Source organism: Oncorhynchus mykiss, chromosome 16 (genome assembly GCF_057628025.1).
Source record: "Oncorhynchus mykiss isolate SJ-2025 chromosome 16, ASM5762802v1, whole genome shotgun sequence".
NCBI lineage: Eukaryota > Metazoa > Chordata > Actinopteri > Salmoniformes > Salmonidae > Oncorhynchus > Oncorhynchus mykiss.
In genome coordinates this window covers 12,088,308-12,155,000 of record NC_143037.1, presented here as the reverse complement: position 1 = coordinate 12,155,000, position 66,693 = coordinate 12,088,308, and the positions used below count along the sequence as shown (strand labels likewise).

Sequence of the window (66,693 nt, the reverse complement as noted above, 5' to 3'; positions counted from 1 at the left end):
ACTCCTCAGTAAAAGGCACATGACAGCCCGCTTGGAGTTTGCCAAAAGGCACCTAAAGACTCTCAGACCATGAGAAGATTAGCTGGTCTGATGAAACCAAGATTGAACTCTTTGCCATGAATGCTAAGCGTCACGTCTGGAGGAAACCTGGGACCATCCCTACGGTGAAGCATGGTGGTAGCTGGATCATGCTGTGGGGATGTGTTTCAGTGGCAGGGACTGGGAGACTAGTCAGGATCGAGGGAAAGATGAACGGAACAAAGTACAGAGAGATCCATGATGAAAACCTTCTCCATAGCGTTCAGGATCGTAGAGTGGGATGCAGGTTCACCTTCCAACAGAACAATAACCCTATGCACACAGCCAAGACAATGCAGGAGTGGACAGGTCTCTGAATGTCCTTGAGTGGCCCAGCCAGAGCCCGGACTTGACCCCGATCGACCATCTCTGGAGAGACATGAAAATAACAACACCTGACAGCTTGAGAGGATCTGCAGAGAAGAATGGGAGAAACTTACCAAATGCAGGTGTGCCAAGCTTGTAGTGTCATACCCAAGAAGACTGGCTGTAATCGCTACCAAAAATGCTTCAACAAAGTACTGAGTCAGTCTGAATACTGATTTCTGTTTTAATTTCATTTTTATTAAATATAAATTGACAAATTGATAACCAGTTTTTTCTTTGTCATTATGGGGCATTGTGTGTAGATTGATTGCGAAGAAAAACTATTTAATCAATTTTAGAATAATGCTGTAACTTAACAAAATGTGGAAAATGTCAAGGGGTCTGAATACTTTCTGAATGCACCGTATCAGTGGAGGCTGCTGAGGGGAGGACGGCTCACAATAATGCCTGGAACTGATCATTTTATTTTCATGACTGTCTTCATCCATAACCGTCGGTGACACAGTTATACAGTCATTGTGCCAGCCCACACACACACACACACACACACACAATCCCCCCTGCTGTAACAGGCAGTACCCCAGGATGCACACTCACCCAGCCATTAAACCGTGTACCACAGACAACAGTGCTCATCCCCCCCCCCGTCTCTCTCTTTTAGGGGGAAGTGTAGTGTGGCATTGTTGAATGAGACGGAAGCTGTTCTCTCCTACCTGGACAAAGAGGTAAGAGGGGTTGTGTGTAGGTGTTGGTAGGTTCACACCTGCCAATAAAATGCCTCCCATACCATTCTCATGTGTCAGCTTTGTGTGTGTGTGTGTATGTGTTGTAAAAATATGTGTTTTCCATAGGATATGTTCTTCTACTCGCTGGTCTACGACCCTACCCAGAAGACACTGTTGGCTGATAAAGGAGAGATCAGAGTGGGACCACGCTTTCAGGCTGACGTACCTGACATGCTACAGGAGGGTAGGCACACACACACACACACACACACACACACACACACACACACACACACACACACACACACACACACACACACACACACACACACACACAACCCCCCCACCCCCATTGACTGACTGTATCTCTTCGTAGGTGACTCAGATGAACGTGACCAATCAAAGCTAGAAGAGAAGCTATGGGATCCTGACTGTCCTCTCTCCAGCAAACAGATAGACCAGTTCCTGGTGGTGGCACGGTACGACCTTTAACCTCTAATCCCTGACCTCTTGGTTCGTTTTCCGTACCGAAGACCCTTGATCTCTAGCCCTGACATTAAAACTGTGTGCTTGTAGGGCGGTGGGGACGTTTGCCAGGGCGCTGGACTGTAGCAGTTCGGTCAGACAGCCCAGTCTACATGCGAGTGCAGCCGCCGCCTCACGAGACATCACACTGGTGATAGACACACACACACACACACGTTTGTATTGTCCCGAGTTTGACTGTTTGTCTAAGGATGTAACCTTCTCTAACTTTCTATCTGCCTGCGTGTGTCCCCGTGTGTAGTTCCACGCGATGGACACGCTGCATCGTCATGGTTACGACCTGTCCAGTGCGTTGAGTGTGTTGGTGCCGTCCGGTGGGCCGGTGCTGTGTCGGGATGAGATGGAGGAGTGGAGCGCCTCGGAGGCAGCCATGTTTGAAGAGGCTCTGGAAAAATATGGAAAGGACTTCAACGACATAAGACAAGACTTCGTAAGTCACAGTCGCAGTGTGTGTGTGTACATTGTTTTTAATGTCACGTGCACATGTACAGTGAAATGCCTTGATTGCTTGCTCATTCCCAACAGTGCAGTAACCAATACCAGTAGTACTATAAAATACTAAAGTATGATAGAACAAAAACACACGAGAAAGTAAGAAGCTATATACAGGGTCAGTTCCAATACCTTATTTACAGAGTGAATGGATACTGGAGGGATGGAGGTAGATATGTATAGGGGTCAGGGGACAGGGATAGTGGAGTGATATAGGTATATGTATAGGGGGAAGGTGACAGGGATACTGGAGTGATGGAGGTAGATATGTATAGGGGTTAGGGGACAGGGATAGTGGAGGGATGGAGGTAGATATGTATAGGGGTCAGGGGACAGGGATAGTGGAGTGATATAGGTATATGTATAGGGGGAAGGTGACAGGGATACTGGAGTGATGGAGGTAGATTTGTATAGGGGACAGGGATACTGGAGGGATGGAGGTAGATATGTATAGGGGTCAGGGGACAGGGATAGTGGAGTGATATAGGTATATGTATAGGGGGAAGGTGACAGGGATACTGGAGTGATGGAGGTAGATATGTATAGGGGTCAGGGGACAGGGATACTGGAGTGATGGAGGTAGATATGTATAGGGGTTAGGGGACAGGGATAGTGGAGTGATGGAGGTAGATATGTATAGGGGTTAGGGGACAGGGATACTGGAGGGATGGAGGTAGATATGTATAGGGGTCAGGGGACAGGGATAGTGGAGTGATATAGGTATATGTATAGGGGGAAGGTGACAGGGATACTGGAGTGATGGAGGTAGATATGTATAGGGGTTAGGGGACAGGGATAGTGGAGTGATGGAGGTAGATATGTATAGGGGTTAGGGGACAGGGATACTGGAGGGATGGAGGTAGATATGTATAGGGGTCAGGGGACAGGGATAGTGGAGTGATATAGGTATATGTATAGGGGGAAGGTGACAGGGATACTGGAGTGATGGAGGTAGATATGTATAGGGGTCAGGGGACAGGGATACTGGAGTGATGGAGGTAGATATGTATAGGGGTTAGGGGACAGGGATAGTGGAGGGATGGAGGTAGATATGTATAGGGGTCAGGGGACAGGGATAGTGGAGTGATATAGGTATATGTATAGGGGGAAGGTGACAGGGATACTGGAGTGATGGAGGTAGATATGTATAGGGGTCAGGGGACAGGGATACTGGAGTGATGGAGGTAGATATGTATAGGGGGAAGGAGACAGGGATACTGGAGTGATGGAGGTAGATTTGTATAGGGGACAGGGATACTGGAGTGATGAGGTAGATATGTATAGGGGTCAGGGGACAGGGATAGTGGAGTGATGGAGGTAGATATGTATAGGGGTCAGGGGACAGGGATACTGGAGTGATGGAGGTAGATATGTATAGGGGTCAGGGGACAGGGATACTGGAGTGATGGAGGTAGATATGTATAGGGGTCAGGGGACAGGGATACTGGAGTGATGGAGGTAGATATGTATAGGGGTTAGGGGACAGGGATAGTGGAGTGATGGAGGTAGATATGTATAGGGGTTAGGGGACAGGGATAGTGGAGTGATGGAGGTAGATATGTATAGGGGTTAGGGGACAGGGATAGTGGAGTGATGGAGGTAGATATGTATAGGGGTTAGGGGACAGGGATAGTGGAGTGATGGAGAGAAAAATAAATACAATCAAGGGTGAACTCACATAGTCCATGTAGCCATTCTGTTAGCTATTTAGCAGTCTTACGGCTTGGGTATAGAAGCTGTTCAGGATCCTGTTGGTGTCAGACTTGTTGCTCTGGTACTGCCGTGCGGAAACAGAGAGAATAGTCTATGGCTTGGGTGGCTGGAGTCTTTTCCGGGCTTTCCTTTCACATCGCCTGGTATAGAGTTCCTGGATGGCAGGGAGCTCGGCCCCAGTGGTGTACTGGGCTGTCTGCACCACCCTCTGCTGTAGAACCTTTTGAGGATTAGAGGGCCCATGCCAGATCTTTTCAACCTCCTGAGGGTCTTCACGACTGTTTGTGTGTATGTGTTCCATTTGAAGTCCTTAGTGCAGGGTTTCCCAAACTCGATCCTCGGGACCCCAAGCAGTGTTTTGGTTTCTGACCTAGCGCTACACATATGATTCAAATCAACTATTCAATAAATGTTTGATCTTTTTAATCAACCGTGTAGTGTTAGGGCAAAACACTAAATGTGCTCCCCTTGGGGTCCCGAGGACCGAGTTTGGGAAACGCTGCCTTAGTGATTTGGACACAGAGGAACTTGAAGCTTATTGACCCGCTCCACTGCAGTCCCGTTGATGTGGATAGGGGGCGTGCTTGCTCCCCGTTTCCTGTAGTCGATGATCAGATATTATGTCTTGCTGACGTTGAGGGAGACGTTGATGTATTGGCACCACACTTTATTTTTTAAATCCTTATTTTACCAGGTAAGTTGACTGAGAATACATTCTCATTTTACAGCAACAACCTGGGGTATAGTTAAAGGGTAGAGAAGGGGGGACAAATGAGCCAATTGGAAGCTGGGGATGATTCGGTGGCCATGATGGTATTAGAGCCAGATTGGGATTTTTTTTTGGGACACTGGGGTTAACACCCCCACTCTTACGATATGTACACACTGCCAGGTCACTGACCTTCCTGTAGGCTGTCTCATCGTCGCCGGTGATCAGGCCTACCACCGTCGTGTCGTCAGCAGACTTGATGTTGATGTTTGAGTCGTGCATGGCCATGCAGTCGTGGGTGAACAGGGACTACCGGAGGGGACTAAGCACACACCCCTGTGGGGCCCATGTGTTGAGGGTCAGTGTGGCAGAGGTAGGGTTGCACATTTTGGGGAATATTCAGAGGTGGAAACTTTCCATGGGAATTAACGGGAATATATGGGATTTAACGGAAATACATGCAAATTAATATTAATACCATTTAAATGTATTTTGCATAGGATATATTTACCATATCATTTGGAGACCTAAACATTGTCACGGCCGTGGAATGAAGAGGACCAAAGCGCAGCGAGCGTACATATTCCTTTTATTTAGGATGACGCCGACAAAAACAATAAACAATACAAAACAACCGTGAAGCTTAAGGGCCATGTGCCAAAAACAAAGAACTTCCCACACTGAAAGGAGGGAAAGGGCTTACCTAAGTATGGTTCCCAATCAGAGACAACGATAGACAGCTGTCCCTGATTGAGAACCATACCTGGCCAAACCATAGAAATACAAAATCATAGAAAAACAAAACATAGAATGCCCACCCCACATCACACCCTGACCTTGAAGCTTATTGACCCGCTCCAAATAGAGAAATAAAACGGCTCTCTAAGGTCAGGGCGTGACAAACATAAACCTTTTACCTCATCATAAAATTATAAAATCCTTCCAATAGAAATTTTTAAAACGATTTAGTTACGAATTGAACTTTAATTAAATGAGTTGACTCTTCATATGGGAGGATTTCACTGAACAACAAAAGAAAGGGAATATTGAATGATCCCCAATGATCCATCGCATCCCCCAAAAATGTTTTCAACCACAATGTGGCTGATGAGATATGTTGGCACGACTGCCATATTGCATCTCCATTCCAAAGCCCTTGCTTGGAAGTGTACTTCACCAGACTGCCAAGTACTTGGTAATCCAAGATGGCATAGCAGTGGGATGTTTCAATTGTCTTGTCCCGTCCCTTGTACAGTTGAAGTTGAAAGTTTACATACACCTTAGCCAAATACATTTAACCTGTTTTTCACAATTCCTGACATAAAATCCTGGTAAAAGTTCCCTGTCTGTCTTAGGTCAGTTAGGATCACCACTTAATTTTAAGAATGTGAAATGTTAGAATAATAGTAGAGAGAACGATTCATTTCAGCTTTCATCACATTCCCAGTGGGTCAGAAGTTTACATGCTCTAAATTAGTATTTGGTAGCATTGCCTTTAAATTGTTTAACTTGGGTCAAACCTTTCGGGTAGCCTTCCACAAGCTTCCCACAACAAGTTTTGAATTTTGGCCCATCCCTCCTGACAGAGCTGGTGTAACTGAGTCAGGTTTGTAGGCCTCCTTGCTCGCACACGCCTTTTCAGTTCTGCCCACAAATTTCTATAGGATTGAGGTCAGGGCTTTATGATGGCCACTCCAATACCTTGACTCTGTTGTCCTTAAGCCATTTTGTCAAAACTTTGGAAGTATGCTTGGGGTCATTGTCCATTTGGAAAACCCATTTGTGACCAAGCTTTAACTTCCTGACTGATGTCTTGAGATGTTGCTTCAATATATCCATATAATTTTCCTACCTCATGAAGCCATCTATTTTGTGAAGTGCACCAGTCCCTCCTGCAGCAAAGCACCCCCACAACATGATGCTGCCACCCCCGTGCTTCACGGTTGGGATGGTGTTCTTCGGCTTGCAAGCATCCCCCTTTTTCCTCCATACACAACGATGGTCATTATGGTCAAACAGTTCTATTTTTGTTTCATCAGACCAGAGGACATTTCTCCAAAAAGTAAAATGTTTGTCCCCATGTGCAGTTGCAAACCGTAGTCTGTCTTTTTTATGGCGGTTTTGGAGCAGTGGCTTCTTCCTTCCTGAGCGGCCTTTCAGGTTATGTGGATATAGATACTTTTGTTCCTGTTTCCGCCAGCATCTTCACAAGGTCCTTTGCTGTTGTTCTGGGATTGATTTGCACTTTTTGCACCAAAGTATGTTCATCTCTAGGAGACAGAACGCATCTCCTTCCTGAGCGGTATGACGGCTGCATGGTCTCATGGTGTTTATACTTGCGTACTATTGTTTGTACAGATGAACGTTTGGAAATTGCTCCCAAGGATGAACCATACTTGTGGAGGTCTACAATTTTGGTGCCTTGTGGAGGGTTTGGCTGATTTCTTTAGAAATTCCCATGATGTCAAGCAAAGAGGCACTGAGTTAGAAGGTATGCCTTGAAATACATCCACAGGTACACCTCCAATTGCCTCAAATTATGTCAATTAGCCTATCAGAAGCTTCTAAAGCCATGACATAATTTTCTGGAATTTTCCGAGCTGTTTAAAGGCACAGTCAACTTGGTGTATGCAAACTTCTTACCCACTGGAATTGTGATACAATGAGTTATAAGTTAAATAATCTGTCTGTAAACAATTGTTGGAAAAATGACTTGTGTCATGCACAAAGTAGATGTCCTAACCGACTTGCCAAAACTATAGTTTGTTAACAACAATACATTTTTGGAGTGGTTGAAAAACAAGTTTTAATGAATCCAACCTAAGTGTATGTAAACTTCTGACTTCAACTGTATATATAATTTCTTTCTTCGTATATATTTTTTTATTTAAAAAAATTCGATCTACGGACTGAACATACTCTCCTGCAACCTGCCTCACCCAATGCTATATGGATCTGCTATTTTTATATACTTTAGAACCGTAACCCCGTTCAAGCTAGTCAGCTAGTAGTCAGTTAGCCACTGCTAGTTAGCCATCACCGTTAACTGGGACATCTGCCAGCTTCAGCCAGGTCAAGTCCTGCCAACCTGCACAGCGCAACATCAACCCAGAGCATATCGGACTGCTTTCCTCCACCATATCTCCAGATTCCTACCGCAAGCTCTGAACCTTTACTCCGGATCATTGCAGTTAGCTAGCTATTATCCGAGTGGCTACTCCTGGCTAACTTCTCTGTCCCGAAGCAAGCACCAGTTAGCCTGGAGCTAGCCTCGAATCTATGCCCATCTCCCGGCTAGCCGAATAGATCTATCAAGAATTCCTGGGCTTCAATACCTCTTTTGCCAATTGGCCTGGACACTTTGCTGCCGACAGGGAGCCCTGCCGATCCATCATGACTGGTCTGCCGGCGTAACCGTCCGAGGGGGTTTCAACAGGCCCACCCCGTTGCGACGTCCCCGAGGCCCATCTGCTAGCCTGCTGCTAGCCCCGGCCTGCTAGCTGTCTGAATCTCCGTGCCTCCAGCTCGCCGAGCTACTCACTGGACCCTATGATTACTCGGCTACACATGCCTCTCCCTAATGTCAATATGCCTTGTCTATTGCTGTTTTGGTTAGTAATCTTTGTCTTATTTCACTGTAGAGCCTCCAGTCCTGCTCAATATGCCTGTTGTTCCACCTCCCACACATGCGGTGACCACACCTGGCTTAAATGGTGCTTCTAGAGAACACCTCTGTCATCGTCACTCAATGCCTAGGCTTACCTCCACTGTACTCACATCCTACCATACCCTTGTCTGTACATTATGCCTTGAATCTATCCTTCCATGCCCAGAAACCTGCCCCCTTTATTCTCTGTTCCGAACGCACTAGACGACCAGTTCTTTTAGCCTTCCAAATCAAAATCAAATGTATTTATATAGCACATCAGCTGATATCTCAAAGTGCTGTACAGAAACCCAGCCTAAAACCCAAAACAGCAAGCAATGCAGGTGTTGAAGCATGTTGGCTAGGAAAAACTCCCTAGAAAGGCCAAAACCTAGGAAGAAACCTAGAGAGGAACCAGGATATGAGGGGTGGCCAGTCCTCTTCTTGCTGTGCCGGGTGAAGATTATAACAGAACATGGCCAAGATGTTCAAATGTTCATAAATGACCAGCATGGTCAAATAATAGGTCTGGGACAGGTAGCACGACCGGTGAACAGGTCAGGATTCCATAGCCGCGGCCAGTTGAAACGGGAGTAGCAGCACGGCCAGGTGGCCTGGGGACAGCAAGGAGTCATCATGCCAGGTAGTCCTGAGGCATGGTCCTAGGGCTCAGGTCCTCAGAGAAAGAGAGAATTAGAGAGAGCATACTTAAATTCACACAGGACACCGGATAAGACAGGAGAAGTACTCCAGATATAACAAACTGACCCTAGCCCCTCGACGCATAAGCTACTGCAGCATAAATACTGGAGGCTGAGACAGGAGGGGTCAGGAGACAATGTGGCCCCATCCGATGATACCCCCGGACAGGGCCAAACAGGAAGGATATAACCCCACCCACTTTGCCAAAGCACAGCCCCCACACCACTAGAGGGATATCTTCAACCACCAACTTACCATCCTGAGACAAGGCCGAGTATAGCCCACAAAGATCTCTGCCACGGCACAACCCAAGGGGTGGGCGCCAACCCAGACAGGAAGATCACATCAGTGACTCAGCCCACTCAAGTGACGCACCCCTCCTAGGGACGGCATGAAAGAGCACCAGTAAGCCAGTGACTCAGCCCCTGTAATAGGGTTAGAGGCAGAGAATCCCAGTGGAAAGAGGGGAACCGGCCAGGCAGAGACAGCAAGGGCGGTTCGTTGCTCCAGAGCCTTTCCGTTCACCTTCACACTCCTGGTCCAGACTACACTCAATCATATGACCCACTGAAGAGATGAGTCTTCAGTAAAGACTTAAAGGTTGAGACCGAGTCTGCGTCTCTTTTATTGGTAGGCAGACCATTCCATAAAAATTGAGCTCTATAGGAGAAAGCCCTGCCTCCAGCTGTTTGCTTAGAAATTCTAGGGACAATTAGGAGGCCTGCGTCTTGTGACTGTAGCGTACGTGTAGGTATGTACGGCAGGACCAAATCAGAGAGATACAGTGCCTTGCGAAAGTATTCGGCCCCCTTGAACTTTGCGACCTTTTGCCACATTTCCGGCTTCAAACATAAAGATAGAAAACTGTCTTTTTTTGTGAAGAATCAACAACAAGTGGGACACAATCATGAAGTGGAACGACATTTATTGGATATTTCAAACTTTTTTAACAAATCAAAAACTGAAAAATTGGCGTGCAAAATTATTCAGCCCCCTTAAGTTAATACTTTGTAGCGCCACCTTTTGCTGCGATTACAGCTGTAAGTCGCTTGGGGTATGTCTCTATCAGTTTTGCACATCGAGAGACTGAATTTTTTTCTCCATTCCTCCTTGCAAAACAGCTCGAGCTCAATGAGGTTGGATGGAGAGCATTTGTGAACAACAGTTTTCAGTTCTTTCCACAGATTCTCGATTGGATTCAGGTCTGGACTTTGACTTGGCCATTCTAACACCTGGATATATTTATTTTTTAACCATTCCATTGTAGATTTTGCTTTATGTTTTGGATCATTGTCTTGTTGGAAGACAAATCTCCGTCCCAGTCTCAGGTCTTTTGCAGACTCCATCAGGTTCTTCCAGATGGAAGAATTCCAGATTCTTCTTCTCATTCTTCCAGAATGGTCCTATATTTGGCTCCATCCATCTTCCCATCAATTTTAACCATCTTCCCTGTCCCTGCTGAAGAAAAGCAGGCCCAAACCATGATGCTGCCACCACCATGTTTGACAGTGGGGATGGTGTGTTCAGCTGTGTTGCTTTTACGCCAAACATAACGTTTTGCATTGTTGCCAAAAGTTCAATTTTGGTTTCATCTGACCAGAGCACCTTCTTCCACATGTTTGGTGTGTCTCCCAGGTGGCTTGTGGCAAACTTTAAACTACACTTTTTATGGATATCTTTAAGAAATGGCTTTCTTCTTGCCACTCTTCCATAAAGGCCAGATTTGTGCAATTTACGACTGATTGTTGTCCTATGGACAGAGTCTCCCACCTCAGCTGTAGATTTCTGCAGTTCATCCAGAGTGATCATGGGCCTCTTGGCTGCATCTCTGATCAGTCTTCTCCTTGTATGAGCTGAAAGTTTAGAGGGACGGCCAGGTCTTGGTAGATTTGCAGTGGTCTGATACTACTTCCATTTAAATATTAATGCATGCACAGTGCTCCTTGGGATGTATAAAGCTTGGGAAATCTTTTTGTATCCAAATCCGGCTTTAAACTTCTTCACAACAGTATCTCGGACCTGCCTGGTGTGTTCCTTGTTCTTCATGATGCTCTCTGCGCTTTTAACGGACCTCTGAGACTATCACAGTGCAGGTGCATTTAGACGGAGACTTGATTACACACAGGTGGATTGTATTTATCATCATTAGTCATTTAGGTCAACATTGGATCATTCAGAGATCCTCACTGAACTTCTGGAGAGAGTTTGCTGCACTGAAAGTAAAGGGGCTGAATAATTTTGCACGCCCAATTTTTCAGTTTTTGATTTGTTAAAAAAGTTTGAAATATCCAATAAATATCGTTCCACTTCATGATTGTGTCCCACTTGTTGTTGATTCTTCACAAAAAAATACAGTTTTATATCTTTATGTTTGAAGCCTGAAATGTGGCAAAAGGTCGCAAAGTTCAAGGGGGCCGAATACTTTCGCAAGGCACTGTAGGTAGGAGCAAGCCCATGTAATGCTTTGTAGGTTAGCAGTAAAACCTTGAAATCAGCCCTTGCCTTGACAGGAAGCCAGTGTAGGGAAGCTAGCACTGGAGTAATATGATATTTGTTTTTGGTTCTAGTCAGGATTCTAGCAGCCGTATTTAGCACTAACTAAAGTTTATTAGCATTAGCATTGCAGTAGTCTAACCTAGAAGTAACAAAAGCATGGATAAATTTTTCTGCATCATTTTTGGACAGAAAGCTTCAGATTTTTGCAATGTTACGTAGATGGAAAAAAGCTGTCCTTGAAACAGTCTTGATATGTTCGTCAAAAGAAAGATCAGGGTCCAGAGTAACGCCGAGGTCCTTCACAGTTTTATTTGAGACGATTGTACAACCATTAAGATTAATTGTCAGATTCAACAGAATATCTTTTTGTTTCTTGGGACCCAGAACAAGCATCTCTGTTTTGTCCGAGTTTAAAAGTAGAAAGTTTGCAGCCATCCACTTCCTTATGTCTGAAACACAGGCTTCTAGCGAGGGCAATTTTGGGGCTTCACCATGTTTCATTGAAATGTACAGCTGTGTGTCATCCGCATGGTTTTCTGCTTGTTTATAGCCTCGTACAGTTTGTTAAGTGCCTGCTTCTTTTTCTTGTCCTGAGCTGGAATATATGTGTGCGTGTATATATGTGTATATATATACAGCAGTCACAATAACAGCTGAAAACTCTTGGGAGATAAAAGGTTGACATTTGACCATCAGGTATTCCAAGACGGGTGAACAATGGGTCGAGAGTTCAGCACACCATTTGTTGTTGATGAAGAGGAATACCCCTCCCCCTCTTAACTTCCCTGAATCCAATGTCCTGTCTGCTCAGTGAATGGGGAATACTTTGATTTGGATAGCCACAGGGGATTATCTTGTCCGAAAGCCACGTTTCAGAAAAGCAGAGAATATTGCAGTTTCTAGAGTCCTGTTGGTAGAAAATCTGCGATCGGAGAACACCCATCTTATTATTAAGAGACTAGCTCCCCTCTCCTGCTTCTTTGTCGCCGGCATTTCCTCTTGGATAGCCGGGAAAATTGGGTCAGAATTATACAACGAGCAGATGAGTCTAAGTTGATGCCGGAATTAGGTTAGTAACTGCCGATCTGATGTTCAAACGTTCTTGTCAGTCATTTTGTGCAAAAAAAAAGTACGGATAAATGCTAAAATAATCACTAAATAGCAAAGTTGGGTTGGAGCTCGCAAGATGGCAGCCATACAGTATGGCGCCATCTTATTTGTGTGTGTGTTTGCGTCTGAGTAGGTTTCAGAATAACCCTGGTCGGCCTGCTCATCAATATCCATGAGGGATCTGACACAGACATAAAAAAACATATACGTTAATACTATCTCTCTCTTTTTCCTTCTCTTTAGCTACCGTGGAAGTCTCTGACCAGTATAATAGAGTATTATTACATGTGGAAGACAACAGACCGATACGTACAGCAGGTCAGTCTCTGTATCTCTAACCCACTCCTGCTAGCTAGCTAGCAAACCTAGCTAACCTAGCTAACCTAGCTGTTAGCCACACCGCAGCATCCAGTGCCAAACAGTCCTCTGGTCTTATTGGCTAGTAGTCTAACCCTCCTCTCTGTCTTTCTCTTTGAGCAGAAGAGACTGAAGGCAGCAGAAGCAGAAAGCAAACTGAAGCAGGTTTACATCCCCACATAGTAAGTGTGTGTGTGTGTGTGTGTGTTTTATTGATTGAGTGTCTGTCTAAGTGTTTGTGTGTGAGTGTTGGTGCACAATCATGTCCATAGACAGTGTGTCTTCAGCATTAGAGGATTCATGTTGAAGAGTTGTTGTGTATCTACCTCCCTCTTGTTTCGCAGCAATAAGCCCAACCCTAACCAGATCTCAGTGACCAATGGGAAGATGGCGACGGTGAATGGGGCGGGGCCTGGAGCCTACCATGCAGCGGGGGGAGGACGAGCCTGCGAGAGCTGCTACTGTAAGTAGTCCTTCATCCATCCAGCTCTCCATCCCTCACCTTAAACACTCAGAGTGTTTAAGAGGATGACTTATCGATCAACTGTTAGATATTGATAATGTTTATTGATTATGCTTTGATGAGGTGTATGAGTCCTAACATGCAGAATGTGTGTGTGTACAGCGACGCAATCAGCCCAGTGGTATTCGTGGGGGCCACCCAACATGCAGTGTCGCCTGTGTGTGTCGTGCTGGATGTACTGGAAGAAGTACGGTGGCCTTAAGATGCCAAGCAGAGCGGAGGGGCCCGAGGAGAAGACCCCACCCAGCCCTGTGCCCAACGTAAGACCTCACCTTTAACTACTGTACCCCAGGGGCTTATTCTGCTGAATCAATGTTACTGAACATTCTGATAAATATATAATGTAGGACAGTTGTTTTTCTCCGTCATACAGAACAGGTACTCATGTTGGCACTCTCTCCCTCTAGGAGCCTCGGTCGCGTGGCCACGGCCCCCGCCAGTCCAGTCACATGGTGCCGGTGCGAAACAGCGGCAGCCCCAAGTCCTCCACGAAGACAAAGCAGGCCTTCCTGCTGCAGGCAACCCGCCTCACCAAGCTGGCACGCCACATGTGCCGCGACATCATCAGACTGCGACGCGCTGCGCGGCGCCCCTTTGTGCCCATTAACTGTGGCGCCATAAAGGCTGCGTGTAAGAGCTCCTTCAATTCCTAACTTCTGCCTCCACACACACACACACACACACACACACGGACACACACACACCGCCCCCTCCTTCACCTTGACGCCCCCCTTTCACCCCCTCTCCTCCCACCCTCTGTCTGTTTCTCTCTCTGTTTTTGTTATATTGTATTATATTATTATTCTGTTTTTTGTATTTCCCCCCGTTTCCAATAAAGACTGGCGGTCCTCATGACTTTTGAGTTTCACCATCTGTTCATCCGTCTGTCTAGGTCTGTTTTTGGTTCGTTTTTGTCGATATCAACTGAACAGCCGTTAGAGCCGTTTGAAATCCATACGTGCACACACTCATCTCCAAACATTTCTCAGAACGGGTCCTTTTGTACACATGCATGCCCTGCACACAAGTCCTACACATGCTCACCCATGCACAAACACACATAATGGAAGCTCTCCCTATTCTCCGGGCCAGAGTAGATGATAGTTGCAGAATGTCAGCGTATATTTGCTAAGGTTAGTTAGAAGTGGAGGAGACATATTTTACTAAGAGAAGCTCTATTTTGCACAGCACAGTGCATGTTACATTGATGAGCCTTGGTGTGCTTTTTCTGCAAGGAATTGTGTGTATGAGAGACGAGTGGTCGGCGTGATTGATTTGAGATAAGTTTCATTAGAGCTCATCTGATGACAAGGAGGGAGGGAGGAATGTAAATGGGTGAGTTCAGGCAGTAGTGTCTTTATGAAAATGACCACAGCCTTCTATTCTCAGCTTTTCTTTGAGTTTTTAAGCTCGTTTTTTTTTATTTCCTGTTTCTGTCTTGCCAAGCCGACCCCCACACATGCTCCCATTCCGTCCTGTAAGCCACTCTCACATGCCCATATCAGGATGTTCCTCTGTTCCAGTCATATGGACTCACTTCTATTGCTCTCTATTTCTCCTACCTTGTATTTATCTCTGTCTCTTGCTCTTCATCTCTCCCATTCCCTCTCTTCGTCTCTTCCTCTCTCCATTCTTCTCATCTTTCTCCGTCTCGCTCTCTTCCTCTCTCCATCCCTCTCTCTGTGAATGTGACAGTGGTAACTGTAATAAAGTCACAGCTGAAACCATCCTCTCTGAGTCCTTGTGCTTCATTTGTCTGTGTACCTGTCATCACGCCACCACACTCACCGATTGGTCAGAGGACCAGACAAGCCCCGCCCCTACTGCAGCATGGACTCCACCCTTCTCTGCCTGCTTCCATCACACCCCAGTCACACCCTCACCGTGTGCATGTTGTAAGGGTTACGCTTATAAATTTAGTGTGTGAGCTCTGCTGCTACATCTACCCATAACCACCTCCTACAGTAAGTCATCTAACATTGCTGCTACATCTACCCATAACCACCTCCTACAGTAAGTCATCTAACACTGCTGTTACATCTACCCTTAACCACCTCATACAGTAAGTAATCTAACACACTGCTGCTACATCTACCCACAACCACCTCATACAGTAAGTCATCTAACTGCTGCTACATCTACCCATAACCACCTCATACAGTAAGTCATCTAACTGCTGCTACATCTACTCATAACTACCTCATACAGTAAGTAATCTAACACTGCTGCTACATCTACCCATAACCACCTCATACAGTAAGTCGTCTAACTGCTGCTACATCTACCCATAACTACCTCATACAGTAAGTAATCTAACACTGCTGCTACATCTACCCATAACCACCTCATACAGTAAGTCGTCTAACTGCTGCTACATCTACCCATAACCACCTCATACAGTAAGTAATCTAACACACTGCTCTTACATCTACCCATAACCACCTCATACAGTAAGTCATCTAACTGCTGCTACATCTACCCATAACCACCTCATACAGTAAGTCATCTAACTGCTGCTACATCTACCGATAACCACCTCATACAGTAAGTCATCTAACACACTGCTGTTACATCTACCCATAACTACCTCATACAGTAAGTCATCTAACTGCTGCTACATCTACCCATAACCACCTCATACAGTAAGTCATCTAACTGCTGCTACATCTACCGATAACCACCTCATACAGTAAGTCATCTAACACACTGCTGTTACATCTACCCATAACTACCTCCTACAGTAAGTAATCTAACACACTGCTGCTACATCTACCCATAACCACCTCATACAGTAAGTCATCTAACTGCTGCTACATCTACCCATAACCACCTCATACAGTAAGTCATCTAACTGCTGCTACATCTACCCACAACCACCTCATACAGTAAGTCATCTAACTGCTGCTACATCTACCGATAACCACCTCATACAGTAAGTCATCTAACACACTGCTGTTACATCTACCCATAACTACCTCATACAGTAAGTCATCTAACTGCTGCTACATCTACCCATAACCACCTCATACAGTAAGTCATCTAACACTGCTGCTACATCTACCCATAACCACCTCATACAGTAAGTCATCTAACTGCTGCTACATCTACCCATAACCACCTCACACAGTAAGTCATCTAACACTGCTGCTACATCTACCCATAACCACCTCATACAGTAAGTCATCTAACTGCTGCTACATCTACCCATAACCACCTCACACAGTAAGTCATCTAACACACTGCTGTTACATCTACCCATAACTACCTCATACAGTAAGTCATCTAACTGCTGCTACATCTACCCATAACCACCTCATACAGTAAGTCATCTAAAACTGCTGCTACATCTACCCATAACCACCTCATACAGTAAGTCATCTAACTGCTGCTACATCTACCCATAACCACCTCACACAGTAAGTCATCTAACACTGCTGTTACATCTACCCATAACCACCTCATACAGTAAGTCATCTAACACTGCTCTTACATCTACCCATAACCACCTCATACAGTAAGTTATCTAACACACTGCTGCTACATCTACCCACAACCACCTCATACAGTAAGTCGTCTAACTGCTGCTACATCTACCCATAACCACCTCATACAGTAAGTCATCTAACACACTGCTGCTACATCTACCCATAACCACCTCATACAGTAAGTTATCTAACACACTGCTGCTACATCTACCCATAACCACCTCCTACAGTAAGTCATCTAACACACTGCTGCTACATCTACCCATAACCACCTCATACAGTAAGTTATCTAACACACTGCTGCTACATCTACCCATAACCACCTCATACAGTAAGTCATCTAACTGCTGCTACATCTACCCATAACCACCTCATACAGTAAGTCATCTAACTGCTGCTACATCTACCCATAACCACCTCATACAGTAAGTCGTCTAACTGCTGCTACATCTACCCATAACCACCTCATACAGTAGGTCATCTAACTGCTGCTACATCTACCCATAACCACCTCATACAGTAAGTCATCTAACTGCTGCTACATCTACCCATAACCACCTCCTACAGTAAGTCATCTAACACAGTGTTTCACTTTCAAACTGCTTTCAACTCATACTGCAGGTATTTACAGTTTTATTAGCAGTTACTATTAGTTGGTAACAGTTAGTTTCAGAGCTTTCAGATACATTCTGCATTAGAGGTTCACCAATTCAAAACAACTACACAGCATGCCACAGGCACCAGTAGATGAAGCAATGTTCATATCTTTTCTCTGTCTGAAACATTCTCCGTATTCTTGACTGAATGACATAGTACAGCTGCTTTGTCTGTCACTGGCGCTGTTTGGTGATTGGTCAGTAGTAGAGCTGCTGTGTGGTGATTGGTCTAGATATGTTGCGGCTGTCGGAGGGGCAAGTCGGGCGACCGCCCAGAATCCGGACCACCCAGAGGAGCACCCTGACCAGCGTCCTGCAGTTCCTGGGTAACACACGCAATGCCTAAACAATGGAGCAAATACGTGTTTGTATGACATAAGAGTAGTCTCCAAGGAATGACATTCTCTTATGACAACAAATAGAAAAAAACTGAGTAATATGGGTGGTCAAACATGTGATGCTATGTGTTCCAGAGTCCCGCCCCGCGATACACGCCCCCCGTTCTCACCGAACCCTTGGCCTGCAAGCCCCTCCCCCTCGCCGCCTCCTCTCTTCTCTCCCTCACGGTCCCCATGGCCTTCTGGGTAAACGCAGCTTCCACCACCACACCAGAGCCGAGCCAGAGAAACGCCCAGGTACACACACACACACACACTTGCACACACACCTACAATCACACACACTCCAACTAATCTCTATCATGTTGTCTCCTGTGTCCTTCTGTAGAAAACCCAGGCCAGACAACGGTACCAGTGGTGAGTAACAGTTTATTTTACTAAACACAGGACTTTAAATGTGGTGTTCCTGCCTGACAACATTGTAGACGCATGATAGATCTCAAATCGCCAGGATAGGTGTTTAACATGTCAGCTGACCACATCACAATATACCAATCTGCCCGTAGACCAACCATAGACTTCAAATACAGACATTTAAGGTTGACTCTACAATATTACATCATTAAGCATGGCAGTTTTTTTTATTGGATAATCATGAGGTGCTCGTATTTGATTTTCTCGTTCTGGAGTAATTGTTTGTGATTGGCTCTTCCCAGCAGAACGGCCGTAGCAGTGGAGGCGGGGGGACCAGGGGCAGTGCTAGGGGCGGAGTCATGATTAGGAAGAGACGCCCAAACTTGATCGATGCCCCCGATGACAGCTTCTTCTTTGTCTCCCGGGAGACCAGGTAGGGGTGGCCTTTGATTGGCAACTGGCTTGATGATGCGTGAGACCGTCTTGCGTGTGATTGGAGAGTGATGGCTTATTATGCTTGTGACTGACAGCTGACTGGGCTGAAGCAGCTGTGTCCTAACAAGCTTCGACAACCCTGACTCACCAAGCACAGAAATAGAATTCTAGAGATCAGCGTGTAGAAATGTAATTAATAAGCAGATCACTGCTGTGGGTTGAGATTCATCAGGAGTTGAGTGAGCAAACTGGGCCAATTAGTCTTTAGATATAGTTTTGCTATGCAACAACTTGCTAGGGTAAGGGTTAGTTGAACATATTTTATAGGGGACTAACAAGGAGACAACTGCAGGGTTGTAAACAGGATTGAGACTGAGGCCACTGTCAAGCTGATGAATGGGACTCCACAGGTAACCAAATAATCTCATCTCATACAAAACACACTCACATGATGTAATGACTCTTAATGTGCACAACACCTGGGTCTGTATTCAATAAGTGTCTCAGAGTAGAAGTGCTGATCCAGGATCAGTTCCATAAAATCCTGCTCTATCACTCCTGCTCTGAGACGCTTTTGGGAATACAGACCCTGACCCCTGACCTCTTGTGCCCTGTTGCATCGTGGGTCGGCGTGTGCTTCCCTTCCTGTCAGTGACTGGCTGCTTGTCTCATTTCAGTGCTGCAGCCCTTACACAACTGTTCACGGTAAGCCCCCCCACCCCGCACACACACACACACACACACACACACACACACACACACACACACACACACACACACACATGCACACACACACATGACCTGGGTTACCTGTGGAGTCTGTTTTCTCACTTGTGCAGCGTACAGTCCAGTCAACTTGATAATGCACTCACACACAAACATACACACACTCACTGTGTCCATGAACCATTGCCACCCGCATCACCCCCCGGCTTCCCGGGATGAAGGGTTATTTCAGACTAACTGTCTGAGATTGACCAGGTTTCAGTGGAAATATCATTACTGCATTACTGGAGCATCCACTTACATCCGTGTGTGTGTGTGTGTGTGTGTGTGTGTGTGTGTGTGTGTCAGGAGACTTCATCTTCCCAGAATCACAGGAATAGAATATGCTAATGTGTCTCATCTGTTTGGCTGACTGACACTAACGACAGATGATGTAGATGCTCTATTCTTTATTAGAACCAATCAGAGCTCAGATAGAGGTCAGGCTGGTGGTGTGTGACCATAGCTGTGAGAAGTAGGGGTGCACCCCCTGAAAAAGAAAAAATACATACAAATAATAATAAATACCAATTTTCCCCAAGTAAATATTTTCACAAAATGAGTGCAATGAGCCTTTAATAGTGCTGTATTAGCAGACCTACAGTGTCTGTAGTGCGGGCAAAATAATCTACAAATATTAAAACGCAGCACCCCAAAACTACTTCCCACGGCTGTGTGTGTGTGTGTGTGTGTGTGTGTGTGTGTGTGTGTGTGTGTGTGTGTGTGTGTGTTTCTTAGCAGGTAGAGATTAGTGTCCATGAATAATGTTCCGACCTATACGCATGCACAGGTAGAAGCATAGGTTGGGCTAGGCGGGAAATGGACTGGTAAAAATCTGTCCCGAGCCTTATGCGTTAGGGCCCTGGCGTAAACATCCCCGCCGGACGCAAAATTGGTAGCTAGCTAGATGGAGCTCGCGGATAATGTTTTCAATTAGTGTATTTCTCAAGTGAGTAGTTTGCGCCATGACAGCTAACCATAGTGTTACAAGCTTACAACCACTATAATTAGCCTAGCTATCTGCGTCGGGCCTTGGGTCCGCCTCTGTCATGTTACCGAGATCATTTTTGAGCACAATTCCTGCTCACATTTTAAGCCCGCCCAAAAAAATATTCCTTTTCGAAGTAACCGAGAAAATCCACCATGTTCCACAGACCTCGTGCTGTTTCCCTGGTCTGGGACTTCCGAGACTATGAAATAATACATTCAGCAAAAGGTCCTTTCACACTCATACATTTCCCATGACTCTGTGACTGGTCCTGCCCCACTAGATGGAGTGATCAATATTACAGATTATATCACACAGAGAAGCTCTATTACAGTCATCACTCTTTATAATAAACACTCAGTCATTCACAGGACAGCCCTCAGGACCCATCTCTCTCTCTCTCTCCATCTCCCTCTCTCTCTTTTCTTGATGCGGTAAAACACAATGGCCTAAACAACACAATATGCACGTACACGCCACATGAGGCTGCTGAGGGCAGGACGGCTCACAGTAACGGCTGGAACGGAGCAAATGGAATGGCATCAAGCACAATGAAACCATGTGACGTATTTGAGCACCATTCCACTCATTCCGCTCTAGCCATTACCACAAGCCCATCCACCCCAATTAAAGTGCCACCAACCTCCTGTGGTACACTCTCACACACAGTGTCTATATTAGCCTGCACTAATTCAATCCCAGCGTTGTACTGGAGGTAATTGATATGTTTTTCTGTTCAGAGAAATGATAAACAACCCTAAGTGAGTGAGTGAGTGAGTGAGTGAGTGAGTGAGTGAGTGAGTGACTGAGTGAGTGAGTGAGTGACTGAGTGAGTGAGAGTGTGTGAGAGATGCTGCTGCAGTAATCGACTCCCTCGAACAACAGCCCTTTACTTCATTTCTCTCTCTGTCTATCCCAATGTGTTAACAGTGTTCTAATGTTCTGTTGAGTTCCCCTCTGATGTCATGTCCAGTCCACCTGATGTCGTGTCCTGTCTCTCCAGGAGGGTCAGGCGGCTGCTGTCTCGGTCCCAGCTGAGGCGCGCCTGTCGACAGCCCTGTGAGCAGATCACCCTGCGCAGGGCATCCCAGGCACCACCACAGGGGCCGCTCCTCGCCCTTCCACACCCCCACCCCAGCCTCCGGATGAGGGGACCCATTGTCATCCACGACTGACCCCTGACCCTATCTCCCTCCCATACCTGTCCCCTGCCTATGCTCAGCTCGACATGCAAGACCCTAATCCTAGTTTCACCCAGCCCCCGCCCTCCCCAACGCCCCAAAATGTTTAAAAAACAGTGAACCTCTGAACTCTTCGGAATCTGACCCTTCACCTCGGCAGGAAGGGATGTGCTTCGTTGCCGTGGAGACAGACATAAAGGGGTTCCCACCTGTACAGATCCAACTCCCCTGGGACAGAAAACCAGTGAGTGTGTGACCTTGATTATGTTTTTTCTTCTTCAGTACCTACTGCATGTCAGTGACTGGTGGTTGTGAGCAATCCTCGGTTTGTCAGAGAGGTCAAACCTGATATCAACTAACCAGATCGGCTGGATTTACAGGGATGGTTTGATCACAAACTAGATGGTTAAAGGGATCGGATCACTAACTAGATAACTGCCTCATTATGTATCCTACAGTTCCACGACACTCTTAACTTCTGAGTCAACAACATAGAAATACGCTCATTGTATATTACTATACCGATTGCAACTCTGTACAGTCTAGACATTATATTTTATGCTCTACCTAGCACTGCTATAGGCAGAACACTTCCTCTCTTCTCAACGGAACCTGGGACTTTCATGACAGATCTAATCTGATTTGGTATCCTATTCCCTGTGTAGGGCACAACTTTTGGCCAGAGCCATCTAGTGCCCAAGGGAATAAGGGGCTATTTAGGACGCCCCCTGCTGTAGCATGCCACTGAGGTCAAGCCTCCTGATGTGTTTATGTTGGTGTTCATGAATGTCACGTGTTGAAATATGAAATATGCGGATTAAAAACAACACAGTTTCCTCTACTTGTCTCCTCATCTTCTCTCCGTATCTCCTTGTGTCCTTTCCTTCAGAGGGCCCGAAGCTTGAATTAATTCAACACTCCTAGTCCCAGGGATCAGTATGTGTGTGCGTGCATATGTGTGTGTGTGTGTGACTGTTTGTTATGTTGGATGGGGGCTGGGTTTTCAGGTTTGGGTATTTTATATCGGAATGACGTTGTAAATATCCCATGGAAACACAATAATAAACACGAACCAGAGAAGACTGAAGACTCTGCTCAGAGCACTAATCACACGCTGAAGATTACAGCACACAGCAGGGATGTGTCTGTGTGTGTTTGCGATTTGAAAGCACAACAAGTATAGGTGTGTGTCTGTTTGTATGAGAAAGATATAACTAATATTTCTGTGTGTTTATGCTTGGGTTGTTTGGGTGAGACCATAACATAAAACAAATACACCACCTCCCCCTCCCCCTCCCATTGATTTATGTGTTATTTCATGCAGGGTGATTTCTCATATTATGCCTCCCAGCCTTCAACACAGATTTAATGGCAGACTGTTCCAGTCTCATTCTCACACATAAAGAAACTCCATACCGATATCCAGTGAATGATACTACACAATACGGGACACAGACCGTGGGCATACAATACAAGGCCTATTGTTAACAGAGGCATTTCAATAAGAACCCCTCAACCACAGACGAAATGGGATATGAGAATCATCTTTGCCCCAGCATACTGGGAAATGAACAGTAGCCTAATACACAAAATGCACCCTGTCTCTACAGTGTGCTTAGTGGGTGGTAGGGCTGATCCATCAAGCCCCACGGTGGTGCACCATCGGTCCCTGTCATTACAGAGGACATTAGGTATTTAGAAAGAAAGAGCAAACATATTATTAGAAAATCGTTTTTAGCTTTTAATCCCCATTAACCTCTTCTCTTTTCTGAACCAGCATTCTCTATTCTGTATACTCCTCTTGGTAACGTTTTTCTCTCCCTTGTTGCTCGCCTCTGCAGTAAGTTCACTACATACGTCCCAGTCAGTCAGACATGTCGATACAATTAGCTGCAAGCGACCAAGTTGTTAGAAATAGGAAAAAAGGTAGAAAAGGAAAAATGACAGAAAACGTCGACATTTCCCCAAGGCTAGGCAATAGATAGTGGGCGGATCTAACGCCCTCACCTGGAGCCGAGCGTTTTTAACGGTGCTCGGTTACCGAACCGCAGAGAAGAAGTTGTTAAAAGACTTAAAGTACACGCTACAGCGGTGTATCATCTGCACTTTTGCATACCAGTATTTCTACCTACATATCTATCACGCCAGTGTTAATTGCTAAATTGTAATTACTTCGCCTCTATGGCCTATTCTTTTGCTTACCTCCTCACTACATTTGCACACACTGTATACCGATTTGTCTATTGTGTTATTGATTGTACGTTTGTTTATTCCATGTGTAACTCTGTGTTGTTGTTTTTGTCGCACTGCTTTGCTTTATCTTGGCCAGGTCGCAGTTGTAAATGAGAACTGGCCTACCTGGTTAAATAAATGAGTAAAATTAAAAATTGATGCTGCAGTATTCGGCGTACCTGCAACTGGACTTTCCCGTACTGAAAACGACTGTACTATGTTGCAAATACTGGAGTTTCAAAACGGCTCTCTTTATTTGTAAGGGTTAATTCAATTTGTAAGTGCTCATCTCATCTGTAGAATACACAACTTCTGCTCTGACTGATCTATTGCTTGTACTAATTTTACAACCCAAAAGGGATGAAGGCTGAAGTTTTGGGTCTGTCCGTGTTTAAATCATAGACATTAATACCAAATACCTCTTCAACTGCTGCTCAACAGCACACCCTACTTGTAAACAGGAGAGAAAACGATGAACATTTTCTGCTTATATTAGGATTGTTGCAACTGAGAGTTGTAGATGGTCTCTCTACCGGTTGGAAATATATTACTTTAAGGTAAAAAGGAAACATTGATTTACTGCTGCGGAAGTTAGGGATTTTTTCCCATTGTGAATAAATAATTCTGTCGTAATGAAAGTATAACTTGCCTAGTTAAATGAAGGTTAAATAAATAAAAAGAAAAAAAAGAAACGCGTGTTTCATAATCATAACAATGCAAACCTGTTCTTCTCCACCAGAGGGCAGCACATCGCTACCCCCCCACACCTGCTCATTCAAGGGGTTTTCTTTATTTGTACTATTTTCTACAGTGTAGAATAATAGGGAAGACATCAAAACTATGAAATAACACATATGGAATCATGTAGTAACCAAAAAAAGTGTTAACAAATCAAAATATATGTTATATTTGACTTTCTTCCAAGTAGCCACCCTTTGCCTTGATGACAGCTTTGCACAATATTGGCATGTCTTCACTATTAATTCAACAATGTAGAAAATAGTAAAAAATAAATAAATAATCTTGAATGAGTAGGTGTTCTAAAACTTTTGCCTGGTACTGTACTTACATACATAAATGCATACGGTGCCATCAGAAAGTATTCATACCCCTCGACTTGTTCCACATTTTGTTACGTTACAGCCTTACTCTAAAATGGATTACATAAAACCTTTTCCTCAGCAGTCTACACACAATACCCCATAATGACAAAGCAAAAACTGGTTTTTAGAAATGTTTACAAATATATTAAAGAAAAAAAAGAAATCCCTTATTTACACAAGATTTCAGACCCTTTGCTATGAGACTCGAAATTGAGCTCAGATGCATCTTGTTTCCATTGATCATCTTGAGATGTTTCTAGAACCAAGAAAACACAGGAACGGCTTCTGGACAATGTCCTTGAGTGGCCCAGCCAGAGCCCGAACTTGAACCCGATTGAACATCTCTAGAGAGACCTCAACATAGCTGTGCAGCAACGCTCCCCATCCAACCTGACCGAGCTTGAGAGGATCTGCAGAGTGGGAGAAACTCCCCAAGTACAGGTTTACCAAGCTTGTATCGTCATTCACAAGGAAACTCGAGGATCTAATTGCTGCTAAAGGTGCTTCAACAGAGTCCTTCGTAAAAGGTTGGAATACTTATTAAAAAGAGATATTTCAGTTTTTTCTTTGTCATTATGGGGTATTGTGTGTAGATTGACGAGGGGGAAAAAACTATTTAATCCAATTTAGAATAAGGACGTAACGTTACAAAATGAGCCTGAATACTTTCCGAATGCACTGTACAGACATACACACACACCCCTAACCCCACAGCTGACCCGGAGCTTGTGTGTGTGTGTGTTTGTCTGTGTCTGTTTGGGGGGTAAACTGAGATTGAACATCCTGAGATCAGAGAAGAATGATTGAATTCTATCAATGATAATCCTACATTTCAGCAAATGAAATACCCACTCCACACTGGCCTGTGGCTGTGTGTCACAATGCTTGTTGGCCTCGGCAAAAGCTGCTGTGGTATCTGATGAGTTGTTCATAATAACACTGATATTAATCCTGCTGGAAAACACCAAGAAACACTACATGACAACAAGCTCCCCTGAGTCTTACACGGAGGGGTAATCTCTGATATTAATCCTAAAGACCTCAGACTGTCTATCTGCACTGCCTATCATACAGCTGCACCATCGAGAACATCCTGGTTGCATCACCGCCTGGTATGGCAACTGCTCGGCATCTGACCGTAAGGCGCTACAGAGGGTAGTGCGTATGGCCCAGTTCATCACTGGGGCCAAGCTTCCTGCCATCCAGGACGGACCTATATACTAGGTAGTGTCAGAGGAAAGACCATAAAATTGTCAGAGACTCCAGTCACCGAAGTCATAGACTGTTTTCTCTGCTACCGCACGGCAAGTGGTACCGGAGCGCCAAGTCTAGGACCAAAAGGCACTTCACCCCTACCTACATGTACAAATTACCTCAACTAACCTGCACCCCCGCACACTGGTTAAGGGATTGTAAGTAAGCATTTCAAGGTAAAGTCTACACTTGTTGTATTCGGCGCATGTGACAAAAAGTTTGATTTGATTTGTGTGTGTGGGTTGGTTCTACTATCCTTGTGAGGACCTAAAATCCCCAAAAGTCCCCACAAGGATAGTAAGACAAGGAAAATTCTGCCTTGTGGGGACATTTCTCACATCCCCATGAGGATAAAGGCTATTTTAAGCTTAGGGGTTAGGTTTAGGGTGCACAGCAAATTCTCCTGTGTTAAAAAAAAACAAACTTAACACAGAGTATTAAATCAACACTGAAAGTGTTGTCTGTGGACCCATATAGACATCGGAACAGTGTTAAATTAACACACTGCTTAGAGTAAGGCCTTATTTAAATATTTCCCAGAGTGCCTTGCCTTTCGAGTAAATTGTAGAGTTACCACCCATTACTTTTTTTGTTAGTGATGGACAGAGGAAGCTGGCGAGAGAAAATATTGGAGTTGGTTTTACATGTTTGATACCATTCCATATATTCCATTCCAGACATTACAATGAGCTCCTCCTCCTATAGCTCATCCCACCAGCCTCCACTGGTAACAGACACATGGTTATTGCTTTCATTCATTTTCAGTCCTATGGAGTTCCCCAAGTGAGATCCTAAGCAAACATCTTATAATAAAACATGTATATTTAACACAGTACCATAAGTATTTCATAAGGCCTACTTTTACCCTAATACAGGGGTCTGAAACTCAGACACATCACGCTGAACCAAAATCACGGCCATCATTGTCATATTTCCCAGCATGCTATAATGCAGGTTGATTTTTTGAAATGTTTGTTTTAATATCTATGTTTGTGCATTGATTGATAGATTAATCTTATGCTACACAAATATAAATAACATAGAGTTGTATATACTAATCCAATCAGTTAGTTTGAATTTTTGCACCAGTTACTGAATAAAGGTTCCAGTTTAAACGCATTCGGTAGTCTCCTCAGCATAATGTGATTTACAGGTAGGGCTGCAAAATTCTGATAACTTCCTGAAATTAGGGGTAAGCCGTCATTGTAAGTAAGTCCATCAAATCAAATTTTATTTGCCACATGTGCCAAATACAACAGCAGCTTACAGTACCATAAGTACCATAAGTCAGTGAACTGACTTGCCAAGTTAAATAAATGCAAAATAAAAAAGTTTTAAATTAGGCTGTAACGTAACAAAATCATCAATTTCGGTTGATCCTCTCCAACACTTACCATCACCCCAGTTATCATTCCCTTCAACGGCGCCCTGCTCCGGAGAGCAAAGCAAGTCACAGTTAAGGAGCGCCCGCTCTCTCTGGATGGAAGGAAAGCAAAATACACTGCTCAAAAAGAATAAAGGGAACACTTAAACAACACCATGTAACTCCAAGTCAATCACACTTCTGTGAACTCAAACTGTCCACTTAGGAAGCAACACTGATTGACAATACATTTCACATGCTGTTGTGCAAATGGAATAGACAACAGGTGGAAATTATAGACAATTAGCAAGACACCCCCAATAAAGGAGTGGTTCTGCAGGTGGTGACCACAGACCACTTCTCAGTTCCTATGCTTCCTGGCTGATGTTTTGGTCACTTTTGAATGCTGGCGGTGCTTTCACTCTAATGGTAGCATGAGACGGAGTCTACAACCCACACAAGTGGCTCAGGTAGTGCAGCTCATCAATGCCTGCTGTGGCAAGAAGGTTTGCTGTGTCTGTCAGCGTAATTGAGGCGCTACCAGGAGACAGGCCAGTACATCAGGAGACGTGGAGGAGGCCGTAGGAGGGCAACAACCCAGCAGCAGGAGCGCTACCTCCGCCTTTGTGCAAAGAGGAGCACTGCCAGAGCCCTGCAAAATTACCTCCAGCAGGCCACAAATGTGCATGTGTCTGCTCAAACGGTCAGAAACAGACTCCATGAGGGTGGTATGAGGGCCCGACGTCCACAGGTGGGGGTTGTGCTTACAGCCCAACACCGTGCAGGACGTTTGGCATTTGCCAGAGAATACCAAGATTGGCAAATTCGCCACTGGCGCCCTGTGCTCTTCACAGATGAAAGCAGGTTCACACTGAGCACATGTGACAGACGTGACAGAGTCTGGAGACGCCGTGGAGAATGTTCTGCTGCCTGCAACATCCTCCAGCATGACCGGTTTGGCGGTGGGTCAGTCATGGTGTGGGGTGGCATTTCTTTGGGGGGCCGCACAGCCCTTCATGTGCTCGCCAGAGGTAGCCTGACTGCCATTAGGTACCGAGATGAGATCCTCAGACCCCTTGTGAGACCATATTCTGGTGCGGTTGGCCCTGGGTTCCTCCTAATGCAAGACAATGCTAGACCTCATGTGGCTGGAGTGTGTCAGCAGTTCCTGCAAGTGGAAGGCATTGATGCTAGGGACTGGCCCGCCTGTTCCCCAGACCTGAATCCAATTGAGCACATCTGGGATATCATGTCTCGCTCCATCCACCAACGCCACATTGCACCACAGACTGTCCAGGAGTTGGCGGATGCTTTAGTCCAGGTCTGGGAGGAGATCCCTCAGGAGACCATCCGCCACCTCATCAGGAGCATGCCCAGGCGTTGTAGGGAGGTCATACAGGCACGTGGAGGCCACACACACTACTGAGCCTCATTTTGACTTGTTTTAAGGACATTACATCAAAGTTGGATCAGCCTGTAGTGTGGTTTTACACTTTAATTTTGAGTGACTCCAAATCCAGACCTCCATGGGTTGATAAATTTGATTTCCATTGATCATTTTTGTGTGATTTTGTTGTCAGCACATTCAACTATGTAAAGAAAAAAGTATTTAATAAGAATGTTTCATTCATTCAGATCTAGGATGTGTTATTTTAGTGTTCCCTTTATTTTTTTGAGCAGTGTATAATACTGAGTCCACTTCGAGGTACTTTCATTGACTCAACAGTCCCCAACAGTCCCCACCCAACAGGACACCAGATAAGGACCAGTCAGAAGGCAAGGAAACATTTTCTCCCCAGAATCTCACTCCCACTGGGCCAAAATCATCTTTGCCATCCTTTCGTTTCGTCCCATCTTGACAAAGATATCAACCTCCACACCTTGCTGCTCCGAATCCGAATTTGTTCCTCCATAAAAAAATGTCAACCTCTCTCTCTTCAACTCCTTCAAACTCTATGTCACTTTCATCAGATTCATTCTCTGAGCTACTAAAGTACGGATTTCCATTTTTGTACTTGACACCCAACAACTCTTTCTGTATAAGCACTTTGTGACATCTACTGACGTAAAAAGGGCTTTATAAATACATTTGATTTGCTGAGGTTTTTTCCTTGTTCCCTCCAACCTGCCACCACCTTCCTCTTGTCAGTTTCAACATCCGAACTGCTGTAGCGCAATTTCGTTTTTTTTTTGCTTCTCTTTCTCAATAACTTCTCTTGTCACAGGTTTTTCTTGTTTCTTCAACTTTTCTGCTATCTTACAAGCTGCGAATTTCCACTTTTGTACTTGACGCGTATCAACCTCCTGTCCTCATCCTCCATATTCAAACCCCCTCCGGCCGCAAGACTCAGTGATGAGCCTACGTAAAGCATCTGAACTGGAACAAACATTTCAGTAACATAAATCCCAGTAACATATTGAATTAGTTTAGAAAATTGTTGTAATTTATATTTGAGTAACGTAAGATTAATTAGATATTAGACAGGATTTAACATAGCTATTGAAACAAACAATTCAAAAAATCTACCTGCAATAGAGCATGCTGGGAAATATGATAACGATGGGTGTGGTTTTGGTTCAAAGTGATATTTATGCGTTTCAGGCCTCTGGATTAGAATGGCGCAGGTGGTCTAAGGTACTGCATCTCAGTGCTCGAGGCATCACTACATACCCTAGTTTGATTTCCTGTATCACAACTGGCTGTGATTGGGAGTCCCATAGGGTGGTGCACAATTGTTAGGGTTTGGCTGGGGTAGGCTGTCATTGTAAATAATAATTAGTTCATAACAGACTTTACTAGTTAAATACATAAAGAAAAACTAGGCCCTCAAAATAAGGCCTCATGAAATTCAGATGTTATTGTGTTAAACATATATTTTTATGATAACATTTTCGCTTGGGATCTCACTTGGTGAAGTTCATAGGACTGAAAATGAATTAATGTAATAACCATGGCTCTGTCACTAACAAATACAGTAAGTGGTCGTCACTAACTACCACAGACACAAAGCCATAAACAACCCCCACCTATTTCTACAGTTCTTCTTAAAATCTTCTAAAATCTTCTTGAATCTTCTTAAAATGTGATTTTAAACCTAACCCTAGTGTTAACCATAATCTTAACCACGCTTCTAACCTTATGCTTAACACTAACCTCGTTTTTTCCCCCGTTTTTTTTACGACATATGCAAGTTTGACTTTGTGGCTGTGCTGTCTAGTGGAAACCGTGGTAACTACAATTTACTCCAAATGCCGGGAAATGTAGTTTACTAGGATCCCATTAGCTGCTGCACATGCAACAGCTACTCTTCTTGGGTCCACAAAGGCAAGGCATTCTGGGAAGTATTTGAATAAGGCTTTACACTAAGCAGTATGTTCATTTAACACTGTTTCGGTATCTATGGGTCCACAGGCTCCACACTTTGTGTTGATTTAGCACTCTCAGTTTTAATTTAGTGGTTTTTTTAACACTGGAGAATTTGTAGTGTGGAGTTGTGTGTTTTTTTATTATACATTTGTTAATCTCGTTTAACTAAAAACTAATGTTTTGTTGTAACTGACCCCTAAACTCATCTGCGGATCTCAGGACACGCCATCGGGGAAAACGAGCGCAACTTTGCGAAACGTCAGAATGTTAGAGGAACACACAACAACCAATGAAACGGCAGATTTGAACGGGGGGGGCAGAACTGATTGAGAGTGATTTCAACAAATCAGTGTTAGCGTCCTCGAGAATTTTTGACCAATCAGCGAACGAATATCGAAAATAGCACCTCCTCTTGTTCAGCACCCAAAGGACGAAAGTGCGAGATTCGTCTGTGTTGTCTATTATAGCTAGCTAACTATTACTGACTGCCCATATTTGTGTAGAAACGTACAGAATATATATTTTTTTTCGCTTGATGTGACAAACTTAGTTAGTATCAAACATGCGTAAAAACCTACGCCATCCGAACAGGGAACCGCCGAGAAAGGAATTATCGCCACTCATCTGAGGCCAAACTCGCCGATTTTGTTTTGTCAAATAAGGAAACACAACAAGAACGTCAGCTAGCTCGACACATCACCACGAAAATACCCACTACACAGGGACCTCAAAAACATCTACATTCGTTTTACAGTTGGAAACGTAAGTATAAGTGAAGAGGTTTAGCTGGTGGAGCAATCGTTGTTGGTTAGCTTGCTAACGTTAGCCTAGCATGGCCTATTAGCATTTTGCTATCTGACGTTATCGCAGAGATAGCTACTCTATTGATTCTCGCATGCTGTTGTGTAACGTTAGTTTGGGTAGCAGCTAACATTAGCTTGCACGTTAGCTGCTTTTGGCTACGTGCGTTTGACTGTCAACGTCGTCTAAAAGGTGCATCAATTGTTTTCCAATTCCGTGCGTGGGCTGGGAAATGTCATTGTTTTGCCAACAATTTAGAGGAACTAACGTTAGCCACCTATTTTGCAGGTGACACCTTGCCAGTTAACTGTATCGTTTGGTTTGTTGGCAGTTGTGTTTAACGCGTTTAACCTAATCGGATCAAATGTAATATTATTAGCACAGTTAATTATATAATCGCCTCCCCCACTCCACATTTTGCTGCGTTAAATTAGCATCGCATATTTTTTAACTCCGACACATACTGGCATTTGGCTAACTAACGTTAACCATTGACTACAGTTAGATAACTATCCAACTAGTTAACTAAATCAATGCTAGTGGTCTGTGATGGCCAGTCTGGGTGATTTAGAATACTACCATAAATGTAGCTTTATAGTTTCACCCACCAATGGTAGAATCTTAACCCAGGACTGGTCCATTCACCATGCTACAAACCCCTGCTACTGCACAGCTAGAGCAGGGCCTCTGTGGTTTGGCGTCGGTGTAGCAGTGGGCCAGGTGGGGTGTGTGTGGCATTCTGGGGTGACCCTTGACAGGGGCAGTGGGCGAGGTCTGTCACCTGCTGACCCAGATTGTGTAAAGTCACCTAGACTCTGACCCCCTATCAATTCTTCAGGTATATAAAGATATACACAGAGTAGTGATTCAAATAATGTATTTGTCACATGCAGTGAATACAACAGGTGTAGGTAGACCTTACAGTGAAATGCTTACTTACAAGCTCTTTCCTAATGATGCAGAGTTAAATAAGATAAAAACACAAGAAATATGCAGTGACTCTTGGGTGGATGACTGTTATGTGAACTTGGACAGACGTTTAGCATTGACACAGCCCTCTCTTTATCACTACTGGAACTAAGATGGAGAATATAGCGAGAAGAGACAAGGCAGGGAAATGGAGTGAGAGGATGAAAGGTTCAGTACAGGGTCGTGTTCAGGCCGAATGTAACCAAATGTTCTGAAACCAAAATGTTAGACTCTGAACAGACACTTATCTTCTCACCTGGTCCTGTAGAGATACAGTGTGTGCAGGTATTAGTTCCAGACCAGCATTAACAGACATGATTGGTTCCACTAATCAACTCCCATCAAGATCTCGGTTAGCTGAATCAGGTGTGTTGGTGCTGGGCTGTAAGATCTAATTCGACTGGATAGGTTTCCACCCATTCTGAGAGTAAGATGAACCAGTCAACAGTTTGGACACACCTACTCATTCCAGGGTTATTCTTTTTTTTTTTTTACTCTTTTCTACATTGGGGAATTATAGTGAAGACATCAAAACAAAACAGATGGAATCATGTAGTTACTAAAAAAAAATGTTAAACAAATCAAAATACATTTGAGATTCTTCAAAGTAGACACCCTTTGCCTTGATGACAGCTTTGCACAGTCTTGGAAATCTCTCAACCAGTCTTGAAGGAGTTCCCACATATGCTGAGCACTTGTTTCCTGCTTTCCCTTCACTCTGAGGTCCAAATCATCCCAAACCATCTCAATTGGGTTGAAGTCGAGTGATTGTGGAGGCCAGGTCATCTGATGCAGCACTCCATCACTCTCCCTCTTGGTCAAATATACCTTACACAGCCTGGAGGTGTGTTGGGTCATTGTCCTATAAATCACTGACAGTGTTACCAGCAAAGCACCATCACACCTTCTCCATGCTTCACGGTGGGAACCACATGTGGAGATCATTCGTTCACCTACTCTGTGTCTCACAAAGACACGGCGGTTGGACTCATCAGACCAAAGGACAGATTTCCACCAGTCTAATGTCCATTGCTTGTGTTTCTTGGCAAGTCCCTTCTTTTTACTGGTGTCCTTTAGTAGTGGTTTCTTTGCAGCATTTTGACCATGAAGGCCTGATTCAAGCAGTCTATTCTGAACTGTTGAACTTTGAAGCATTTATTTGGGCTGCAAATAACTCTAATGAACTTATGCTCTGTAGCAGAGGTACCTCTGGGTCTTCCTTTCCCGTGGTGATCCTCATGAGAGCCAGTTTCATCATAGCAGTTGGAGAAACTTTCAAAATTCTAGGTATTTTTCAGATTGACTGACCTTCATATCTGTTTGCTTATTTAAGCTGTCCTTGCCATAATATGGACTTGGTCTTTTACCAAATAGGGCTATCTTCTGTATACCACACCGATCATGTCACAACGGAACTCATTGACTCAAACACTTTGAGGAAAGACATTTCACACACCTGTTTATTGAAATGCATTCCAGGTGACTATCTCATGAAGCTGGTTGAGAGAATGCCGAGTGTGCAAAGTTGTCATCAAGGCAAAGGGTGGCTATTTGAAGAATCTGAAATATAAAATATATTTGTAAATTACTTTTTTGGCTACTACATGATTCCATATGTTATTTCATAGTTTTTATTTCTTCTCTATTATTCTACCAAGTGTAAAAAAGAAAATCCCTTGAATGAGTGTGCCCATACTGCGTATACGTACAAAGGCGGACATATTGTGTTTTTAAAAAAAAAGGTGTAAACATTATTTTCCACCATAATTTGCAAATAAATTCATAAAAAATCCTACAATGTGATTTTCTGGATTTTTTTTCTCATTTTGTCTGTCATAGTTGAAGTGTACCTATGATGAAGATTACAGGCCTCATCTTTTTAAGTGGGAGAACTTGCACAATTGGTGGCTGACGAAATACTTTTTTTGCCCCACTGTAGCTGTGGATTGTTTAAAATCACAAGCTTGTAGACCTATGCCTATTTGGGAATTGTGTAATTTGGCCAGAGCACGTGGCAATAGGCCTTGCTGATTATTGAGTTACAGCCATCAGTGGAAAACATCTGAAATATGTGCGAAGATGTGTCTTGAGTATAATAAAAAATTGAGACGAGGAGAGGGGTGTGGCGAAGATATAGGTGCGTTTCTCGCCAGAACGGCTCAGCTGTCTCCTGTCAATTCTTGCACATTCATCGTTTCGTTGTGTGAATTGTTTTCCCTTTTGTTTATTATTTTGATCAATTCCACATTACATTTGTCACTGGTGGTAAACGTATGTAATGGGGAATTGATAAAAAAGAGCAGCTCAAGACATAGAAAGTGAGGCAGACAGGCTGAGTTGAGATGAATTACATTTGAAAGGACCTGAATTGATCATTTTCTACTTTTTGTCGGTGTTGTTGACAATGGAAGTTTTTGGCATATAGGCCGAGTTTCATGCGCTCGTTTTAGCCGCCAATAGATCACGGTGTATCAATGTGTCCATATGGCAGAGGCTGGTGATCACGGTGTATCAATATGTCCATATGGCAGAGGCTGGTGATCAGTGTATTAACCACATGACAATTATTTTGAAATAAGTTATTAATGAAATAACTGTTCCATGAAAATGTACATATAGAATATAACTGGCATGCAGATCAGTAGACATGGTAGGATAAATTGTAAGCTTCCCCAAACTTGAAACTCACACGCCGACTATGAAGTCCTTATAAAATAATTGCCTCCGTGTTTCCATGGTCGTATTTGCCTATAGGCTAATTTGAAGCAAGGTAAGACATGCCTCGTAATATGTATTAAAACATGCAGGTTTCAGATCATTAAGTAGGCTTTTGTAAAGTGATGGTGATGCGCCGAGAGCCTGTTGACAGCACTTGAATGGGAGGTGCGCTTCAATTAGCCTTCCAGTTGAGAAATGAAAATAGTAACTATTTTTAATCATGCAACACAACTGTTTTTAAACATGTTTGCATTTACAATTGTTGCTCAATAAATGGGCTTATAAAAGCATGTTTTAGTCCAGCAGCCAATCAGCTGAGCAGCTGCAGGAGAAATCCTGCGCAAAAGGGGGCTGTGTATGATTTGCGCGTGTTATAGTTGTATAAGTCATTTTTTATTGTACCTTTTTTTTAACTATGCAAGTCAGTTAAGAACAAATTCTTATTTACAATGACGACCGAGGAACAGTGGGTTAACGTCCTTGTTCAGGGGCAGAACAACAGATTTTTACCTTGTCAGCTCGGTGATTTGTTCAAACAACCTTTCGGTTACTGGTCCAATGCTCTAACCACCAGGCTATATGATGACTAATGAATACACACACTGCAATTTAATTCCACTTATTATGCAAATAGACCGATAAGCACGACGGTCAAATGTATACTGAATAAAAATATCAATGCAACATTCAACAATTACATGGATTTTACTGAGTTACAGTTCATATAGGGAAATCAGTCATTAGGCCCAAATCTAATACATTTATACATATGTTGGTCACGGATACCTTAAAAAAAAAAGGTGGGGCCATGGATCAGAAAACCAGTCAGTATCTGGTGTGAAAGGTTGCAAGTTCATATCCCCGAGCTGACAAGGTACAAATCTGTCGTTCTGCCCCAGAACAGGCAGTTAACCCACTGTTCCTAGGCCGTCATTGAAAATAAGAATTTGTTCTTAACTGTCTTGCCTAGTTAAATAAAGGTAAAATAAAATTTGCCTCATGCAGCGCGACACATCTCCTTCGCATCGAGTTGATCAGACTAGATTTTGGCCTGTGGAATGTTGTCCCACTCTTCAATGGCTGTGCGGAGTTGCGTGATATTGGCGGGAACTGCGACACGCTGTCATACAAGTCCATCCAGAGCATCCCAAACATGCTCAATGGGTGGTATATCTGAGTAAGCAGGCCATTTTCACCTTCCAGGAATTGTGTACAAATCCTTGTGACATGGGGCTGTGCGTTATCATGCTGAAACATGAGGCGACAGTGGCAGATGAATGGCACGATAATGGGCCTCGGGATCTTATCACGGTATCTCTGCATTCAAAATGCCATAGATCAAATGTGTTGGTTGTCTGTAGCGTTTGCCTGCCCACCCCGGCCGCCACCATGGGTCACTCTGCTCACACCGTTGACATCAGCAAACCGCTCACCCACACGTCTGCCACTTCTCCAGCGTGCCAGTGAGCATTTTCCCTGTTACGATGCCGAACTACAGTCTGGTGAAGACCCCGGTGAGACTGTTTCTGGAAGTTTGTGCAAAGATTCTTCAATTTTGCAAACCCAGTTTCATCAGCTGTCTGGGTGGCTTGTCTCAGACCATCCCGCAGGTGAAGAATCCGGATGTGGAGGTCCCAGGCTGGCGTGGTGACACGTGGTCTGCGGTTGTGAGGCCGGTTGGACGTACTTCCAAATTCTCTAAAACGACATTAGAGGCGGCTTATAATAGAGAAATTAACATTACAATCTCCGGCAACAACTCTTGTGGACATTCCTGCTGTCAGCAGGGTGTGTCAAGGGCGTGGCCAATGGTGAGGCTGTCAACCCAAAAATGTACAGGCTCCTGTTGTCCACAGTGACATTTTGCTTTTTTAAAGCACATTTCGTGCAATTCGGTGATTGGGAGTCTCATAGGGCGGCGGCACACAATTGGCCCACCATCGTTAAGGTTTGGCCGGGCGACGCCGTCATTATAAATAAGAATTTGTTCTTAACTGAGTTGCGTAGTTAAAGGTTAAATTATAACAAAATCAATGACAGAAATAATCAACTGCATAATTTTTAGAGTTTTAGATTCTCCCTTGTTTCCACAATCTTTTTTTTCCACATAGGCGGCCCGAATAAACACTTAGGTGGTCCACCCAAGACTTTCTATGCAAAAAAAATATATATTAAGATGGGAATTGTCATTCTAAAAAAAAAATAATAATAATACATTTTTAAAAAACAGTCAGAATGACACACATGCACATGGCGGACAGTGTGCTTTCCTTCGGCAAGTTGTCAACAGCGAAAGAGAAGTCTGATTTTCGCCCTGATAGACCTGATTCTGTTACAAAGGGGTTTTATGGTGGCTGTTCTACATTGCTCTGTTACATGTCTTTTGGAAACTCACCTGTAATTGCTATTTGAAATGGGGAAAATTGCATACTGTCAGGGTAGCCTGGAGGGCTATATGCGCAGCGCACCTCTGGAAACACTATATTCAAAAGTTTGTTTTATAAGTAAAATTAAGAATCTCAAATGTCATGCCAATGTCAAGTATAATTACATTTAGACAAGGCTTTTTCATTGTTAAAATAGGCATACCATTTTTTTTTTTTCAAACTGAACACATCAAGTAATCGAATACTAACGCCTTTCGTATATCCTGATATTCGATTAACCTTCCCTAGTGTGTAGGGTCTAGAACCAGGTTAGGCAGAGTTGATATGAGATTAACCATCCCTAGTGTGTAGGGTCTAGAACCAGGTTAGGCAGAGTTGATATGAGATTAACCATCCCTAGTGTGTAGGGTCTAGAACCAGGTTAGGCAGAGTTGATATTCGATTAACCATCCCTAGTGTGTAGGGTCTAGAACCAGGTTAGGCAGAGGTGATATTCGATTAACCATCCCTAGTGTGTAGGGTCTAGAACCAGGTTAGGCAGAGTTGATATGAGATTAACCATCCCTAGTGTGTACGGTCTAGAACCAGGTTAGGCAGAGGTGATATGAGATTAACCATCCCTAGTGTGTAGGGTCTAGAACCAGGTTAGGCAGAGTTGATACGAGATGGGGCCAGTTAGTATGAACTGGGTGAACAGCATCTCACCTTTAGGACCTCATCTGCTAACTCTCACACACTGGCTGGGCTTGAGGCCAGAGGGGTCTGGTCAGGGAAAGATGAGCACTGTCTGCAGAAGGTTGTGTGTGTGTGTGTGTACATTATATGCCATGAGATGGGTGTGTCTGGGTGTTGGCCAGAATGACTCAAACCCAGAATGTGGTTTGGTGGGTGGGTCGGTGGGTGTGTGTGTTGACGTGAGTGGAGCCTATAGACAAGAAGCAGTGTATTGGAAGATTCTAAATGGATCTATGAACAGTTTTAAAGTACATTTGTGTGTGACCACAGAGCTGAACTCAGAGTTCATTCCCTCTGCAGAGTCAGTGCCTCTTGGCAGCCATGTCAGGGATTTTTCAGGATCAAAATGGGGCTTAGGTGGTGGGCGTGACGGGGCCAGTGGGCTTGGCCAATGGCGCGGTCACCGACGGTACATTTTTGAGCCCCTCTTGGCCGCAGAGACCAAATGTTGCCGTTTTAAAGCAAGTTTCCTACAATTCTACACATTTTGCCATGGTTCATGCCATTTTCTTATGCTGAGTGACTCAAACATAACAAAAATCAAGTCCCCCCCCCCTGTTTTGTTTTTTGTCTTGGCGCTTTAATCAACAAGTTATAGGTTCATTATCTTTCCTACGTGGTTTATATCTGGTTTTAGTAGTATTAAAGGTGGACTCTGCGATATGACGTAGATGCGCAGAGTAAACCGCATAGTGGGTACATTTCAGCAACAACTAAGAGCGTTGGAGTGCGAGGCTAAACTTCTCCACTGTCTTGGTCCCCTGGATCCCACATTGTAAGTATCGGCGCATGTGCACGGCTGTGTTTGACTGTGAGAGTGAAGTCTTGTATCTTGCTCATCGCAGTAGTTGCCGTGCAGCTTGTGTAACGTCCGCTGACTAACTTCACATTTCCACAGAAAATTGTTTTGCCACCCCTTTTGATCACTTTTCTAATGCAGAAAAAAAGCCTCTGGGAAATCTGGTTTCGGTCTGAGGGTTGAATGGTCGAGTGTGTGTGTGTGCTTTCGTCCAAGTGAGGGGGTGTATGTCTCTCAATAACATCTTTGCCTATGTTACGTGTGTGTGTGTGTGTGTGTGTGTGTGTGTGTGTGTGTGTGTGTGTGTGTGTGTGTGGCAGTCCATCTTAAATGACACAGGAGAATAAAGGGGGTGCTAAGAAAGGCGTTTCCCTGTTGTTTCGGGCTGGGCTATGCAACTACCTCTAACACAGTACACACACACTGCTCCCATTTTGTGAGATTGTGTGGACTGAGGTAGCTGAATGAAGCCTAAACTGCACAGTGAGTTTGTTTTATTTTTAGAGAGTAGCATTGCTGCCTTACATGACAGACACTGACAGAGTGGGAAATCAACACCAGCCACCAGCAAAATGCTAGAATGTATGTTAAGAATGTCTATTCTTACTGGCCACATTGGTGGGTGGTCACACAGCATTTGGGAGCGGTTGTATTTTATTTTTTTCCATAGTTCTGTGCGTATGTCAGTGCTGGAAGAGCGTCTCAACGCTACAGTGGTGAAAGCAGGGTGGGGTACTGCGTGGGTTCATACAATAGACAGAAAGATGGAGACCTTGCTTGCTGGAAAAGGGATAGAATACACTGTGATAAATTGTTTTCGCATTACAAAACCATGTGCATGTGATTTCTTGGCTTGGACAAAATGTGAGTGGTTGGTGAAATGTGGGCTGTGAATGGTGGACTACAAAGCACACACAAAATGAGGAGGTAACGGTGATTGAGTTATGGGGCTAGTGGATGGAGGGATGGGTAGGTAGTGGGAGGGGCTAGTGGATGGAGGGATGGGTAGGTAGTGGATGGATGGATGGAGGGGCTAGTGGATGGAGGGATGGGTAGGTAGTGGATGGATGGATGGAGGGGCTAGTGGATGGATGGATGGAGGGGCTAGTGGATGGATGGATGGAGGGGCTAGTGGATGGATGGATGGATGGAGGGGCTAGTGGACGGATGGATGGATGGAGGGGCTAGTGGACGGATGGATGGATGGAGGGGCTAGTGGACGGATGGATGGATGGAGGGGCTAGTGGACGGATGGATGGATGGAGGGGCTAGTGGACGGATGGATGGATGGAGGGGCTAGTGGACGGATGGATGGATGGAGGGGCTAGTGGACGGATGGATGGATGGAGTGGCTAGTGGACGGATGGATGGATGGAGGGGCTAGTGGACGGATGGATGGATGGAGGGGCTAGTGGACGGATGGATGGATGGAGGGGCTAGTGGACGGCTGGATGGATGGAGGGGCTAGTGGACGGATGGATGGATGGAGGGGCTAGTGGACGGATGGATGGATGGAGGGGCTAGTGGACGGATGGATGGATGGAGGGGCTAGTGGACGGATGGATGGATGGAGTGGCTAGTGGACGGATGGATGGATGGAGGGGCTAGTGGACGGATGGATGGATGGAGGGGCTAGTGGACGGATGGATGGATGGAGGGGCTAGTGGACGGATGGATGGATGGAGGGGCTAGTGGACGGATGGATGGATGGAGGGGCTAGTGGACGGATGGAGGGAGGGAGGGGCTAGTGGATGGAGGGAGGGAGGGGCTAGTGGATGGAGGGAGGGAGGGGCTAGTGGACGGATGGATGGATGGAGGGGCTAGTGGACGGATGGATGGATGGAGGGGCTAGTGGATGGAGGGAGGCTAGTGGATGGATGGAGGGGCTAGTGGATGGAGGGGCTAGTGGAGGGATGGAGGGGCTAGTGGAGGGAGGGAGGGGCTAGTGGATGGAGGGAGGGAGGGGCTAGTGGATGGAGGGAGGGGCTAGTGGGTGGAGGGAGGAAGGGGCTAGTGGGTGGAGGGAGGGAGGGGCTAGTGGAGGGAGGGGCTAGTGGATGGATGGGTAGGTAGTGGATGGATGGTCTAGTGGATGGAGGGAGGGATGGATGGATGGATGGAGGAGGGGTTAGTGGAGGGAGGGATGGGCTAGTGGGGGGAGGGGCTAGTGGTGGATGGAGGGATGGGTAGGTAGTGGGAGGGGCTAGTGGATGGATGGAGGGAGGGGCTAGTGGATGGATGGATGGTCTAGTGGAGGGAGGGACGGATGGATGGTGGGGGCTAGTGGGTGGGTGGATGTATGCAAGGGTTAGTGGGTGGGTGGATGGAGGGTCTAGTGGATGGAGGGAGGGATGGATGGTGGAGGGGTTAGTGGAGGGAGGGATGGATGGGCTAGTGGAGGGAGGGGCTAGTGGTGGGGGAGATGGATGGAGTAGCTAGTTTTTGGGAGGGAGGGGCTAGTGGGTGGAGAGAGGGATGGAGTGACTAGTGGAGTGACTAGTGGAGGGAGCAATGTACAGTTGAAGTCGGAAGTTTACGTACACTTAGGTTGGAGTCATTAACTTGTTTTTCAACCACTCCACAAATTTCTTGTTAACAAACTATGGTTTTGGAAAGTTGGTTAGGACATCTACTTTGTGCATGACAAGTAACTTTTCCAACAATTGTTTAGACAGATTATTTCACTTATAATTCACTGTATCACAATTCCAGTGGGTCAGAAGTTTACATACACAAAGTTGACTGTGCCTTTAAACAGCTCGGAAAATTCCAGAAAATGATGTCATGGCTTCTGATAGGCTAATTGACATAATTTGAGTCAATTGGAGGTGTACCTGTGGATGTATTTCAAGGCCTACCTTAAAACTCAGTGCCTCCTTTCTTGACATAATGGGAAAACCAAAAGAAATCAGCCAAGACCCCAGAAAAAAAATTGTAGACCTCCACAAGTCTGGTTCATTCTTGGGAGCAATTTCCAAATGCCTGAAGGTACCACGTTCATCTGTACAAACAATAGTACGCAAGTATAAACACCAAGGGACCACGCAGACGTCATACCGTTCAGGAAGGAGATCTCCAAGAGATGAACTTACTTTTGTGCAAGTAGTGCAAATCAATCCCAGAACAACAGCAAAGGACCTTGTGAAGATGCTGGAGGAAACAGGTACACATGTATCTATATCCACATTAAAATGAGGCCTATATTGACATAACCTGAAAGGCTGCTCAGCAAGGAAGAAGCCACTGCTCCAAATCCGCCATAAAAAAGCCAGACTACGGTTTGCAACTGCACATGGGGACAAAGCTTGTACATTTTGGAAGATGTCCTCTGGTCTGATGAAGAAAAATAGAACCTTATGGCCATAATGACCATCGTTATACAGTGCCTTGCGAAAGTATTCGGCCCCCTTGAACTTTGCGACCTTTTGCCACATTTCAGGCTTCAAACATAAAGATATAAAACTGTATTTTTTTGTGAAGAATCAACAAGTGGGACACAATCATGAAGTGGAACGACATTTATTGGATATTTCAAACTTTTTTAACAAATTAAAAACTGAAAAATTGGCCGTGCAAAATTATCCAGCCCCTTTACTTTCAGTGCAGCAAACTCTCTCCAGAAGTTCAGTGAGGATCTCTGAATGATCCAATGTTGACCTAAATGACTAATGATGATAAATACAATCCACCTGTGTGTAATCAAGTCTCCGTATAAATGCACCTGCACTGTGATAGTCTCAGAGGTCCGTTAAAAGCGCAGAGAGCATCATGAAGAACAAGGAACACACCAGGCAGGTCCGAGATACTGTTGTGAAGAAGTTTAAAACCGGATTTGGATACAAAAAGATTTCCCAAGCTTTAAACATCCCAAGGAGCACTGTGCAAGCGATAATTTTGAAATGGAAGGAGTATCAGACCACTGCAAATCTACCAAGACCTGGCCGTTCCTCTAAACTTTCAGCTCATACAAGGAGAAGACTGATCAGAGATGCAGCCAAGAGGCCCATGATCATTCTGGATGAACTGCAGAGATCTACAGCTGAGTTGGGAGACTCTGTCCATAGGACAACAATCAGTCGTATATTGCACAAATCTGGCCTTTATGGAAGAGTGGCAAGAAGAAAGCCATTTCTTAAAGATATCCATAAAAAGTGTTGTTTAAAGTTTGCCACAAGCCACCAAGGAGACACACCAAACATGTGGAAGAAGGTGCTCTGGTCAGATGAAACCAAAATTGAACTTTTTGGCAACAATGCAAAACGTTATGTTTGGCGTAAAAGCAACACCCTGAACACACCATCCCCACTGTCAAACATGGTGGTGGCAGCATCATGGTTTGGGCCTGCTTTTCTTCAGCAGGGACAGGGAAGATGGTTAAAATTGATGGGAAGATGGATGGAGCCAAATACAGGACCATTCTGGAAGAAAACCTGATGGAGTCTGCAAAAGACCTGAGACTGGGACGGAGATTTGTCTTCCAACAAGACAATGATCCAAAACATAAAGCAAAATCTACAATGGAATGGTTCAAAAATAAACATATCCATGTGTTAGAATGGCCAAGTCAAAGTCCAGACCTGAATCCAATCGAGAATCTGTGGAAAGAACTGAAAACTGCTGTTCACAAATGCTCTCCATCCAACCTCACTGAGCTCAAGCTATTTTGCAAGGAGGAATGGGAAAAAATTTCAGTCTCTCGATGTGCAAAACTGATAGAGACATACCCCAAGCGACTTACAGCTGTAATCGCAGCAAAAGGTGGCGCTACAAAGTATTAACTTAAGGGGGCTGAATAATTTTGCACTCCCAATTTTTCAGTTTTTGATTTGTTAAAAAAGTTTGAAATATCCAATAAATGTCGTTCCACTTCATGATTGTGTCCCACTTGTTGTTGATTCTTCACAAAAAAATACAGTTTTATATCTTTATGTTTGAAGCCTGAAATGTGGCAAAAGGTCGCAAAGTTCAAGGGGGCCGAATACTTTCGCAAGGCACTGTATTTGGAGGAGAAAGGGGAGGCTTGCAAACCGAAGAACACCATCCCAACTGTGAAGCACGAGGGTGGCAGCATCATGTTGTGGGAGTGCTTTGGTGAAGTAGGGACTGGTGCACTTCACAAAATAGATGGCATCATGAGGCAAGAAAATTGTGGATATTTTGAAGCAACATCTCAAGACATCAGTCAGCAAGTTAAACCTTGGTTGCAAATGGGTCTTCCAAATGGACAATGGCCCCAAGCATACTTCCAAAGTTGTTTCAAAATGGCGTAACTTTTTTAGGATAGGGGGCAGCATTTGGAATTTTGGATGAAAAGCGTGGCCTAAGTAAACTGCCTGCTACTCAGGCCCAGAAGCTAGGATATGCAAATATTTTGTAGATTTGGATAGAAAACACTGTTTCCAAAACTGTTAAAATAATGTCTGAGTATAACAGAACTGATATGGTAGGTGAAAACCTGAGCGAAATCCATCCAGGAAGTGCCATTATTTAGAAATGGCTGTTTTTCCAATGAAAGCCTATCTACCATTTTAAAGGGATAGGACCCAGATTTCATTCCCTATGGCTTCCACTAGTTGTGAACAGTCTTTAGACATTGTTTCAGGCTGTTATTCTGAAAAATTAGGGAGAATGACCACATTGAGGGAGTGGACCCTGTGATGTCCCCAGAGCTCTTTGCTATGCGACCGAGAGTGCGCCTTTCTCGTTTTTCTTTTATATTTACAACGCTTTTGTCCGGTTGAAATATTGATTATTTAGGCTAAAAACAATGCAGGGGCTTGTGGACGGAAGGGATGGATGCAGGGGCTTGTGGATGGATGCAGGGGCTTGTGGATGGATGCAGGGGCTTGTGGATGGATGCAGGGGCTTGTGGAGGGAAGGGATGGATGCAGGGGCTTGTGGAGGGAAGGGGTGGATGCAGGGGCTTGTGGAGGGAAGGGGTGGATGCAGGGGCTTGTGGAGGGAAGGGGTGGATGCAGGGGCTTGTGGATGGATGCAGGGGCTTGTGGATGGATGCAGGGGCTTGTGGAGGGAAGGGATGGATGCAGGGGCTTGTGGAGGGAAGGGGTGGATGCAGGGGCTTGTGGAGGGAAGGGGTGGATGCAGGGGCTTGTGGAGGGAAGGGGTGGATGCAGGGGCTTGTGGAGGGAAGGGGTGGATGCAGGGGCTTGTGGAGGGAAGGGGTGGATGCAGGGGCTTGTGGAGGGAAGGGGTGGATGCAGGGGCTTGTGGAGGGAAGGGGTGGATGCAGGGGCTTGTGGAGGGAAGGGGTGGATGCAGGGGCTTGTGGAGGGAAGGGGTGGATGCAGGGGCTTGTGGAGGGAAGGGGTGGATGGATGGGCTAGTGGGTGGGTGGGTGGGTGGATGTATGGAGGGGCCAGTGGGTGGAGAGGGATGATGGAGGGGGTAGTAGAGGAATGTGTTCATGGATAACATTAGCAGTGGAGAGGAGGAACACTGGATAGGAAGATGGAGGAGGAACGATATAATTACAGAGCCTGCCAATTTATTTTTCCAAACAATGTTTTTGAGATAAAATACAAAAATTGGGCAAGCAATGGGAATCTGTTTTATCTAATAGTGTACTATTTATTATTCAAGATTGGAAAGGAAGGAGAAGGAAAAATTAAGGGAGTAAAGAGTGAAGCGAGTGTGGAAAAGAGGAGAATAAAAAGTTAAGAGTATGAAGAGCGACAAGGAGAGTGAAGAAGAGCAGACTGAGGTACAATGGTTCTTTCCAAGAAACAGAGATGCACTTTTTATGACATGAGAGAATTTCCATTTATACTCTCAGGTCAAGACGATAGTTGTTCACTGCACCCTTTGTAATTCCTCTTTCATTTGACAGCGGTGGTAGAACATCAACAGACGAAAAGCATAAAGCCTCTCTGATTGCCGTGTTGGTATGATCTCTGTTACCACATTCTTCAAGAAGGTAGAGCCTTCTTTGTATACCACACTATGCTACACAATCATAGTTAATTAATGATCTATGGACTGCACAGCACAACTGACACGGAAGCTTTATGAGTCAAAGTTTACATGTGTTAGGCCAAAATGTGACGCCATAGTGAGTAACGTGTTAGCAACATGGGCACCTTCTTTGGCAAACACAGGACCTAGACCAGGTTAAATTTGTGTCCCTGTCCAGTCATGGACATGTAAAGCTGCTGCCAATAGTAGTCAGATATTGTAAGATATATGATGGCAGCACATCAGTGGAAACAAAACTGCTTGATTTTGTTGAATTGAAAGGAGAAACAGAGGAAATTGCAGCTGAGGTCCGTGTGGTCATCCAAAAATGTAACCTGGAAAACATACTCTGCCGACAACACAAATACCAAAAATGTGCTGCAGCGGGAGGTGATTGGCTTAGGTTGTCCTGCACACATCATTCATAACACGGCCAGAACAGCTTTGGATATGATGTTGAGTACCTGCTCACAAAGATATTTTCATGTCAGAGTAGACGAGCTTAGGTGAGTTTGTTGGCCAGGAGCACCATAACATTTTAGGACACAGCAACGTTCGCCGGCTGTCCATGCTCCCTGCTCTAGAAAGAGTGCTGAAAATGTATGTGCCATTGAAATCCTTTTTTCTTTCTTAAGACAAATGCCCTGTTGTCCTGCGAACAATGTTTGAAAAGCCACTGACTGAACTTTGGCTGGCCTTTGTCCATGGAAACTTATTCAGTGTTCAAATTGTATTCAGTGACACGATCAAGATGCTTGAAGGCTAGGGCCGCTGTGCTGTGGAGTCCGCTGCAATTGTGAGAAACGGTGAGGCAAAATCGACTACAAGACGTGATGAGGACTTCTGAGAGAGCTAGAGGGAAATGGAACCATGTCTAAAGAGCGCTTTCTCAAAACATCCCAATCATTCTTCACTACGGCTGTGAACTACTTGCAAGCATGGGAAAAGCACACAGATAATCTAAAATATTTACATTGTCTCCTTTTAAAAAGGCAACCTCAATGTGAAGAGATCCAACCATCAATGTGGATGCATTGTTTGACAAGGTTACTAGCCTGCAAGAGTTCCTGAAGGGGAGTTCGATTGAAGAACGGAAAACATCTGAGACACCGCGTAGTCAGAGATGGAGCACGGTGGTTACCCACTTCAAAGGAAATGACATCCCACACCCTAACTTGGCTAGATTAGCTTCAGTTGTCATGTGCTTACCTGGAAGTAATTGTTCTCCCAAATGAATGATATATGGACAGCAGCAAGAAATAGGTTCCCTGTTCCTACCATCAAGGCCATGCTTATTGTGAAGACAAACTTCTACCTCCCCTGCCAGGAGTTCATGGAGAAGCTGGCCAAAAACAGAGCAATCCTGAAGAAAATACATTCTTCTGAGAAATATACAGTTGAAGTCGGAAGTTTACATACACCATAGTGAAATACATTTAAACTCAGTTTTTCACAATTCCTGACATTTAATCCTTGTAAAAATTATCTGTCTTAAATCAGTTAGGAACACCACTTTATTTTAAGACTGAAATGTCAGAATAATAGTATATAGAGTGATTTATTTCATCACATTCCCAGTGGGTCAGAAGTTTACATGCACTCAATTAGTATTTAGTAGCATTGCCTTTAAATTGTTTAGCTTGGGTCAAATGTTTTGGGTAGCCTTCCACAAGCTTCCCACATTAAGATGGGTGAATTTTGGCCCATTCCCCCTGAAATAACTGCTGTAACTTAGTCAGGTTTTGTTTGCCAGGTTTTGTATTCGATTTAGGTCAGGGCTTTGTGATGGCTACTCCAATACCTTGACTTGGTTGTCCTTAAGCCATTTTGCCACAACTTTGGAAGAATGCTTGGGGTCATTGTCCATTTGGAAGACCCATTTGCGACCAAGCTTTAACTTCCTGAGTGATGTCTTGAGATGTTGCTTCAATATATCCACACAATTTTCCTGCCTCATGATGCCATCTATTTTGTGAAGCGTTTGGAAATTGCTCCCAAGGATGAACCAGACTTGTGGAGGTCTACAATTTTTTTTTCTTAGGTTTTGGCTGATTTCTTTTGATTTTCCCATGATGTCAAGCAAAGGGGCACTGAGTTTGAAGGTAGGCCTTGAAATACATCCACAGGTACACCTTCAAATTGTCAATTAGCCTATCAGAAGCTTCTAAAGCCATTACACCATTTTCTTGAATTTTCAATCGGTTTATAAAAGGCACAGTCAACTTAGTGTATGTAAACTTCCGACTTGAACTGTACGTATTAGGTTGGTGTAAGTATATTATGTAGTTACCAACCTCATCATATTTCTTATGTTTATTATTATGTATTTCACATTCAGTTGAAGTCAGAAGTTTACATACACTTAGGTTGGAGTCATTAGAACTTGTTTTTCAACCACTCCACAAATGTATTGTTAACAAACTATAGTGTTGGCGAGTCGGTTAGGACATCTACTTTGCAAGACACAAGTCATTTTTCCAGCAATTGTTTAAAGACAGATTATTTCACTTATAATTCACTGTATCACAATTCCAGTGGGTCAGAAGTTTGCATACACCAAGTTGACTGTGCCTTTTAAACAGCTTGGAAAATTCCAGAAAATGATGTCATGTCTTTAGAAGCTTCTGATAGGCTAATTGACATCCTTTGAGTCAGTTGGAGGTGTACCTGTGGATGTATTTCAAGGCCTACCTTCAAACTCAGTGCCTCTTTGCTAGGTACCTAACGCTTGCTAGCTTGCTAATGTTAGCGTCGCTAGCAAATGACTACACCATAGTCGTGGGTCTGCAAAATCAAGCAAATGGTTTTGAACTCATGACAATCATGTTTTGACATTGTAGTGGCTATTGCTGTTAGTTTTTTGCTTAGTGACATTGCGAATATCATCTTTTGGGCATTTAACTCTGATTTAATTAGCTATGTATCTAATCTGGTGTCAGTATGAGAATGGACAAAGTCCCAAATTCCCACAAAATACTGCGAGAATTTGCGTGCTCATGGATACAGAGCCCCAGAAATATGAAATATGTTGACGGATTAGGAGCCACTCCCTTCAAAATATCACGGCCTCTCGCCATATGGATATGGCACATATCAGTATCGCAATTTTTTATAAATATTTGATTAATTGTGCAGCCCTATATTGACCCAATAGCAGCCTAACCTAAATGACTTTTCAGAGGGAAATCAATATTAACATTTTGAGACGCCGTAGCCAGTATGAACTTCGTCAAAATAATCTATGGTAATGACAGATTTCATGAGTTTTTACGTTTTTTTACTTAGGACATTTTAGTCGTGCAATTTGACACCACACCAAACATTTTAGTTAGATATTTCGCCATGAAAAAACGTGCATGAAAATGAGTCGTCTCTCGCTGAATGATAACACACTTTATTGAATAATCCTTACTGTCGACCAATCACCCACGAAGGGGCGTATATTTAGCCTCAGAACTTCGGTTTGCCTCCAGAATATTTTTGGTGTGTCCGAACAATCAAAAATATCCCTCAAAGTCCAAAACGTCATAATATATCCACGAACTCCACCGAACTGTTTCGGCTGGGAAGCACGCCTTAAGTCTCCCTCGCGTCTCTTCTCTCTCTCTCTCACTGTGTACAAAAGAAGACATTGCTTCTTCTATGCGTATGTTGATCACAACAATAAAATAAGTCACAAATGAAAGGGAAAATTGTTTTTCGCCTGTAGCCCCATGAAATCAGCCTATTCACCTGCATTGTGAGTTGGCCTAGGCTACATCTTGATTTACGCATTGTGAGTAGGCCTAGGCTACATCTTGATTTACGCAAAGTATCAATAGATTTTACTGTTCAAATAAATGATTACTGTTGTTAGGAACTAAGTCAAATTGATTGTATAAACCACACAGGTCAGGTCATTATCGCCACAGGACAACGCAGACGGAATCATGGATTTCGGACATTAAAACGGAATTCAACAATATTTTTTTATTGAACTTATTAGTAGGATATCAACTAAATGCATTAATTAGCCCAAGGTAATCATAATGCATCAGTGATTTGTATTTTCATGTAACTTTCTGAAACGGGGCATTCATGTGCCGTCTGTGTGTTTAGCCGTTAGCGATGATGCTAATGAAAACAGTCTTCTGGTAGACTGAAATGATTTCCCATAAACCTTCTCAATTAGATGTTAACTGCAAAGTAGCCTATGACTATGATATATTATTTGTATCAATCCAGTGGCCATTTGTTTGGCAAACTCTGCAATATGAGCACTACCGAAACATCGCTAACCAAACAACTGTCTCTGGCTGGTGCACAGTTGCATTAAAGGATAACTACACCCAAAATTCCCAGACCTCAAAAGTGGTCTCTGGGTGTGTTTTAAGCTTTGTTGCGGATTTAGAACATCCAATTTGGTTGTTTTTCTAATAAAGTGTGATTTAATTAAAAAATAGATATTTTAGTGAAAAACTGGGGAAACATCATTCTTGGGGGGAAGAATGGACTCGGGAAGATAATAAAATAGATTTGATAGGACCTTAATTATAAATTGGTGTGTCCAAACCTTGTGCTCGGGCAGTCAACCGGAAAAAGTTGCTGTTGCACCAGTGGAAATGGTAGCACCAGTGGAAATGGTAGCACCAGTGGAAATGGTGGCGCCAGTGGAAATGGTGGCGCCAGTGGAAATGGTGGCACCGGTAGCACCAGTGGAAATGGTGGCACTGGTGGGAAAAGTTAGTCAAAAACCTGTACCTCATGAACATAAAAGAAGTGTCTAGACTTCCTAAAGGTAACATAGTCATACGTTAATATGTCAATGTTGATTATGTACCTTATGTACTGTCTGTCAGCAGTGTGTAGGTATGGGGGCGTTCCTGGACAAGCCTAAGACCGAGAAGCACACGGCCCATGGCCAGGGCAACGGGCTGCACTATGGCCTGAGTAGCATGCAGGGCTGGCGGGTGGAGATGGAGGATGCCCACACTGCCATGGTGGGCCTTCCCCAAGGCCTCAACGACTGGTCCTTCTTCGCCGTCTATGACGGGCACGCCGGCTCCCGCGTCGCCAACTACTGCTCTGCCCACCTGCTGGAGCACATCCTGTTAGGGGGGGCAGAGTTCACCCCGGGTATGGGCTCAGTGGAGGGCGTGAAAGATGGGATCCGCGCCGGCTTCCTGAGGATCGACGAGTACATGCGCAACTTCTCGGACCTGCGGCATGGGTTGGATCGCAGCGGCTCCACGGCAGTGGGTGTGCTGCTAAGCCCCTCCCACCTCTACTTCATAAACTGTGGCGACTCCCGGGCCGTGCTGAGCCGAGAAGGGCGAGTTGGATTCTCCACACAGGTACAATACTACGCACTAGACCAGGACTCTCCAACCCTATTCCTGGATAGCAACCGTCCTGTAGGTTATCACTCAAACTCTAATCTAGAGCACCTGACTCTAATAGTTAGCTGGTTGATGTGCCTAACCAGGTTAGAGTGAACCTACAGGAGAGTAGCTCTCCGGAAACAGGGTTGGGGAACCCTGCACTAGATTTATAATGGTCTAATACTATACAATATATCTATACATACTGGGATGCATGCATAGATACATACATACTGGGATACATACAAACTGGGATACACACACTCAAAGGGAGAGTGGGTGGAAGGGGGGATTTTCTACACGAGTATAATACTGAGGGTGAGTAAGAGGAGAGGGTGGGATTGATGAAGGGACTGAGCGATAGTGACATTAATCATGTATTTTTAGGGGATCTGTTTGAGCTAGGTGAGGTGCAGAATCTCTAATCTTGATCATGTAATGAGTAGTTATTTGGGATGCACATATGACCCCCCTTTAGGACCACAAGCCGTGTAACCCCAGAGAGAAGGAGCGTATCCAGAATGCAGGGGGGTCAGTGATGATCCAGAGGGTGAATGGTTCCCTGGCTGTGTCCAGAGCCCTGGGGGATTATGACTACAAGTGTGTGGATGGGAAGGGTCCCACAGAACAGCTGGTCAGCCCAGAGCCAGAGGTGTGTTTTTAAAAAGCCTTTATTACTGTAGCATGTTGATTGGAACAGCTAATAGTTCTTTGTCCTTGTTGAGGTGTGTGTGTGTGTGTGTGTGTGATCTTTCAGGCTGAGGTGTGTGTTCCTCCCCCAGGTGTGTGTGTTGGAGCGTGCTGCTGAGGGGGATGAGTTTGTGGTGCTCGCGTGTGATGGGATCTGGGATGTGATGTCTAACGAGGAGCTGTGCGAGTTCGTCAGGTCCCGGCTACAGGTGTTTGACGACCTGGAGAGAGTCTGCAACGCTGTCGTGGACACCTGCCTGCACAAGGTACACATCACACAATGTTTCTGCATCTGGATATCAGAACAGCGATTACTCACCTCGAACTGGACAAAGAGTTTTTCTTTAGTGAGTCAGACGCAAAGGATTTACTACTGCAGCTGGACCAGGCCCAAATCCCCGTCATTCGCATGAAGAGATAGCACTGATACTTATCCGGGTACCTTGTGAGAATTTGTTTGGCGAGTGGGTAACCCGCCTCTTCCATCATATAGGCCAACATGCAATCATTGGAGAATAAACTGGATGAGCTCCGTTCATCTGTAGGAGACAGAACGCGTCTCCTTCCTGAGCGCTATGATGGCTGCGTGGTCCCTTGGTGTTTATACTTGCTTACTGTAGTTTGTACAGATGAACGTGGTACATTCAGGCGTTTGGAAATTGCTCCCAAGGATGAACCAGACTTGTGGAGGTCTACAATGTTTTTTTCTGAGGTCTTGGCTGATATCTTTTGATTTTCCCATGATGTCAAGCAAAGAACCACGGAGTTTGAAAGTAGGTCTTGAAATACATCCACAGGTACACCTCCAATAGGCTAATTGACATCATTTGAACCAATCAGAAGCCTCTAAAGCCATGACATTTTCTGTAATTTTCCAAGCTGTGTAAAGGCACAGTCAACTTAGTGTATGTAATCTTCTGACCCACTGGAATTGTGATGCAGTGAATTATGAGTGAAATAATCTCTAAACAGTTGTTGGAAAAATTATTTGTGTCAAGTAGATCTCAAACGTGTAGATGTCCTAACAGACTTTCCAAAACTATAGTTTGTTAATAAGACATTTATGGGAGTGGTTGAAAAACAAGGTGTAATGACTCTAACCTAAGTGTATGTCAACTTCCGACTTCGATTGTACATATTACCTCAATTAGCTAGACTAACCAGTACCCCTGTACGTTGACTCAGTACCCCCTGTATATAGCCTCGTTATTTTATTCTTACTTTTTTATTTCGTAAATATTTTCAAAATTCTTATTTCTTTTCTGCATGGTTGGTTAAGGGCTTGTAAGTCAGCGTTTCACAGTACAATCAGCACGTGACCTATAAGATTTTATTTGACGTTCCAACCCTCTGTCTCTGTGTGTGTGTCCAGGGCAGTAGGGATAACATGAGTGTGGTGTTGGTGACTTTACCGGGAGCTCCCAAGGTGTCTGAACAAGCGCTGAAGAAAGAGGAGGAACTGGACAAATACCTGGAGACTCGTGTAGAGGGTGAGAACACGCACATCCTCTCTGAGAGCTTGGACACACTGCACCGAAGAACAGCTAAAAGCAGAGTGGCCGCCCTGTCGCCAGCTGTCTCTGCAGTGTGTTTTAGTGAGCCGCCCTATCGCTAGCTGTCTCTGCAGTGTGTTTTAGTGAGCCGCCCTATCGCTAGCTGTCTCTGCAGTGTGTTTTAGCGAGCCGCCCTATCGCTAGCTGTCGCTGCAGTGTGGTTTAGCGAGCCGCCCTATCGCCAGCTGTCGCTGCAGTGTGTTTTAGCCAGCCGCCCTATCGCTAGCTGTCTCTGCAGTGTGTTTTAGCGAGCCGCCCTATCGCTATCTGTCGCTGCAGTGTGTTTTAGCCAGCCGCCCTATCGCTAGCTGTCTCTGCAGTGTGTTTTAGTGAGCCGTCCTATCGCTAGCTGTCGCTGCAGTGTGTTTTAGCCAGCCGCCCTATCGCTAGCTGTCGCTGCAGTGTGTTTTAGCCAGCCGCCCTATCGCTAGCTGTCGCTGCAGTGTGTTTTAGCCAGCCGCCCTATCGCTAGCTGTCGGTGCAGTGTGTTTTAGCCAGCCGCCCTATCGCTAGCTGTCTCTGCAGTGTGTTTTAGTGAGCCGCCCTATTGCCAGCTGTCTCTGCAGTGTGTTTTAGCCAGCCGCCCTATCGCTAGCTGTCTCTGCAGTGTGTTTTAGTGAGCCGCCCTATCTCTAGCTGTCGCTGCAGTGTGTTTTAGCCAGCCGCCCTATCGCTAGCTGTCTCTGCAGTGTGTTTTAGCCAGCCGCCCTATCGCCAGCTGTCGCTGCAGTGTGTTTTAGCCAGCCGCCCTATCGCTAGCTGTCGCTGCAGTGTGTTTTAGCGAGCCGCCCTATCGCTAGCTGTCGCTGCAGTGTGTTTTAGCCAGCCGCCCTATCGCTAGCTGTCACTGCAGTGTGTTTTAGCGAGCCACGAGCTGTTTGCGCCGATTCAACATGTAGAATCTGTTCAAAGGCACCCAGCCGTCCATCTTTCTGTTTCCACTTTAACCCTGTGTCTGTCCATAGACTTGCTGGGTGGCTGTGGAGAAGAGGGGGTTCCTGACCTTGTGTCTGTTCTGAGGTACATCGCCTCTGAGAACATCCCCAACCTACCTCCTGGAGGAGGCCTGGCCAGCAAGTAAATACTATGAACACACACTCACACTGAAGAAATGTACTTCATTGTCCATTTTCTTTTCAGATCAATCTTCACTAATGCACACAAACTATAATGTATAATCTCTGTGTGTATTCAGGCGCAGTGTGATTGAGGCGGTGTACAGCAGGCTGAACCCACACAGAGAAGAGGAAGGGGTGAGTAACTCTCCTTTGACCGCTGACCTCCCACTTCCACAATGATCCACTCCAGCCCAGTCACAACAGCGCCACCCTCTGGGCCGGGGTGTGAATGGGCTTCGAGGACCTTCGATTACCAAGCGTGATCAAAATGGAGTATTTGATCCAGAGTCGAGACTTTGTTTCACATGACATGAAAACTGCTCCCTGATGTTCCTGCCATGTCCCAACCTTTTTAGAAAATCCCACTAAAGTCCAGGACGTCTTAAGAACAGGAACTAGCTATATGGCGTAGTCTAGACTGTCTTTACTGTGTCTGTGTTTTGGGAATTGGGACTCGTAGTGGGGGATTGGAAGGCACTGGTGGCTTCTCCTCTCCTCACTGGACAAAGACGATGTCACTACGGGTAGCTGGCCACAGGGGTAGGGCTAGTATGGTGTGAGAAGCGTTTGTGTGCGTGCGTAAGTGCGTGTCATTTCCACCTGCACCACCGGGGGCAGTATCGCTCAGTGCTGGAGTAAAGCTCTCGCTGTCTACCATCTGCCTGGGGAAAATACAGCCCACACGTGAGGAATCCTCCTCCTTTACTGCAGATGACCTCCCTGACTCCCCCTCTCTCTCCCCCACCTTCACCGCCGTCGTCGAGACACCAGAACCCCCCCACCCCGACGCAGAGAGGACCAAAGACATGGCCCCTCTAGCAGCTCTGGCAGACATCAACCAACCATATCCTCCGGCGGCTCCGAAAAAGTTCGTCCAACCAGGCCCCCTCCCCCCGTCCACGCTCTCAGACACCATAAGGGGACAGATGGAAAGATGAGTGGTCTAAGTCTAGGGGCCGATCATGTATGGACCTCTACCCGACTGAGTGAGAGGAGTTCTCTCCTCTACTGGACTGGCGTTATAAAAGCACAGGTTCCCATAAACCACCTGTCTGTGTCTGTCTTGCCTGCCTGTCTGGTCGGCCATGCGTGAGAGAGAGTCTGTGCGTGCCAGTGTGTGTGTTTGCTAGAATGTGTGTTGAGGTGTGTGTGTGTGTGTGTGTCCACTTCAGTACTTTAAGGTCCTGTTCTACTTCAAAATTCAGGAAAAATACAATGTTCTAAAAGAATGCAAAGTTTAAAATACAGAAGTTTTTTGGAAATACTTGCTTTTCAAAAGCTTTGTCCCCTATCATTGTTGTATTTCTAAATACTGAGTTGTTGCCCTGATATACTAAGTGCCATATTCTGAGATAAATACACGGCACAAAATGATGGTTTGTGTGTTTCACTATACGTCCGAGTACCAGAAGTCCTCACAACAACAGTAAACCAACTAAAATCGAGAGAACTGAGGACATTTTGCCGGTTCTCACTTGTAAAAAGGCGATGGGGGGGGGGGGGGGGGGGGTGGTGCTGAATCTGTTCCATACAGCGATTTGTGAACAAATAAAATAATAAAAGTGATTTGATTTAATAATCATACTAAGATCTGTATCTGATTTGGTTTGTCTCTTGTCTGTCAGATTTGGTCGGTGTCTGACAGTCTTTCTGTTCTGGTATAGAAACACTTTTTCCTGTAAACATTCCATTGTGGGTCTGAAATGGCTCTTCACGTGCTGAATAGTGTACAGTGAATTCCTATTACATAGGCATCCTGGCATTTCTAGCATACTCAGTACAAATGTTATATTCCTGACACAAATCCTATTAAATGGGATGTATGTAGCCTAGTATAAGAATTGAGACACAGCCGGCCTTTCAGTAGTCTACCGTCAGAGTCCAAGATGGACTCATCCCACATATCGACCCCTCACATTCTTAGCCTGGGATCCACACACACTTCTCAACATCAGTACGTAAATAACATCAGATTTATATTGTATTTCCTATGCCACCTCATAAACACCTTCTCTCTGTCCTCTCTCTTTCTCTCAGTGTGATCTGGAGGACCACTGGTAGTCGTGGTAACGGCGACCCCGGTCTCCTCCTGTGATTGGTCTAGCCACCCAGAGGGGGAGTTGCCTCCTCCACACGCCCAGTGGACGACGTGCATGTGTGTGAGGACGAACCCACACACACACGCTCTGCTGTTACCTGGGAGGAGTGTGTTTTTGGAGGTGTTGCGGTTTTAAGGACTGATGAAACGTCAGGATGGTAGAAGATGATTTTTACCTTCCAGGTTTTCTGGTGTTTTATTTTATTTTTTTGATGTTGTTGACATTGATCACCCGACTACACACGGACATGAGGACCTGAGGTGTATTTGTTTGTGTGTGTGAAAGAAAGCTTTGAGGTGGGGGACCAGGAACCAGACTGGTTCAATCTGGCTCTTGTCTTGGACCCGAACACACACACATCCTTCAACCTTACACACCACACCCTGCACATGCATGTACCACCTACACACACACACACACACACACACACTCAGAGGAAGGTCCACGTGCTACATGTTGATGGTTATCCAACCCCTCACGACCCCCTCTGCAAAACTCCACCGCTACTGGACAGTTATTGGTTAAAACTGATCCCACCTGACTGCCTCTGATTGGCTCCTGCTGATGGATGGAGATTTGTGATGTTTTTTTCCGTTTGTTTGCTGTCAGATAAAGGAAGGAGGAGAAAGTGGAGTGCTGAATCCAAAACCAGTTCCTTCCCCCTCGGCCCTAGATTTGCGTGTTCGTGCCAGCCATGTGCACAAGTTTCCCAAAGCTGAGGGAGTGAAAATATTGTGGGATTAGGGGCTAATTCGACCCTCTGTTACACCTTGATACTTCACAGAAAACTAGTATACCGACACCCAACACAACATGTTTTGGAGTTTGTGTAAATTCATAATTAGGCACGTATTTTCACAATTTGTCACACATTTGTTCTGACATAATGAATTATAATTCCTTCCAAATGAAATGTTCAATTTACTACGATTTACACTATATTGAAACAATGGGACATTTCTCAATTAGGATTTCATGCACATTTAATTTATGAACGTGAATTGCATCATGCAAGTCATGTGTGTCCCAAAGTTGGGGTTCATTGATCACTTCGTTGTGCTGAAAATCAGCCTCTGTTTTGTCAGCAAGTGTGACCTCAGTGAGTTGGTAGACGCAAGGGACTGGTTTGGGATTCAGCAGAGGACTATAAATCTCTCTTCTCTCAGGTGGGAATGGGCTCACAATGGTGGATTCTGAGGGGGTGGGTTTTGTGTGAAGAGCTCATCCTGTGTGATGTCACTGGCTGGACTGAGGGAGGGAGGGAGTAGGGTAGGGTGTCACTGTTGGACCTACATTGTCTAAAACAGACCTCTCCTAGATCCCGCTCTCTCACCACCTCCCAGCCCTGCCCCCTGATCGAAGCAGGATCAATGGTTAACCTAGTCACTTTGATCAACAGTCACACATAGCCGTTTTATTTCACAAATTATTACAAAAGCTGAATTCAAATGTCGCTTTTTTAAAACTAGGAAATATGGATTTTGAGAATATTTAGGAACTTTACCTAAAAATTTGATCCTGCTTTGTGACGACATACCCTCTGGTAGACTCAGTTGGCCCCCAGGCTTCTAGTTTTAAAAGTGCACCCCGCAATGTGACATAACCATACACTGCAGGGCAACTTCCTGGTTACACAATTAAAATCTGCCAAAACGGACACTCAATAATCTGTTGCTGTTTTCTTTAAAGCAGAGTGCTGCCCTCACTGTATGACGAAGTCAGACTGTGGCATGTACCTTTTTAACCCAGGTAGAGTCCCCAGTGTTGACCCTGTGTTCCTGGTTCGGACTACATCGGTAATGTTTTGTTTTTGCTGTTTGGTTGCACTCACATTTGATTACAGAAAGCGTCTATATATGAAATAAAATACCTGCCAAGGACCAGTGGCCACAGTCTCTGGGTAGTGTGTATGCCTTACCCTATTTATTATTCACTTATTTCTCTGGAAGTGGACACTCATGCCTCCTCATGGAGGGACAATGAATGGAGTGTACACTTCAGGGAGAATCAAACTGCAGACCCCCCCATACCCTCTGTTTCTCAATCATCATTTCACCATAATCTCCAATTGAAATCACATCTTTAAGGTGTTCTTAATCTGAGCTGGATTAGGGGATTATGGGCCGTTTGTGTGTTTTTTGTGGGGGAGTTGTTTAATTTTGTGATGGGTTACTCTTATCTCCCGGGGTCAGAGGATCTTCAGTTAGAAAATATTTATTTTTTATTCATCTGTTACTCATGGTAACACACACCAGCTCCTCTCCTAGGGCAGAGGTGTGACTGGACATTGTCCTGCGATTCTTTTGTTTTGTGGACGATTCTGCATATAGATAGTAAAAGTGTGTGTGTGTGTGACAGCATATGATTTCTAGTGGAGTCATTTAGCAGATGAGGTCAGGCCATTGTTAGAGGGATAATCTGCTTTGACTGCTCAGATGGGTTAACACGCTCTGGATTAGAGCAGATTATTATCCGCACAAAGACACGCCATGCCCCTCCCCTACTGCTGCCTCCCTCCTACCTTACTCCTGTGCCCTCTGTCCCTTCCTCCTCTTCCTATCTCTGTCCATTTTTCTTCCGACCCTCCTTGTTTTCAATTCAATTCTATTGGAGGGCTTTATTGGCATGGGAAAAGCATGTTTACATTGCCAAAGCAAGTGAAGTAGAGAGAGAGAGAGAGATATATATATATATATATATATAATTTTTTTTTTTAACAGTAAACATGACTCACAACTCCCTCCTTCTCTCTTCCCTTTCCTTTTTCTCCTGTCCTCTGTTTCCTCAGTTTCTCCTGTCCTCTCTGTTTCCTCAGTTTCTCCTGTCCTCTCTGTTTCCTCCGTTTCTCCTGTCCTCTCTGTTTCCTCAGTTTGTCCTGTCCCCTCTCTTTCCTCAGTTTGTCCTGTCCCCTCTCTTTCCTCAGTTTGTCCTGTCCTCTCTCTCTCCTCAGTTTGTCCTGTCCCCTCTCTTTCCTCAATTTGTGCTGTCCTCTCTCTTTCCTCAATTTGTCCTGTCCTCTCTCTTTCCTCAATTTGTCCTGTCCTCTCTCTTTCCTCAATTTGTCCTGTCCTCTCTCTTTCCTCAGTTTGTCCTGTCCTCTCTCTTTCCTCAGTTTCTCCTGTCCTCTCTGTTTCCTCAGTTTGTCCTGTCCTCTCTCTCCTCAATTTGTCCTGTCCTCTCTTTCCTCAATTTGTCCTGTCCTCTCTCTTTCCTCAGTTTGTCCTGTCCTCTCTCTTTCCTCAGTTTGTCCTGTCCCCTCTCTTTCCTCAGTTTGTCCTGTCCTCTCTTTCCTCTGTCCTGTCCTCTCTTTCCTCAGTTTGTCCTGTCCTCTCTGTTTCCTCAGTTTGTCCTGTCCTCTCTCTCTCCTCAATTTGTCCTGTCCTCTCTCTTTCCTCAATTCGTCCTGTCCTCTCTCTTTCCTCAGTTTGTCCTGTCCTCTCTCTCTCCTCAATTTGTCCTGTCCTCTCTCTCTCCTCAATTTGTCCTGTCCTCTCTCTTTCCTCAGTTTGTCTTGTCCTCTCTCTTTCCTCAATTTGTCCTGTCCTCTCTCTCTCCTCAGTTTGTCCTGTCCTCTCTCTTTCCTCAGTTTGTCCTGTCCTCTCTCTTTCCTCAGTTTGTCCTGTCCTCTCTCTTTCCTCAGTTTGTCCTGTCCTCTCTTTCCTCAGTTTGTCCTGTCCTCTCTTTCCTCAGTTTGTCCTGTCCTCTCTTTCCTCAGTTTGTCCTGTCCTCTCTTTCCTCAGTTTGTCCTGTCCTCTCTCTCTCCTCAGTTTGTCCTGTCCTCTCTCTTTCCTCAGTTTGTCCTGTCCTCTCTTTCCTCAGTTTGTCCTGTCCTCTCTCTCCTCAATTTGTCCTGTCCTCTCTCTCCTCAATTTGTCCTGTCCTCTCTCTTTCCTCAATTTGTCCTGTCCTCTCTCTTTCCTCAAGTTTGTCCTGTCCTCTCTCTTTCCTCAAGTTTGTCCTGTCCTCTCTCTCTCCTCAAGTTTGTCCTGTCCTCTCTCTCTCCTCAGTTTGTCCTGCCTATTTGAGTGTGTTCCTCCAGCTGTTTGTAAACATGACTCACAACTCCCTCCTTCTCTCTTCCCTTTCCTTTTTCTCCTGTCCTCTGTTTCCTCAGTTTCTCCTGTCCTCTCTGTTTCCTCAGTTTCTCCTGTCCTCTCTCTTTCCTCAGTTTGTCCTGTCCTCTCTCTTTCCTCAAGTTTGTCCTGTCCTCTCTCTCTCCTCAGTTTGTCCTGCCTATTTGAGTGTGTTCCTCCAGCTGTTTGTGTTTTTGTCCACACAGTCATTAAAAACAACCTTGTTAATGTGATGTTCACCATATTACTGGATAATTATTTAATTAGAGTAAACATCTGCCCAGTTCAACTTACCCAAACATACACACAGAAGAGGACTTATTTGGGACATATAATCTATTTATAATCTTAGTTTTGTGTTAATAGGTGAGTGTTTATGCTTTTGGGTGTGTGATGGGTGTTTGTTTTTAATTGAGTGGGTACTCATCCACATTGCTCCTGCCAAACACCAGGCCCACTAATGTTTATTTTCCACTGTGAGGCTGGATTTGATCTCCTCCCTGAAGACTTCTCGAATGTGAACACATTCAAACCGTTCTGATTGGTCCCAGAAACCGATGGGTTGGCCCAGAGCCTGAACAGGTGAGTAAAGCAGCGTTTAGGAAATAGTTATTGGCTTTGATACTCTGATTGGTCCAATTACTGATGATTTATTAAGTACAAAGGACTTCTACGAGGGCAGTCTGACTGAATGTATGTAGAGAGAGATTAATTATAGTAACGCCGGTTGAAGCTCCGTGTTGAGTTCAAATTTTTCTACCGTCATATCTAAGCCAATGACACATGTCGCTGAAAATTCACAAATTAACATAATTGGAGGTATGCAACACACTCCCCGCCTCTCGTAATGATCTGTCCCAGCGTTACCGATAACTATTTAGTTTTTTTACAGGGTCGCTAGCATTAGGGTCGTCAAATAGTTTTGCTCAAATTCTAAACGTCGGATTTTTAACAAGGCTACAGCATCCATAAAGTGACCTTTCGTTTTGGACTTAAGTTTGTAGGTGCACAGGTTTTATTTTTTATATCATTTTTAAAAAATCACGATGTACGGCTTTCACGTGCACATTTCTGCCCAATACAAACCATTGTTGTGCTACCTTTTTATGTAGCATTTCTGACAATGCTAAAATCTTTTCAGCCAAGTTCTAAAACCGGGTGCAACTCGGTTTCTACTCAATAGTAGCAGCTAACACCAGTAAGGTGAGAAGCAAAAGGTAGCTGGATTTTTACTATGGAAGGTTTTTCATATGGCTGAAGTAATGTGTTAACTGCTGACCTGGACACACTTCTGCGTAATCCGGGCACAAACAAATAAACTAGCGGACGTCCTTGGCAGCTATCAGAGCCAGTTAGAAACACCAAACTTTGGGAACTTTAGAAAAACTGCAACGCTGCTAATGTATAATACACACACCAGATGAGACGTGTCGCTGTTGGAAAACACAGAGCAAATTATATCCCTTAATTTATGTGAGAATTCAGTACACTCCTTCCTCTGTCAATGACATTTTCTTGTCATTATAATCCAATTTTACACTGACTGATCAGTACAGTGTCAAGTTACTTATTAATGTGTTCCTGAAGTCGCCATCCACCCAGTAAAAAGTAGCAGGGCTGTGGGTTAAACACGAAGCACCCAGATAAAACATCACTATGTTAATTGCTTACACGACCTGTGTGCAGTCAGAAGACTGTCATCCATGCTTGCTAACTTGTTTCCAACACAACTGTTTTAGACAGACAAGCAAGCGAAATAAACAGAGTAAATGAACAAACACATTTTGTAACTGTCGTCACCAGACTGTCCATTTCAATAGTGTCAAGTTGACGTACACTTTATATACAAAAGTATGTGGACACCCCTTCAAGCTAGTGGATTTGGCTATTTCAGCCACACCCGTTGCTGACAGGTGTAGAAAATCGAGCACACAGCCATGCAATCTCCATAGACAAATATTGTCAGTAAAATGAGTTACTTACTGAAGAGCTCAGTGACTTTCAACATGGCACCTTCAAAGGATGACACCTTTCCAACAAGTCAGTTCGTCAAATTTCTGCCCTGCTAGTGCTGCCCCGATTAACTGTAAGTACTGTTATTTTGAAGTGAAAACGTCTAGGAGCAACAACGGCTCAGCCACGAAGTGGTAGGCAACACAAGCTCAAAGAACGGGACCACTGAAGCGCGTAGTGCGTAAAAAATTCTGTCCTCAGTTGCAACACTCACTACTGACTTCCAAACTGCCTCTGGAAGCAAAGTCAGCACAATTACTGTTCATTGGGAGTTTGAAATTGGTTTAAAACTTGGCAGAGCAGCCAAACACAAGCCTAAGATCACAATGCGCAATGCCAACCAACGGCTGAAGTGGTGTAAATCTCGCTGCGTTCTCTGGAACGATGAATCATACTTCACCATCTGGCAGTGTGACGGGACTAATTTGGGTTTGGCGGATGCCAGGAGAACGCTACCTAACCGAATGCATAGTGCCAACTGTTAAGCTTGGTGGAGTAGGAATCATGGTCTGGAACTGTTTTTCATGGTTCGGGCTAGGCCCCTTCTTTCTAGTGAAGGGAAATGTTAACACCACAACATACAATGAATGACATTCTAGACGATTCTGTGCTTCCAACTTTGTGGCAACAGTTTGGGCAAGGCTCTTTCCCGTTTTCAGCATGACAGTGCCCCCGTGCACAAAGCGAGGTCCATACAGAAATGCAACACATTACCTTGTGTGCGGTACAAATGACATTGTGGGAGAGCCTCCTCAAAGACTATGAATTAGGCTGTTTTGAGAAGGTTTGAATCATAAGCATCCTGCCTACACAACGTTGGAAGTGCACTAGACCAACATAGCTACTGTAGTGGGTCAAAGCAGTGTGCTGGAAAACCTTGGTTGGGTAAAGTAGCGCATTGTGCTCGTGAATTTACTTTATTTTTTGGCTTCAGACCACAATGCCTACTCACTTTTTTTGTTTTTTATTAAATTCAGTGAGAATCATCAGGCAACTCCTCTCCTTCCCTTTGCTCCTCCTCCCCTTCTCTACTCCTCTCCTCCCCCTCTCTTCTCCTCCTCATATTTGGCCTCCAGTTTAAATGTTTCTGTATGGTTAATATTTCTCCATGGGGAGATTGGGGACAATAGATGTGTATTGAGTATAGAACCAGCCTGCTATACAGCTCATAAGGACAGAACATTGATACCAGCGTACCTTTGTGTGTCTCCTTGTGTGGGTCAAGTAGAACCACACCTACCTGGTGTCATAGTTCTATTATAGATCCAGCAGTCTGCTTTAGACTCCACAGTGGATCTGACAGACTGTGACCAATAGCTAAGACATTTCTAGTTGCGCGTGTTTGTTTGAGAGAACGAGAGAGTTGGAGAATTGATGGAATGGATACAGCTTTGACATATCCTGGTTCAGATGCATCACCCTGAGTGAATAAACCAACACATTCCTAGACAATGCAGAACACTACAGACACACACAGACAGACACACACACACACACACACACACACTGACAGGGCTCAGACAGGTCCATCTGCATGTAGGGGTAATAGGCATTAACTCTTTGAGCTGTGCAGTGACCCCCCCCCCCCCCCCCCCCCCAGTCCACACTGACACATCTGCATGGGCCTGTGTGTGTTTTTTTCTCGTTGTTTTTGATTCATCTGGAAGCATGAAGAACAACAATGTGTCATAAGGGATCAGATGTGTCAATCACCTATCTGGTGTACGGTTGTTTTTGGACAGGGCACAACAATCTTGCCCCATCCCAAATCAACTCCCCAGACCTCATGGGCACTCCTGCAGATATATAGATCTTCATCTATCTTTCTGAAATCAAATCTCACTGTATGATGTCTGCATCCCAAGGTAGTGGACACACACACGGGACATATGCGCATACATGCACACAGACAATTATCATTATGAGGAAATAAACCGCAGGTCCAGGGTGTGACCTCTGTCCACTATATCACCGTTAAGCAGCTTGCCCCATTAATACTGGTAATGGCAAACATCCGGTACGGGGGCATTGTGGCAGAGAATCTCACCTAGACCACAGACGGAGCATGTGTTACTCTGTGTTCTGCCCTTAATATAAGCCATTATTCTAACCACTGTTCTGCTTTATCATATTCATCATTTGAGTGTTAAGCCATTCCATTATAGTCAGATTATCATATCCAACATTAGTCTGATAAACACATTCAATCTGCATTAACACAGATCCAGTTTGGCTCAGCAGTATGCTCTAGGTTAGGCTTCCTAAACCATGGAACATACGCTTTTTTTAAAAAGACACACATACAGTGCCTTGCGAAAGTATTCGGCCCCCTTGAACTTTGCGACCTTTTGCCACATTTCAGGCTTCAAACATAAAGATATAAAACTGTATTTTTTTGTGAAGAATCAACAAGTGGGACACAATCATGAAGTGGAACGACATTTATTGGATATTTCAAACTTTTTTAACAAATCAAAAACTGAAAAATTGGGCGTGCAAAATTATTGGGACCACGCAGCCGTCATACCGCTCAGGAAGGAGATGAGTTCTCTCTCCTAGAGATGAACGTCCTTTGGTGTGAAAAGTGCAAATAATTCCCAGAACAACAGCAAAGATCCTTGTGAAGATGCTGGAGGAAACCGGTACAAAAGTATCTATATCCACAGTAAAACGAGTCCTATATCGACATAACCTGAAAGGCCGTTCAGCAAGGAAGAAGCCACTGCTCCACAACCACCATAAAATAGCCAGACTTTCGTTTTGTAACTGCACATGGGGACAAAGATTGTACTTTTTGGAGAAGTGTCCTCTGGTCTGATGAAACAAAAATAGAACTGTTTGGCCATAATGACCATCGTTATGTTTGGAGGAGAAAGGGGGAGACTTGCAAGCCGAAGAACACCATCCCAACCGTGAATCACGGGGGTGGCAGCATGTTGTGGGGGTGCTTTGCTGCAGGACAGACTGGTGCACTTCACAAAAATAGATGGCATCCTGAGGCAGGAAGATTATGTGGATATATTGAAGCAACTCAAGACATCAGTCAGGAAGTTAAAGCTTGGTCGCAAATGGGTCTTCCAAATGGACAATGACCCCAAGCATACTTCCAAAGTTGTGGCAAAATGGCTTAAGGACAACAAGGTCAAGGTATTGGAGTGGCCTGACCTCAATCCGAAAGAAGTTGTGGGCAGAACTGAGAAAGCGTGTGCGAGCAAGGAGGCCGACAAACCTGACTCGGTTACACCAGCTCTGTCGGGAGGAATTGGCCACAATTCACCCCACTTATTGTGGGAAGCTGGTGGAAAGCTACCCAAAACGTTTGACCCAAGTTAAACAGTTCAAAGGCAATGCTACCAAATACTAATTGAGTGTATGTAAACTTCTGACCCACTGGGAATGTG

At 44.7% G+C, this 66,693-nt stretch overlaps 2 protein-coding genes across 6 annotated transcripts in view; both read left to right on the top strand.

Moving 5' to 3' along the window:
* The window catches only part of LOC110491386 (metastasis-associated protein MTA3), a 33,389-nt gene extending 10,864 nt beyond the window's left edge, over positions 1-22,525 (top strand). Inside the window, exons 5-20 of one of the 4 annotated variants that reach the window (XM_036946172.2) lie at positions 1,067-1,130; positions 1,257-1,374; positions 1,507-1,609; positions 1,707-1,806; positions 1,918-2,106; positions 12,788-12,862; positions 13,025-13,083; positions 13,246-13,364; positions 13,527-13,684; positions 13,832-14,054; positions 17,799-17,891; positions 18,039-18,200; positions 18,292-18,320; positions 18,623-18,750; positions 19,430-19,457; positions 21,509-22,525. In XM_036946172.2, coding sequence (XP_036802067.1) covers positions 1,067-1,130; positions 1,257-1,374; positions 1,507-1,609; positions 1,707-1,806; positions 1,918-2,106; positions 12,788-12,862; positions 13,025-13,083; positions 13,246-13,364; positions 13,527-13,684; positions 13,832-14,054; positions 17,799-17,891; positions 18,039-18,200; positions 18,292-18,320; positions 18,623-18,750; positions 19,430-19,457; positions 21,509-21,568 — 1,708 coding nt within the window. In that variant the 3' untranslated portion in view covers positions 21,569-22,525. Of the gene's footprint in view, positions 1-1,066; positions 1,131-1,256; positions 1,375-1,506; positions 1,610-1,706; positions 1,807-1,917; positions 2,107-12,787; positions 12,863-13,024; positions 13,084-13,245; positions 13,365-13,526; positions 13,685-13,831; positions 14,055-17,798; positions 17,892-18,038; positions 18,201-18,291; positions 18,321-18,619; positions 18,751-19,429; positions 19,458-21,508 lie in introns of all 4 variants that reach the window. The other 3 variants (XM_036946171.2, XM_036946169.2, XM_036946170.2) reach the window with 3 other exon arrangements.
* Positions 22,526-30,991: 8,466 nt separating this feature from the next.
* On the top strand, positions 30,992-59,094 carry LOC110491385 (protein phosphatase 1B). 2 transcript variants are annotated; one of them, XM_021564788.3, is made up of 8 exons: positions 30,992-31,767; positions 51,228-51,719; positions 52,225-52,398; positions 52,529-52,702; positions 53,809-53,926; positions 54,955-55,066; positions 55,185-55,242; positions 57,145-59,094. In XM_021564788.3, exons 2-8 carry the CDS (start codon positions 51,237-51,239, stop codon positions 57,166-57,168), a joined length of 1,143 nt encoding a protein of 380 aa, XP_021420463.1. In that variant the 5' UTR covers positions 30,992-31,767; positions 51,228-51,236; the 3' UTR covers positions 57,169-59,094. The 2 variants fall into 2 exon arrangements, with proteins under 2 accessions (XP_021420463.1, XP_021420464.1); XM_021564789.3 differs by having other exon boundaries at positions 30,999-31,767; positions 51,225-51,719.
* The last annotated feature ends 7,599 nt before the right edge of the window (positions 59,095-66,693 follow it).

Coding starts and splice junctions, on each gene's coding strand:
- LOC110491385 (XM_021564788.3), top strand. CDS start 51,237: ATGGGGGCGTTCCTGGACAAGCCTAAGACCGAGAAGCACACGGCCCAT. Junction 53,927..54,954: donor CCTGGAGACTCGTGTAGAGG/GTGAGAACACGC, acceptor GTCTGTCCATAG/ACTTGCTGGGTGGCTGTGGA. Junction 55,243..57,144: donor CACACAGAGAAGAGGAAGGG/GTGAGTAACTCT, acceptor TCTTTCTCTCAG/TGTGATCTGGAGGACCACTG.